Source organism: Toxotes jaculatrix, chromosome 5 (genome assembly GCF_017976425.1).
Source record: "Toxotes jaculatrix isolate fToxJac2 chromosome 5, fToxJac2.pri, whole genome shotgun sequence".
NCBI lineage: Eukaryota > Metazoa > Chordata > Actinopteri > Toxotidae > Toxotes > Toxotes jaculatrix.
The window spans coordinates 30,201,689-30,273,777 of NC_054398.1; the positions used below are offsets into that span (position 1 = coordinate 30,201,689).

Here is a 72,089-nt window from a genome sequence, read left to right on the forward strand (position 1 = left end):
ACCCACTGTTCACTATAAAACGTTCCCCTCTGTAAAGTAACTATCCCGGGCATGTGTCTGTGTCACTTACCAAATGTACATCCGTTTCCTAAAGCCTTCATGTTAGCAGGTCGAATTCCTGGAATCGGACGGTGCTTTTTTCGGAAAACGAACTTGGTATCAGCTCGTTCCGAATGGGTGTGTCCAACCTAGCCCCATATAAATAGGAGCGGTTTTCACCTGCAGTTATCACCCAGCGATCATGAAGGTAAGAACCCCCTATCAAGGATGTAGAAGTGCTCTTCCTGTAGACGTATCTGACATATTCTTTCATGTAGATGTATAAGGCCATTATCCTGGATGTAGACGTGCTCTTCCTGTAAATAGACATATCTGGAAATCAATGTTGCTCATCAACACAGGGAAAGCGCATGACAAAGCTCATGACCAAGGCCAAGAAAGCGGCAATTAAAGAAAAACTCTGGACCCTCTACCAAACACCACCACCACCGCCAGCTCCACCGACACAACCCCCGGGGACTCCGTCAACAATCCTTGCACCCCAATCTCCACCTCCAGTCTGCACTGCCTGCACAGACTGGAGCATTGTCCCCACCACCAGCAACGCTGACCTATGTGGTTAATGGGTTGCACTCAATTAAAGACAGGCTGAAAAAGCTCTTGGAGGAGGTTGAGCTTCTACAGACTTTAACAGAGCAAATGTGTGCTCTACATCCTGCGACAGCATCTGCCTCCACAGCCAGCAGTCCCTGCTCTACTCCTACCTCTCACTTGCAACAACCTGCGGCGAGTACGTCCTCTGCTCCTGAAACCTGCAGGGAGGGTGCCATGGCTGCTCCGTCCTCTGCTCCAGACACCCGCAGGGAGGGTGCCATGGCTGCTCCATCCTCTGCTTCTGACACCCGCAGGGAGGGTGCCGTGGCTGCTCCGTCCTCTAAAAGTGGGAGCCTCACGCCCAACTTAGGTGAGTATTACTGCTGTTTACAAGGAGAGTATAAACATCCCGCTCTTGTATTAAGTCAGTACCCTTTTCTTTTAGACCGCCTGTTGGACTTGTTTAAGGCAACCCTCTTAGGGTGCAAAGCATCACCAAATGCACTGAGGAACATTAAGCAGAGAAAAGCTTATGTCAGAAAGTTCCTCCTCTATATGTCAGGAGGGGACACTGACATAAATATGACCCTGTTGTTTTAAAAGGACATGGTCAAACTGAATGGGTACGTAGCTCTGCTTTGTCTTCTCCAAATCCAAGTCATAGCATTCACCACCATGTTTACAATGCTCATCAATTCCATTATTTGGTCATCAGGTACCTCAATCAACTCAGTTCAACACTGAAGCCCACGAGCCAGAAACATGTCCTTGTAGACATAGAGGCCTTCCTGAGGTTCGTGAAGCTGGCTAATGTACCCAAAGTACGGATGACTGTTAAAACCATCACGTACATTTTGGACAAGTTGGCTGCGTGGAAAAAGGGGTTAGGGGCACAAATCGTCCTGCAAAGATTGGAATATAAAAGAAAAAAGAAAGGTTTGTTTCAATGCAAAGAAGTTAAAATGGTTGATTCTCTCAAACTCTGATGTGACTATGTAATTTATCCTGGTTTTTCTACAGCTAAACTGATTGGAAGCAAGGACATCCTGTCGTTCATTAAGCTGGCAGAAAACAGACTTGAGCTTGCCATCCGTGACCTCACCACAGACCCGAGCAACATGCTCTACCTGGCCCAAGTTGTTGGACTGTTGGTGGGGGTTATGGCTGCGACAACAGGGCACAGAAAGTGAGTCTTCCTGGGCATGACAACAGATGATGTGTCGAAAGCCCAGGCATACAAGAAGAGCTTCACAATCAGGGTGAGTTGTTAATGATGTAAGTTTTATGACGTAGAATACCTGGAACATATAGTGCCTTTTCCGGAAATTGAACTTACCCACCTTTCACTCCTAACCCCTATCCCCTCAGTCAAGCAACTGTCCTGGGCATGTCTCTTTGGTACTTACCGCATGGAGGTCCATTTCCTGGAACTTGAACTCACCCACCCTTCACTCCTTACCTCTATCCCCTCAGTCAAGCAACTGTCCTGGGCATGTGTCTTTGGTACTTACCGCACGGTGGTCCATTTCCTGGAACCTGAACTCACCCACCCTTCACTCCTTACCTCTATCCCCTCAGTCAACCAACTCTCCTGGGCATGTGTCTGAGGTACTTGCCGCATGGAGGTCTTATAAAGTAGAATTCCAGGAATCTAAAGTCCCTTTTATGGAACATCAACTTACCATCCAGCCGTAAATTTTCCCCTCAGCCAAGCAACTCTCTGGGGCATAACACACTGTTGTAAAGTTGTCATCTAAATGTAAGTTGCTTTTTTATAAACTTTTCTTCTACTTCTTACTTTCACATGTACCTGATCACAAGACCGTGGAGACGTTCGGCCCGGAAATGGTGACAGTCAATAAGGTCATGATGGGACACCTTAAGGCTTTTGGCAATGTGGGGGAGTACTTCACCAAGACATGGACGAAGTTTGGTCTTCCAGGGGCCCCGACTCTTCAGGACCTTCGCACGGCGGTATCAACATGGGTATGTTACTTTTATCAATAGTGCCTATTCCATAACAATAACATAAGCATATGTGTGTCCCATCATATATATATGCCTTTGACAGTGGTGATGATGTTCACCTACTCTCCTACAGGCTGATAGCTCTCTCACCTCTGAGGAGACAGAGAAAGTCAACAAGAGCATGTGCCATGACCCCAAAACTGCTCAGAAATTTTACATGGTTGGTCTAGAAATGACACCACAGCAGGGACGGTCAGTCAGGCTCAGTATCCTGCGGTCGTTGATAGACGCTGTCCACCTGCCAGTGACAGGACAAGGTGAGTCTTACAGAGTGTGTAATGATAGCTCTATAGCTATTGCATATTCTTGCTAGCTAGTCCTAAACTAAATGTACCTAACCTAACTCACTTTCCTTCAAAATCATCAGAAGTGGAGGGCCAGGCGGAGGAGGAGGAGGAGAAGGAGGAGGAGGAAGGAGGAGACCCTAACCCTGAGGACTCCACTGCGGAGAGTCAGGAGGAGGAAGGGGAGGAGGAGCAGCAGCAGCAGAAAGACGACTTCCAACAGTGGGACTCTGAGGTGGAGGGCCAGGAGGAAGGGAGGTTCCAGGATGAGGACATGGCGGAGGATACTGCTGAGGTTGCTGTTGTGTTTTCATATAATATTTTGTTCTAATAAAAGCCTGTTTTAATATTAATGGTTCATTATTTAGAATAATCAAAAGACAAAAACTTACTAAAACACATTGCCGATGGTTTACGACCATATTTCCACAAAAGCAACATCCACTTCCAGGATGTCCATTTAATTCTCCAATATGCTTACCTTTTGGGGCACATGTCTGAGTTACTTACTGCATGGAGGTCCAAATCCAGGAACATAAAATTACCCACCGCTCACCCTTAACTTTTCCCCTCTCTCAGGTTACTGTTCTGGGCATGTGTCTGAGGTATTTATCGCATAGAGGTCCATTTCCTGGAACTTGAACTTACCCACCCTTCACTCCTAACCTATCTCCTCAGTCAAGAAACTCTCCTGGGCATGTGTCTTTGGTAGGTACCCTAACCCTAACCCCTTACCCGGGGATAGGTGCCTGATCCTGGGTGTAATATCCTGACAAAGTACCCTGGACTTCCAGGGGGACCATGCAGGAGCTTTACCCGGGGATAGGTACCTCATCCCGGGCGTAACATCCCGGGCGTAACATCCCGCCAAAAGCCCCTGGACCTCCAGGGGGACCATGCTGGAGACTTGACCCGGGGATAGGTTCCTGATCTTGGGCATAAGATCCCGCCGAAGGCCCCTGGTCCTTCAGGGGGACCGTGCAGGAACCTAACGCGGAAATGGATGCCTCATCCTGGGCGTAACATCCCGCCAAAGGCCCCTGGATCTCCAGGGGGACCATGCTGGGGACTTTACCCGGGGATAGGTGTCTGATCTTGTGCATAACATCCCACCGAAGGCCCCTGACTTCCAACACCCTCCAGAACCTGCCTTTCCACTGCTGCCAGGGTACCCACACTTAAGCACCCCTCCACGGGCTATACCCCTAACCCCAGGCCCCTGGAAGTTCGTGCCCCTGGTACACCTGTGGAACTTAGTGTCCCTGGTACTCCTATGGAAGTTCCTGCCCCTGGTACTCCTGTGGGACTTAGTGTCCCTGGTACTCCTGTGGGACTTAGTGTCCCTGGTGCTCCTGTGGGACTTTGTGCCCCTGGTACTCCTGTGGGACTTTGTGCCCCTGGTACTCCAGATGACTTCCAGAAGTACCATGCTGGAGGCAACTGTCCCGGGCATGTCTTTGGTACTTCCCGCATGGAGGTCCCATTCCAGGAACATGAAACTTACCCGCCATTCGCTCCGAAACTTTGCCCTCTCTCAGGCCACCGTCCCGGGCATGTGTCTGAGCTACTTACCGCATGGAGGTCCCATTCCAGGAACATGAAACTTGCCTGCCATTCGCTCTGAAACTTTGCCCTCTCTCAGGCAACCGTCCCGGGCATGTGTCTGAGCTACTTACCGCATGGAGGTCCCATTCCAGGAACATGAAACTTACCCGGCCTTCACTTCTAACCCTTAACCCTTAATTATGATCCGTTACCTCGGGGTTAGTAAAAAATCCGGTACAATTCTTGGCGCCGGGGCGTCGCTTATATGGAATTTTACTAACACCCTTATAACTTCTACATTAGACAGTTTAGACGGCTGAAAACGGCAAAAATAAATATTTCGCACTTCCTGCGTAATTGTCAAAGGGTTTGATGTCGTTATATTTGGCTTTTTCAACTAATAAACCCTGGACTTTTGCACTTCTTTTTTTTGTATACTAGATGACATATTCTTTACTTGACATATGACATATTCTTTTATGTAGATGTATAAAGTCATTATCCTGGATGTAGACGTGCTTTTCCTGGATGTAGACTTACCTGACATGTTCTTTCATGTAGATGTATAAGGTCATTATCCTGGATCTAGACGTGCTCTTCCCGGATGTCGACTTACCTGACATGTTCTTTCATGTAGATGTATAAGGTCATTATCCTGGATCTAGACGTGCTCTTCCCGGATGTCGACTTACCTGACATGTTCTTTCATGTAGATGTATAAGGTCATTATCCTGGATCTAGACGTGCTCTTCCCGGATGTCGACTTACCTGACATGTTCTTTCATGTAGATGTATAAGGTCATTATCCTGGATCTAGACGTGCTCTTCCCGGATGTCGACTTACCTGACATGTTCTTTCCTGTAGATGTATAAGGTCATTATCCTGGATGTAGACGTGCTCTTCCTGGATGTAGACTTACCTGACATGTTCTTTCATGTAGATGTATAAGGTCATTATCCTGGATGTAGACATGCTCTTCCTGGATGTAGACTTACCTGAAAATCAATGTTGCTCATCAACATTTGTGGACATTGATAAAAATTTCAAACATTTTACATTGCCATGCCTTCCTGTACCCTAGGCAAAAACCAAGTGCCCCAAGTGCGGCGGACATTATGCCTCCCTGTCCCGCCATTTGCGGGACAAGCACGATATGAAGTAAATAAAATCTCCGGTATGCTGGGAGACTGAGGTGCCCCATCAAAGACTGCGGGTCAAACAAGGACTATGCCATGCTGGACAAGCACGTCATCTCCGCCCATGGGAGAACCCCGGTATGATACACTTTACACGACAAATTCACGGAAAACATAAACCATATTCTTGTTTCCTTTTTCGTTCAATCATTTCATTCTCTTCTCACAGGGAAAGCGCATGACCAGTCTCATGCTGAAGGCCAAGAAAGCTGCCATTAAAGAAAGGCTCCGGGCCCTAACCCGACCACTACCACCGCAAACACCACCACCCCCAGCTCCACCCACACAACCCCCGGGGACTCCGGGGTCAACAACCCCTGCACCCCAATCTCCACCTCCACCACAACTGCCTGCACAGACTGGAGCAACCCTGACCTACGTGGTTAATGGGTTGCAGTCCATCAAAGACAGGCTGACAAAGCTGTTGGAGGAGGTGGACCATCTTCAGACTGTCACACATCAACTCTGTGCTGTACAGCCTGCCATACCTTCTGCCTCCACAGCCAGCAGTCCCTGCTCTACCCCTACCTCAACCTTGCCACAGCCTGTGGCAAGTACATCCACTGCTACATCCCCTGCTCCGTCCTCTGCTCCTCACACCCGCAGGGAGGGTGTCGTGGCTGTTCCGTCCACTAGACGTGGGAGCCTCATGCCCAACTTAGGTGAGTATTACTGCTGTTTACAAGGAGACTATAAACATCCCACTCTTGTGTTAAGACAGTACCATTTTCTTTTAGACCACCTGTTGGACTTATTTGAAGCAACCCTCTTAGGGCCCAAAGCATCACCAAAAGCACTGAGGAACATTAAGCAGAGGAAAGCTTATGTCAGAAAATTCCTCCTCTATATGTCAGGAGGGGGCACTGGCATAAATATGACCCTGTTGTTTTTAAACGTCATGGTAAAACTGAATGGGTATATAGCTCTCCTTTGTCTTCTCCAAATCCAAGTCATAACACTCACCACCATGTTTACAATGCTCATCAATTCCATTATTTGGTCATCAGGTACCTCAATCAACTCAGTTCAACACTGAAGCCCACGAGCCAGAAACATGTCCTTGTAGACATAGAGGCCTTCCTGAAGTTTATGAAGCTGGCTAATGTACCCAAAGTATGGATGACTGTTAAAACCATCACGTACATTTTGGACAAGTTGGCTGCGTGGAAAAAGGGGTTAGGGGCACAAATCGTCCTGCAAAGATTGGAATATAAAAGAAAAAAGAAAGGTTTGTTTCAATGCAAAGAAGTTAAAATGGTTGATTTTCTATAACTCTGATGTGACTGTAACTTATCCTGGTTTTTCTACAGCTAAACTGATGGCAAGCAAAGACATTCTGTCATTCACTAAGCTGGCAGAAAACGGACTTGAGCTTGCCATCCGTGACCTCAGCACAGACCCGAGCAACATGTGCTACCTGGCCCAAGCTGTTGGTCTGTTGGTGGGGGTTATGGCTGCCACAACGGGCCACAGAAAGTGCGTCTTCCTGGGCATGACAACAGAGGATGTGTCGAAAGCCCAGGCATACAAAAAGAGCTTCGGGGTTCCAGGCGGAGGACACTGCTGAGGTTACACCTGGGGGGGGGCAGCCTGCAGATCCAGGGAAGGAAACATGCCACCTGACATTGTCTTCGGGTGATGAGGGAAATATGGACGTGGCCCCGGGCCCCTCAAGGAAGACAGAGACATCAGCGAGTAGCGAGACATCAGAGGGTGAGGACACCAGCAGCGAGGCCTCAGAGAGCGAGGACACTAACAGTGAGGCATCGTGTAGCGCGGTGGAGTCATGGTCTGACGATGGCTCTTTTGACTATGATGAATATGATTCTGGGCACGTGTCTGAGGTATTTACCGCATGGAGGTCCAATTCCAGGAAAGTGAAACTTACCCGCCGTTCGCTCCTAAACTTTGCCCTCTGTCAGGCAACTGTCCTGGGCATGTGTCTGAGGTACTTACCGCATGGAGGTCCAATTCCAGGAACATGACCTTACCCTATGTTCAGTCCTAAACTTTGCCCTCTGTCAGGCAACTTAAGTCAACTTAAGTAACACTATAATATACTGTAAAGTCATTTTGAACTTTTAGGAACTAAACATGGTTCTGATAAAGATTCTGTGAGTTTAAAATAAATGTAGCAAGAATCCAAATAATTGCATCTGTAGACTGAATGTTTGTTGTATGTGAACCTACAGACGATCCTGTATGTCACTGTCTTCTCTGTCAGCTTTTGATTCTGAAATCTTGCCTGTTTTGTCATGTTTGAAAACCTGTCACTGTTGGAATCCACTGCCTCAGGAAAGCATCCTGCATTTTAAAAGACTCTCATCCCCTGCCCACACTTTGTTTCAGCTTCTCCCCTCAGGAAAATGGTACAGATCTATCAAAACACCAACCACAAGACTGCTGAACAGCTTTTATCCCAAAGCCATAACCACACTCAACTCATCTCTTAAATAAAAACACATGTAACCAATCCACATGCAATATTTGATTGTTTGCAATAATTTTATGATTGTTCATTTATTCTTTTCTTCCCCACTGTCACTTTATTTTAAACATGAAATCATTTTATGACCAGCATACTGCAGCACTTTAGCTGACATACGTGATAGGATTGGAATGATTGAGATTCTTGATTGACTCAACTTCAACAATCTTTTTTTTTTTTTTCTTATTTACTGAGCATCATATTTTGGATGCGCACCTGAATTTTGTTGTATATACGACAATAAAGTATCTTATCTTAAAATCCTTTCAGATGATATTGTGTCCACAAGGTGTCATATATTTAAACACAGTGTAAAAATATGAAATGAGAGGTCAGCAGGGACCTGTTACAGTCACAGCTGTGGCCAAGAACACTAAGGTTGCCCCTCGCCCTTACTAAAGAAACCCCAAGACGTATGCACGAGTCAGTTAAAGTCCTCTTTATTAAACTCAAAATCACTGGATCAAAGTCCAAGGCCAGGAAACAAAACTTAAACAACTAAATTGTCCAAGAAGGTGAAAAACTTCAGAAGCTCAAGTCCAAAATTTCAAACACTGAAGTTCTTACTTGGGGTGAACAAATGAAAAGTGAATCCAAAGGGAACAGAGGACAAATCCCGAAGGTGACAAAGACAGAGAAACAGGTAACACTAAGAGCAGGACAGCAGGTGAACTGCAAATGATTTGGTTCACAAAAGATTAAAAAAACCCTTTAGATTTAGAAGTGTGAGAGATAATTTTTTATTTGAAGTGTTCAACATTACACTATAATCTTAAATCAAGCACAACCTGATCTTTTTTGTCTCTAAGCAGGAAATCTGAAAAAAAGGGGGAAATAAGTGTTAAAATAAGATCCATTACATCTCTCACCCAAAGTCTCATCAAAATAAATCTTATTTTAAGATTCAGCAACAAACTTAAGTTGCTTGATCCAAGAGTCAAACAACAAACTATTGCTCTGACTTCAAGCATGTTCAAACTGTGAAAGAAAAGAAATGATACAACCTTAACCACAGCTCATCATACAGTCCATGGCATTTTTTGATGAGCAGTGTTTGTTAACAGGGCTGAAACACGCAAACTTGATCACCCAATACATCAATGCATCCCTTATTAGCCATATTAATGTCTACTTCTGTGGGCAATAATATCACAAAGACTATATTTTGTTGGCACAAACATATGTTCTTTGAAACTAACTGAAAAATAGGAAATACAGTCAATAAGTTCATGTACATTCTGTAGCCTGAGCAACAGTGGGACCTGCCACCTCATATGCAGCAATTCTGGACTCAAATTCAGTGTCTCATGATGCTGGTACTCAAAAGCAACAATAGAGGAATCATATATCATAAAGATATCTTTTATCAGTCCAAACACTGGGAAAGCTCCATCTACATCTACAGTAATCATAGATTTCCCACTGATGTACTTATTGCCATTGAGGATGTACCATTTCACTGAGACAACAGATTGATGACCTCTATGTCTGAAAAAAATCTTCATCTTTGACTTTTCTCTTAACATGATCAATATTTCTGACAGCTGAGACAGGCCCCGATTCTCTTTCACTGGCAAAAAATTGGATGCTCAATACCTGTTTGATTTTAACAGCATTCAAGGAACTGATTATGGTTTGCAAGTGATTTACAGACATTTTTAAAATTGAACTTAGAAACCCACTGCTTAAAATAACTGTGCTTAGCTTCAAATGACATACACATACTTCTAATTAAAGGACCAAGAGATATGATCTGGCTAGGTAGAGCCAACATGTCATGCTGCTTGGGTTTTACATTGGCTTCAGGAAAAACTTGTTTGAACTGATGTTCAGATGTTGCTCAAACATGCATCTGAGCTGTAATACAGTTTCCAAAGAAATAACAGGAGCAAGGACAATTTGAACAATTTGATTCAATTAACTTGAGAATAAATTTGACATAGTCGTTGTCCATATCACTCAAAAGAAAAGGTAGTATTTTTAAAAGTATTAACATTTGTCCACATGACTGTTTTCATTTCTTGTCATTAGCAGCTAAAGTGCTGACACTAATAGGACATGGCTTATCCTGTATATCTACAGGTGAGTAGGGCTGAATGATTTAACGTTTTCCAATCGGAATTGTGATTTCAGACAACACGATCATGTGACCATCAAAGCTGTGGTTTTTTGCAGTGCTCCTGTCTGACCCAGGATCTGCTGTGTCAACTATTTTATACATACAAGCTGTCTCCCTACCTGCCAAGCTCACCAATCAGAAGCAGCATTCTGCTCCTTGACAGGTCACGCTAAACAATCAGTATAACCTGCTCCTTAATTTCTGAAATGGATCAGAAACAGAGTTACAGGATTTAATCCCAAAGAAAAACAGCACGTCGGCCATTTGGGAGAATTTCGGGAATTCCAGAAACTGATACTGTGCAAAACCTGTCGCGCTAAAGTTGCAACATCCAGCATAAACACAACCAATTTATACTGGCGCTTAAAAATCACCACAGGCATTTGCATGATGAAAAAGTCCCTCCACACCTGCTTCAGCCAGGTTGCCATCCCACAGCTGTATGCGGAGTGTAAAGAAAAAGTGCAAACAGAGCTGAAAAATGTGGAGAATTATGCCACAACTACTGACATGTGGTTAAGCAGAACGACCGAGCCATATCTTAGTTTGACCATGCATTTCGCAAATGACAACTCTGAGTTGAAAAGCTGCTGCCTGCAGACAGCAGACTTTCCCACTGACCACACCGGACAGAATATTGCCCCGGGACTGAGAGAGTGTCTGTCAAGCTGGGGTCAGAATTGACGTGCAACATTTGGGTGCTGCTGAGCCATAAATGAATGACTCACCTATTTTAATGTCTGACATTTTTCAGAAGGGAAGAACCAGGGTAATTTTATTTTAGTAAGAGTCTTATTTCATTACCACCACTTTTTAATTTCACTGACTGTAAAAAGATAGTCCAGGTTTCTTAATATAGGGTTGAATAAAGTACTTTAACTGCTGCTATAGATGTTGATAAGCTAGCTCCCTTGAGCCATAAAAGACTGACCTTGACCTATACCTACGTGAGTGTAAGGCTGTTGGGCAAGATCATTTGGTAATTGTTGAATTTTGTTTTTCTTTGTTTTTCTTAAAAATAATAAAAAAGAAACATTTTTTTTATTATTTTGTATTTTATTTAACTTAACACAAGGATTTTTTTGCACTACTTTAAGTTAAGACAGTCAAAGATGCTCTTTTAGTTCATTAGAGTGCATTCGAGTAATGGCATTTAATGTTTTAATTGTATGATGTTATTTTTTGTCATGTTTGTAAATGTTACTGTATATTGTGAATATTGCACTGAAGCCTGATTTGAAGAAAATTGTGAATCAAATCAAAATCATATCTGCCAGAAAAATCGCAATTAGAACTTTTCCCAAAATTGTTCAGCCCTACAGGTGAGTAAGGAAAATTTAGAGAAGCTGAGTTAATCTCATCTAATTCTACCTGTCCTATCTTGGGACGACCAACCCTGAAGCGTATCAATGAGGTGCTAACACGCTGGAACAGCACATATGAAAAGCTGTCAAGGCTACATGATGAGAGGGAACCAGTGTGGGTATCTCTGGCCTCTCTAAAAACAGGTTTGACTCCACTTACAGCTGATGAGTATACCATCATAGGAGAAACACTTCTTGTGCTTGCTCCTTTCCATCAAGCTACAGTGGAGTTGTCTGAAGAAAGACAAGTGTCAGGGTCAAAGGTCATCCCAATGATGAAAATGCTCTTGCACTAGAGCGTAATTCTTCAACCTTGCACACACAGGCAGCCATACACCTACATGAACACCTGAAGCGTCGAGTCACAGACACTGCTTCCAATCTGGAGTCATTAAGTGTGTTGACCCTAGCAACACTTCAAGACCCCAGATTTAAATCACTTGGGTTCCGCAGTTCCTCCAAGTGAAATGAGGCCATCAGTAGACTGCGGTCAGAATGTGTATCTGTGATCAGACGCACAAATGAGCCCCAGCCGGGACCGTCTTCACAACAGCTGTCTGCAACCACTTCAGGCATGTTATTCAGGATTATTTGTTTGTTGTTGTTTGGAAATCATGTACTAAAATGCCAATTTGTTGTTTTTTAGATAACCTTTGGCAACATCTCGACATCGAAGTGGGCAAGCAGACCAAAAGTGTCACAGCTGATGCCATCCAAGATGTGCAGATACCTGGCAGAGGGCAATATTGCCAGGTCCCAGGATCCTATGAGATACTGGGACAACTAAAAGACAATCTATCCAAACCTCTTCCGGCTTTCCTTATAATTTCTCTGCACTCCAGCCTCATCTGTACCATGTGAGCAGGTGTTTTCTACAGCTGGAGAAGTTGTATCAAAAAAGCGTAACAGACTCAATTTCAAAACATTGGAAAAACTTATTTTTTTGAATAAAAATTTGTAAAAAAAAATAAAATAAAATAAATCCCAGTCCACAAGCATCCTCATTCACAACACGTTCACTTAGATTTTCACGTTATGATACATGTTCACATTATTTATTGACTGTATCTAAAAAAAGATATTTTAAATTTAAATGAAGATATGAAATAATACAATATAAGATACAATGACTTAAATTATATTATTGTATATATTAGATCATCAAATCAGTGTCAGTTGAGTCTGTCAACTGGGTTGCCTGTAGGGATTTTTAAGGTCCAGCAGGTGTCAGTATTCAATGACACAGTATTGACACAGTATCAATACAGTGTTGCAATGTGTCGAAACGCTTCATGGCGCCTCATCTACCCATCACTATTTTTTTCCGAAATTTGAAAACAGTCCTACCAGCTGCGTTGTTTGATAAGGTTGTTGATTTTACCACGAGAGCCCAACTAGCCCAACATACCAAAGGTAAAGAAAGGCAAAGCAAGAAATTTTGCAATCTCCAACACAAGACAATTAACTCTAACAAAGCAGGAACATCAAAAGGGGAACAGGAGGCAAACCAACACACAAAAACAGACAGATGGGTGAAGAACCTATCTGACAGGGAACTTAGGGAGATGCACGGTAATTCTGAATACAAGCGACTACCATGCTAAAGTGGCCACTCTACTAAATGACACAAACACATGAAATATTGAAACAAGATCCTTCCAGTGGGTACAAAAGGAAGGTCATTGAATGCCTCCAAAAACTACAACAAGATGGAGCCCTTGACCGACCTCAGTACCTCCGTCTCTATCCTCAGGACACCATTCCATGTCTGTATGTACTCCCCAAAGTCCATAAGGAAGGGACACCACTCAGACCCATTGTAAGCAGCATCAACTCAGTAACTTACAATATCACTAAGCATGTAGCCAACATCTTAGCCCCCCTGGTTGGGAACACACCACATCATGTTCAAAACTCATTAGACTTTGTGAACAAAATCAAAGGCTTGAAAATGGCACAAGGGGAAACCACGGTGTCATATGATGTGACCTCCTTATTCACCTGTATTCCAACCATGGAGGCAGTGGATACCGTGAGGAAACACTTGGAACAAGACAACACATTACATAACAGAACCAATCTCACACCAAACCAGATTTGCCAGTTACTAGATTTATGCCTCAACACCACATATTTCCAGTTTAACAGCAAATTCTACAGACAAAAGCACGGCTGTGCTATGGGCTCACCTGTGTCCCCTATTGTGGCCAATCTTTACATGGAAATGGTAGAACAAAAGGCCCTCAACTCATTCAAAGGTACACCTCCAAGCCACTGGTTTAGGTATGTGGATGGCACATGGGTGAAGATCAAAACCCAAGATTTACAAGCCTTCACTGAACACATCAACTCTGTGGACAAAAACATCAAGTTCACAAGAGAAGATGTCAAAGACAACTACCTACCATTCCTGGACTGTGATGTTCACGTGGCTGAGGACAGGAGCCTCCACATTGGGGTATACAGGAAGCCCACACACACAGATCAATACCTACTCTTTGACTCACATCATCCACTGGAGCACAAACTGGGAGTTATCAGAACCTTGCAACACAGGGCTGACAACATACCAACCTCCACTCGGGCCCAAGCAGACGAACATAAACATATAAAGGGAGCTCTGAAAACTTGTGGCTATCCGAGTTGGACTTTTGGCAAAACAATAACACGCTCCAGAAAGAATACCAACACGGAGGATGCTGAGAAAATGAAAGATAAACGCAAAAACATTGTCATTCCATACGTGTCTGGGGTCTCAGAGAAACTCAGGAGGATTTTTAACAAACATCAAATCCCTGTATGTTTCAAACCCAGCAACACTCTCAGACAGAAACTGGTACACCCCAAAGACAAGATACCACACAATCAAAAAAGCAACCTAATATATGCGGTCAAATGCAGTGAAGAATGCAAAGACCTATATATTGGAGAAACAAAACAACCTTTGAACAAACGCATGTCCCAACACAGACGGGCAAACTCCTCAGGTCCAGTCTCAGCTGTCTACTCCCATCTAAAGGAAAAGGCACACTCCTTTGAAGACAGCAATGTTAAAATCTTGGACAGGGAGGACAGATGGTTTGAAAGAGGAGTCAAAGAAGCCATCTATGTTAAAGTGGAGAAGCCTTCACTAAACAGAGGAGGGGGTCTGTGACACCACCTATCCCCCATTTACAATGTAGCCCTTTCATATGTACCCAGGAGAGTAAACAACCTCAGACGACTCTCAACGAGCGTCATCCACCAGGGACTCACCTGACCCTAACGACTGTCATTCACACAAGATAGAAACAGGGGCACAGGGGCCTGACGACTGTTGTTCACTGGGGACCACAACAATGGTCAGGTGAAACCAGTACTTTCACAGGTACTTTGGTGGACCCACCCACAAGAGGTTAAATACCTGGGTCTTACTCCACTTTCTTGGTCAGACTAGTGCGGACTAGAAAGACCATGGCATACGAACTGATGAAGCCCCTTGGATAAGAGGCGAAACGTCTTCCCAGACAAATATAAGTCCAGTTGCCTTCGAATCAATTTGAGAAAGAGATTGTCAGGTTTTGTGTTCTTTTGTACTTTGTTTATTTGATCTTCACCTTGCTGCCCTGTCTTTGAGTTTGTTGTTTTTCCTCGTAAGAGTGATTTTGTGTTTCCTCGGTTGAGTGATTTTATGTTCTTCTTTTGGTATTTTGTTTCCTTGCGTTTTCCCCGTTTGGGTGATTATTATTTGCTACTTTGTTTAATTAAAACTTTCTTTTTGATTCTGCTCCCTGGAGTCTTGCTTTTGGGTTCTTTGCTCAGTCGTGACATACTGTACTCGTGACACTCAATATAATATAAACACAAGGGGCAGGATACTCAGCTGCAGGTCAAGAAATCTCTCAGCCTCAAACAAATGTGTTCAGGGAGAAAATATCCTCTTACTCTGGAAAACAAAGGGCTGATTCAGCATTTATTTAAATAATCACACATAAGGTACAAAAATATCAGTTGTAAGGCGACATTCAACAAAACCAAGACCACATCGACCGATCACTATCATTAGATGAACAAAACATGAGGTGTCTGCCTTTGCTGGCTGTGGGTCATGAATGTATATTAAACAAGTTTTTATTGACAATATAAATCTCATAAGAAATCAATAATATATGGTTCAAACATTTATAGTTGTGTGAAGTATATTGTAAATCTTTTCAGGAATGATGATCTTTTTGAATCTAAAGAGCTTTATTGGAATCAGCTTTACTATACTTTCATATGTTTTGGATGGTCAGGGTCTTATTTTAAGAAAAAATAAAGTAAGAAAGTTAGAACAGAAAGGAGATAATGACAGTGGTCAGCATCCTGAGGACAAAGGGCTGAAGGCTTGGTTAAATCCACTTGACAAAGATTTATCTCTGTACTTCAGAAGGTCAGATTCAGAATTGATTTTCTTGACTCCATGTTTCCAAAGGAACAACTCTAGAAACACTAAATGATTTCCCGAAGTACATGACACCATAGATGATCTGATACACAGAGAAAACTATGAGATCCTCTGGTTAATGCACCTGTTCACATTTTTATCTCCCTTATCAATAAAACCTCTGCCTGAGATCATCTCTCTTCCATATGTCAGACCTGCTGCTGTTAGTCAGGACAAACCTCATTCAACCTCTGATGCTTTAACCTCCAAATGATATTGAAATGCTTTATTCTGGAATTCAACCCTTTTAGTTTATCAGGCTCAGCACTGAACCACATTACCCTCATTTTTTTCTGGTTTCTATGAAGTGAAAGGTCATCAGATGTGACAAATTTAATGTGACTCTTGCTGCAGGAGGTTGTTAAAAGGACGAGACAGAGAGAGAAAAACCAAAGCTAATATCAGAGTGTGAAAGTACAAACATGGTGTGAAACTGTTTGGAGCTGCTCATGTTTTCTTCTCTGACATGTCAGTTTTTTTTAGAACATTCACCATGTCAAACTCCTTCCATTTTATAGTGATTGGTTTAACTGTTCTTCAAGGGAAGTTCAGTGACTTGGAAATTCTCTTGTATCCAGCCACTGATTTCTGCTTTTCAATCCCATTTTCTCAGAGACACTCAGTGTTGTTCTGTCTTCATGGTGGAGAGTTTCTCTGCTCACTGACCAAAAGCTGGATCCTCCAGATGCAGGTGTATTTATACTACAATCACCTGAAAGCCCTTGGCTGCACACAGGTGATTTCCATTTATCTAATTATGTGACTTTTCAAACCAACTGGCTTCACCATTGATGATTTAGATGTGTCCTGAGTGTTTGTGTTTTAAATTCATAATGATTTCAGATCACATTATTGAGATCTGTTTAACTTCGTAATTAAAAGGACTTTTTTTCTGTGAGTGTTAAAAGAAATTAAATTAAATCAAATTCCCTTTGATTCAATGTTATGTTGTTGTACAACACTGAATCAAAGGGAATTTAATTTAATTTCTAAGCAGGTGAAACACCTGCACTTTAAATCAACAGGACAATGACTTAAACATTTAACAGAAAAAAGAAGAAGAAAAGTTTTAATCCATTTAGATAAGAAATGATAGATTTTAGTGACACTTTCCAAAGTAAGCGAGTTGTTCTCTCTCACACACTCCTCTCTTTGTTCTGGCCTCTTAAATAAGCTTGATAAGCAGTTGCAGTTATTTCTGACCATGAACAGGGCTCAGTAAACTAGACTTTATGTCTGGTTCAGTGTAGCTGCCTGACAAACTCTCCACTTGTTAAATGAAGTGATTCAGTTACACCGACATTAAACAGCTGTGAGCTTCAGCCAGTGGGATGTGAAGAGGAAGCAGCAGATGAAACACTGCTCTTAAGGTGAGTGACATACAGTGGCTACAGGAAGTATTCAGACCCCTTCAGTTTTTGCAGACTTCGCTGTTGTAGATTTAATTTTAAATAGATAAAATCAGCATTTTGTTAATCAGTCAGTATAGATTGAAAATGGGCCTGATTCACATTTGGTTAATTATCTATTTGAAATTTATTTGCTTTTGTAATTTAACAATAGGATGAAAAAATACAGCACAGAAACTTCTCTCTTCACCATCTTTTAGTGGAGAGCGTGGTACAAAGTCATGTTAGGAGCCGACAGTCTCTCCCTCCTTCCTCGTGTTTCTGGGAGAACCTCCCTAGTGTTTCTGGTTTGTCCCCTGTTTGTCTGTGTTCTTGTCTGTGTGTGTGTAGGCCTGGGTGTGGCTGACTTACTTTGTGTCATACCTTGTGAAATTATGTTAAGTTATGCCTTTGTCTCGTGTTTATGTTGTCTCGTGGTTTCCTGTTTTATTTTGAAATCATTGTCCTTATGTGCCTTATCCCACTTTACTTCCTGCCTTTGTCTGGTTTCCCGCCTTTGTGATTGTCTTCCCCGCCCTAATTGTTTCCACCTGTTTCCCCTTACCTGTTGTGTATATATAGTCTGCGTCTCCCCCTGTTCCGTGCCAGTTCGTCTTGTCTTCAAGTCAAATGAACCAGCGTCTGCATCTAGCTCTTGTATCCCACGTCAAGTTTGGTAATTCTTTTGTACTTTGTTTGTTCTTGTTCTGATCAGTGCTATTGCCTTTAGTTTTCATTATTCCTCTGAAAGAGTGATTTTTTGTTTCCTCGTCCGAGTGATTTTTTGTTTGTTTAGATCCTTTGCCTTTTTGAGCCTTTTTCCCCAGTTGGGTGATTCTTGTTTTGTGACTTTGTTTATTAAAGACTTTTGCTACTCAGCATTACGTTTTGGAGTTGTGCATTTGGGTTCTGTCTAAGTTCAGTCGTGACAGAACGAACTGGCCAGCATGAACCCAGCCAACTCTGATCAGTTAGCGGCGGCCATTCGCTCCCAGGGAGCTCGTCTTAATCAGCAGGAGGACCACATGTCTTCTCTAGAGCAGGGCATGAAAACCATCACGGCCGGTCAGGAGGAGTTTAAGGCAGCCCTGACCTCTCAGATGAACCAGCTCTCCGACCAGGTTCAACATGCCTTCTCCATGCTACTCCGCGGAGCTTCCTCCACGAACGCGGAAGTGGATCCCTTGCCCGCCGCCGCTCCAGTACCACCGGCTTCGGAGATACCGGCTCTGGCTCCACGACTTGCCCCGCCAGAAAAGTTTTCCGGTGAGTCTGGAGATTGTCGATCATTTATTGTGGATTGCGAACTGCATTTCGAACTCTTGCCCTCAGCATATCCAACTGAACGAGCCAAGGTGGGGTTCATGATCTCTCACCTCACCGGGAGGGCTAAGGCGTGGGCTACTGTTGAGTGGTCTCGCAACTCGCCGGTCTGCCAGTCCCGGGGAGCCTTTGTGGAGGCCCTCAGGAGGACATTTAATCCCAGCTCGTTGGACAGAGATAAGGCAAGAGAGCTGTGTCACATTAAGCAAGGTATGGACTCTGTCAGTGACTATGCCATTCGGTTCCGTACTCTTGCCTCAGACAGTGGCTGGAATGCCTCAGCATTGTTTGACACTTTCCTCAAGGGGCTATCTGGCCACATCCAAGATCTTTTAATTCCCCTTGACCTGCCTGACGATCTTGACTCCCTAATCTCCCTAGCTGTTAGAACCGATCATCGGCTGCAGGAGCGCAAAAAAAGCTCCAAAATGGCACCTACCCTCCGCCATTCACACCAGACTGTTACTCCCAGATTCGGCTGGCGGAGACCCAACCAATCTACGCCTGCAGGTCAGTGTGAGCAGCCCTCCTCCGAGAAGGAGGAGGAACCCATGCAGCTGGGCAGGGCCAAGCTGTCACCAGAGGAGCGTCGACGGCGGCTACAGGAAGGAAGGTGCTTCTACTGTGGGAAATTGGGCCATCTTCTTTCTGGGTGTCCGTTAAAAGGGAAGGCTCACCAGTAAAGGAGAGGGTCCTGGTGAGCCGGCTCTCTTCGTCCAAATCCCCTCTCCGTGCTCTCACAGAGGTTGAACTCAAGCACCAGGACATCTCGCTATCTCTTGGGGGGCTTATTGACTCTGGGGCCGACGAAAGCCTCATGGACTGGGGCTTAGTCATGAGACTTCAGCTGAAAACCAATCGACTGCCTCAGCCCTTGGAGGCTAGTGCTCTCGATGGGAGCTCTATTTTCAGGGTGACACATAAGACTGAGCCGCTGAAGGTTTCGATTGGGGAACACACTGAAATTATGGACTTTCATGTATTCAGTTCCAGCCAGCATCCCCTCATTTTAGGGTTCCCTTGGTTACTGAAGCACAACCCAAGTATTGAGTGGAGTACGGGGAGGGTTTTGAACTGGTCCCGAGTGTGTCAAACTGCTTGTAATCTTGTCAATAAAAATGTGGTGAACCTAGATGAAGGTTCTGATAATCCTGATCTCTCTACTGTACCTGAGTGTTACCATGACTTAGGAGAGGTTTTTAGCAAAAGCAAAGCTACCTCCCTTCCGCCTCATCGCCCTTATGATTGCCCCATTGATCTTATTCCTGGTGCTCCCATTCCTAAGGGGAGAGTGTACTCCATCTCAGGTCCTGAGAGGGAGGCCATGAATGAATACATTGAAGCATCCCTTAAGGCGGGTCTGATCCGTCCTTCCTCCTCTCCCGCTGGGGCAGGGTTCTTCTTTGTGGGAAAAAAAGATGGATCCCTCAGACCTTGTATTGACTATGGCCCCCTCAATGACATAACAATCAAGAATCGTTATCCCCTACCCCTCATGTCATCTGCATTCGACCAGTTGCAGCAGGCCAAAATTTTTACTAAACTTGACCTGCGTAATGCCTATCATCTGGTACGAATTAGGGAGGGGGATGAATGGAAGACAGGGTTTAATACCCCTCATGGACATTATGAGTATTTAGTGATGCCGTTTGGACTGACGAATGCTCCCGCTGTCTTTCAAAGCATGGTCAATGATGTGTTAAGAGACTTTCTGGGTCATTTTGTTTTCGTGTACATTGATGACATTTTGATCTTCTCTCCTGATGGTGAAACCCATGTCTGTCATGTCCGCCAGGTCCTCCAGCGCCTGCTGGAGAACAAACTTTATGTCAAGGCCGAAAAGAGTGAATTTCATGCCGACACTGTGTCTTTCCTGGGCTTCATTGTAGCCCCTGGGAAGATACAAATGGATCCGGCTAAAGTTAGCGCTGTAGATCAGTGGCCCACACCTGATAGCCGTAAGAAGGTGCAGCAATTCTTGGGATTTGCTGACTTCTACAGACGGTTTATCAGAAACTTCAGCGCCATAGCTGCTCCCCTCCATGCTCTCACGTCCCCGCAGGTTCCCTTCCAGTGGTCCTCCCAGGCTGAGGAAGCATTCCAGCGGCTCAAGACCCTCTTCACATCTGCTCCCATCCTCACGGTTCCTGACCCCACCCGACAGTTCGTAGTGGAAGTGGACGCCTCCAATGAAGGAGTGGGCGCGGTCCTCTCACAGCGGTCCACCAAAGACAACAAGTTGCATCCCTGCGCCTTCTTATCACGAAGGTTATCACCCGCAGAGAGGAACTATGATGTTGGGAACCGTGAGTTGTTGGCAGTCAAAATCGCTCTTGAAGAGTGGAGGCACTGGCTAGAGGGGGCTCAGCACCCGTTTGTTGTCTGGACTGATCACAAGAACTTAGAGTATATTCGCTCTGCTAAGAGACTTAACTCACGCCAAGCCAGATGGGCCCTGTTTTTTAACCGTTTCAACTTTGCATTGTCTTACAGGCCGGGGTCCAGGAACGCCAAACCGGATGCCTTGTCCCGTCTATTTGACCCCGAGCCCACTGCCAAAGACCCTGAACCAATCCTTCCACTGAACCGTGTGGTAGGAGGAGTGTCATGGCAAATAGAAACTGAGGTGAAGCGTGCCATAGGTGAGGGCCCGACACCTAGTGGATGCCCAGAGAATCGTTTGTTTGTTCCGGTTGCAATGCGTCCACAGGTGATCCACTGGGCTCACACCTCTTTGCTCACCTGCCACCCGGGAGTCAAAAGGACTATGCATGTTATCTCACAGAGGTTCTGGTGGCCTTCCATGGAGCGGGAGGTTCGAGAATACGTGGAGGCTTGCACCATCTGTGCCCGCAACAAGACGTCCTCCAGGGCGCGGATGGGGTTACTGCAGCCACTTCCTGTTCCCTCTCGTCCTTGGTCGGATATCTCCTTGGACTTTGTCACGGGGCTCCCGGTCTCGGAAGGTAATACCACCATTCTCACAGTGGTGGACCGCTTCTCTAAAATGTGTCATTTCATTGCCTTGCCTAAACTGCCGTCTGCTAAGGAAACGGCAGAGGTTATGATGAAACATGTTTTCCGTATCCATGGCTTTCCAAAAGACATTGTTTCAGACCGGGGGCCCCAGTTCGTGTCCCGCTTCTGGAAGGAGTTCTGCAAACTTATTGGCGCCACGGTCAGCCTAACGTCTGGCTACCATCCTGAGGCCAACGGGCAGTCTGAACGTCTGAACCAGGAGCTGGAGACGTGTCTTCGCTGCCTGGTGTCCCAGAACCCTGCTTCCTGGAGCCAACATCTAGTGTGGGTGGAATACGCCCACAACGCACTCCCCACTTCAGCCACTGGTATTTCCCCGTTCCAGTGCGTCTTTGGGTATCAGCCTCCTGTGTTTACTGAGACTGAGAAGGAGGTCGTGGTGCCGTCAGCTCATGCCATGGTCCGGCGTTGCCGGCGCATATGGTCAGCTGCCCGTAAGGTCCTCGTCAGGAGTGTGGACCGTATGAAGAGGGCGGCCGATCGACGGCGCCGACCAGCTCCAGAGTATCAGCCGGGCCAGAAGGTCTGGCTCTCCACCCGCGACTTACCGCTACACGTGGAGTCCAGAAAGCTGGCTCCTCGGTTTGTGGGTCCTTTCCCTGTCTCCAAGGTCATTGGACCGTCCTCTGTCCGGTTAAGACTGCCCCGGTCTCTCAGGGTCCATCCCACGTTCCACGTCAGCCGGGTCAAGCCGGTCAGGGAGAGCCCTATGGTTCCCGCAGCCAAGCCCCCCCCACCCCCCCAGCTGATCGACGGAGGACCTGTTTACTCCGTCAAGTCCCTCCTGGCGGTTCGCAACAGGGGCCGGGGTAGACAGTTTTTGGTGGACTGGGAGGGTTATGGTCCTGAGGAACGGTCATGGATTCCGGCCAGCTTCGTCATGGACCCAACTCTTATTACAGACTTTTATAAACGTCACCCTGAGCTGCCTGGTCCGTCAGGAGCCGTCCCTTGAGGGGGGGGTATTGTCATACCTTGTGAAATTATGTTAAGTTATGCCTTTGTCTCGTGTTTATGTTGTCTCGTGGTTTCCTGTTTTATTTTGAAATCATTGTCCTTATGTGCCTTATCCCACTTTACTTCCTGCCTTTGTCTGGTTTCCCGCCTTTGTGATTGTCTTCCCCGCCCTAATTGTTTCCACCTGTTTCCCCTTACCTGTTGTGTATATATAGTCTGCGTCTCCCCCTGTTCCGTGCCAGTTCGTCTTGTCTTCAAGTCAAATGAACCAGCGTCTGCATCTAGCTCTTGTATCCCACGTCAAGTTTGGTAATTCTTTTGTACTTTGTTTGTTCTTGTTCTGATCAGTGCTATTGCCTTTAGTTTTCATTATTCCTCTGAAAGAGTGATTTTTTGTTTCCTCGTCCGAGTGATTTTTTGTTTGTTTAGATCCTTTGCCTTTTTGAGCCTTTTTCCCCAGTTGGGTGATTCTTGTTTTGTGACTTTGTTTATTAAAGACTTTTGCTACTCAGCATTACGTTTTGGAGTTGTGCATTTGGGTTCTGTCTAAGTTCAGTCGTGACAACTTTGGGTTTCCCTCCAGAGCTCCTGCTCACCTGTCTGCAATCACCTCATCAGCCACACCCTCAGCCTGCAGTGTATTAACACCACTTCTTCTCTCCACACCATGTTGTCAGTTCACAGTAGTGTTAATACTCCTGTTAATGATAATGTTTGATGTGAGCAGGTGGATAAAGCTCAGTGTTGATGAAATGGAGAGGCTGAATTCTCCCTCCACCTGTGTCTGTGACACAGAGTCTGACACTTCACATAAATTCTACTACTGAAGACAATAGACAGTGTGGGTCCCACTGCTGATCACTGTAAACCTCCATTTCTGTCAGGAGGACATATGAACTGGATTCTCTCATCCTGTCGTCCTTTGCTTTTTCCTTTACCTTCAGTAGCAACTTTCAAATACACTTTAACATTTGTTTCACAGTTTAATTTGATGTAATGTTATAAACAAATGATGTAAACAAATATTTGCTTCAGAGTCAGAAGTTGTCTGACATCTATTCATTTCTAAAAAATCCACTCTGCTTGTTAACCACTGCAGTCCAGTGGGTTGTGTTGAAGCTGTAGATCAGTGCATAAATGAGAGAGATTGTTAAAAAGTGCAGTTGTTGAGTAAAGTTTGCTGTTTGTGAAAATGTGAGGCTGATCAATCACACTTCAGTTGCACCTGGTGTTGGAATGTGGTCTTCATCTGCATGTTCTCCTGCATTATGATAAATCCAGTCATGCTCCTTCATTTATAGCCACAATTTACACACTTTCCTGTCCACACATCAACCAGATCAGATTTTTTGTGATAAAAACTGATAAGAAAACAGGTTTAATGAATTTTAATTAATGAGTAAATGAAAAGCTTTAGATGGATATTAAGTGATACACACAGTACATGTCTCATGTTAAAATCCTGCACACACTGCTCCCTGTATTTTCTGTCACTCTCTTGTTGTGAAGAATGGTCGATACAAATGATCTGTGACCCTATGTGTGTAAAAGCAAACACACACAAATCCAATTTAAATCTGGTTTGTTGACGTGTGAGTCCGATAACAACAACAACAGCCTCCTACACAGTTCAGTTCATTGTGTGAGGTGTTTAGAGAACTGACAAAATCATCTTGACATCTTGATGGAAAAGAAGAATCAAGGAAAAGTTCACACTGCAGCAGCTGTAGAATTTTATTATTATGACCCCAATTACACCACAAGAGCCAGTTTGACTCTGTCAAAGTTTTAAGTTTTAAAGATTTTCATGATTCGAAGAAAAACACATTTTCTTGTTGGTCGGAGAAAATGACAAACTGTTCCATCATTTATCCAGAAGTTTCTATAGTAATGTGATCATTATTCTGTGACTGTGACAGGAGGAGTTCAGTGAATTGATGTGACTCGTCTGTGCTCTTTCACTGCTCATTTTAACGAAGTATATATTCCCTCTCTGTATTATGATATTGGATTGTAACTCAGCTTTACCACAACACTGTCATTGTACACCTGTATGTTTTGTTCACCGTGTTGATCCATCTGTCTTCCTGTATTCATTCTCTCACTCCCTCGCTCACTACAACCACATACACTAAATACACTAAACTATGTTCAGAGGCAACATATTTTTTGAATGAATGAGGTAATGAAGTTTATTAACAGCAGTGGAGGTGGGAGACTGGGGTTTGTATCCAGAGTCCACTCTGTGGTTAGGTTTGGTATTTACAGCTATATAACAGTACACACAAGCTAACTTGCATACGGCCTAATACAAATGTCCCACACATACACATTTCATCAGAGAGACCAGCTCTTTTGATAAAGACACCTTTGGAACTAATAAGCTTTCATTTTGTCCAGCGTGCATGTACCTTGTGCTAGCCTGAGAACGCGACAGACTCTCAGAATGCTGGGATTAAGCGGAGTTGTATCCGCCATTTGCATCTTGTTGAAAATGAAACTGAGGATGGAAACCAAGACTGCAAGGTCCAACAAATTCCATCTAAACACACATACACATACACACACACACACAAAACAAACATCATGGTAACACTTTGGGCTTTTGGAACACTTAAATTTTGTCTTAAATCTAGCGTGTTACCTGACTTTTATGAACCTCAGTACACCTAACGCCACAAGCTTCACCAAGACTTTGATGATCAGGATGGCAGTGAACACATGCCAGGAGTATTCTGTAAGCTTCCCTATATACTGAACAAACAGACTCATGCAGGTTTAAATATATCCCCTCACAAAGTTGTAAGATTTCAAATTCATTTTTTGTGGCAGTTTTAATCTTGCAAATCCTTTACACAGTGACTATAGTTATGCGTGAGTGTTTAAGTGTGTGTTTGCATTACCGGAGGCTGATTATTGTCAGGCTCAGGAGGAGAGGGGAAGAGGACACAGGTGCAGAGACAGCGTATATCAAAAACGGTTTAATCAGTCCAGGTTCGATACACAGGTAGTCAGTCCAAGAAGGCAGAGGTACAGTCAGGGAAAAGGCTAGCTCGAGATCCAGAAATCCAGGCAGGGGTCATACACAACACTAGGAATACACACGAAACTAGAATAGGTACGGAACGCTGGAAAGCTTGGTCGGAATACACAAGACAATCTGGTAATGAGTGCAGGGGAGATGGAGACTAAATACACCAGGGGGAGGTGCGACAATTACAAACAGGTGAAACACATTAAGGGAGGAAAGGTAATCAGGAAGTGGGAGGAGCACACGGGGAGAGGGAAGTCGAGACACCTGAAACGAGAGGGAAAACAGTGAATAACCGGAACTAAGGCATAGTCAAAATAAAACAGGAAACACTAAATAAGCAAAACAAAATAAAACCGTCCTGGCGTCCAGGGCGAACCCTGACAATTATAATGTTTGGAAGCCATCATTAAGACGCTCATGACAATTATGACAGTCATGAAGAGGTCCAGTTAGTTGCTGGTACATAGATCATTGATAGACTTTGGAATGGGGGAGTAGTGTGTATAATATTCACTGTAAAACCTAACATTACTAATGAATTTTACCAACTCAAAAGTGAAGAGCTGAAGTAATTACTCAGAGTCCAATTAAATTTTTGAGCCTTTTAAGTATTGGAGATATAGTTCCATTATGTGCAATAATGCATATTATTTAAGTTTATTTTATATTATTACAAAAATGTAAGACTCAATGCCAGTGTATTTATTTTTTATTTTAGTTAAAAAGTCATCATATTGCACCCATGTAAACCAAAAAAAAAAAAAAGTATTAAAATAATTCTTGAATTTTCTCAAAATATGTTTTGATAGCTGCATAAAATCACCTAAATCGGGGGGGGGCACACTTTTTCGGCTTGCGAGCTACTTTTAATATGACCCTGCCAAATGATCTGCCTACATTCAATATGCTAAATATATATTTATTTCTATATATACCGAGTATACTTTATATATACAATATTTGTTAACATACCTTGGATAACTGCATGAACCCTTATGGCACAATACAATTCCATAAATTTTTGGTCATTACCTTACTCTGATGACTTGCACTGAATGGAATCAGCCAGGGTTGAATAGTCCGGACAGTAGCTGCTGGTAGCCATCCTCAAACAGACTTCCAAATGATCATCAGTCATGGTGGAACGGTGTTTGGACTTTATAATCTTCATGTGGGAAAAGGCTGACTCACATAAATAAATAGAGCCGAATAAGGCAGTCAAGAAAGTAGCACATTTCCTCATGTTTGGGTACTTTTCCTCTGAGAGTAAGTTCCAAAACCGTCCATGAGCCCTGGACTTAAGCTGAATGTCAGCCTGTAGTGTCAAAACCTCATCCTCCACTCCAGACAAGCTCAGGTGAAAGAGCGCTGCAATTTTTGACGCCAGTGAATCAACCTCAATATCTTCCCTAAATGGGTAGCACATAAATGTAGCGACTGGCTCAAGTAAAGCAAAGTCTTGAAAGCGTTTTTCAAACTCTGACAGAAAGCTGTCGATCTGCTCTGAGTAGCGCGCACTGTCAAGTTGCGCACGTGCCTTCCGTTGCGTCTCCAGCTCTGACGCCAGGTTTTGGAAATTCCCCAAATCATGGTGCTGCAGCTTTGAGGACAGATGTTGCATTTGTCGTTTGAAAGCATTAACAGAGCTGATCATATTGACCACAGTTTTGTCTTTTCCTTGCAGCTCTAAATTAAGGTCATTCAACATGTTCGTCAGATCGGTCAAAAATGCCAAGTCTAGCAGCCACTGATCATAACTTAGTTTGCTGTATTTTTAGTTTTTACGAACAGTGCCGCTCCACATTTCCCTTCTTCGGAATAGCGATGGTAGATTGGCAGATCAGACAGACACACTTCGAATATGACATTGTGAAAAAAATAATCTTGTGAAAAAACTTGTTGCTGTCACTTAAGTAATTCGTTACATTACAATATTACTGTATTTGAAATGTAAGGCATTTCACTACTATTGCATTACTAAGTTACTCTCACCAAAATAACTGGAAATATGAAATCGCCATTCTAAATGTAGTTCATTATGCTCCATTAGCTTATTACACATCCAGTGGAAGGTGATTATCTAATAATAATAATGTATATGTAATATGTAATATCTGATTGGCTTAAGGCTAAAAACAGTAGAATATAATAGCCACAGTGATGGCTCATGGCGCAATACAAGGAACAATCATTTAAAGAACAGACAAAAGGTCAAAGTCTGGTAAATTGTGGTAGAGATACTGTAACTTTTGGCCAATTCATATTTATTTTTTTTGTTTTATTCCCACTCTCATCATCCACTTGCTTCCTTTTTGCTAACTTCACGTTACCATGGCACTGCTCTAATTAGTAAAATTACTGGTGCTATTTCGGGAAGTGGGCACAAAGTGCATTTAACTATGTTATTCTTCATGTTCTTTCTGACGAACTGAAAGTAATAGGCGAACGTACTGTTCAAGGTTGGATATGCTGCTGCTGCATTCATCCTTTCTGTTCTTCTGTAGTAAACTAAAAGCTAGCTAACAACAGGAATTGAAACATTTTGCACAGACTTTTCTCCTCTGCTGATCTTGCGGTGATTTTGGCGAATTTGTATTTATGCGGTAATGTATGCCTTACATTACCGCGTTACAGCAAAAAGCAATGCATTACACTAGTTAATTACTTTTGTAACGTGTTAGTCCCAACACTGATTATTACTGTGCATAAGTAATTGTTTTCCATGACATTTTACCCTATAAACGCGGAGACATACGAACTTGTACCGACCCGTGCAAATGTTAGCCACGCTTGCTAGCCAGTAGTGGTAAAAAACGACTCAGTTAAATAATAGACACTGTGAAGTAATTATTTTCCATGACATTTTACCCTATAAATGCGGAGACATACGAACTTGTATCGACCCATGCAAACGTTAGCCATGCTCGCTAGCTAGAAGTGGTAAAAAATGACTGGTACAGTTAAATAATAGGCGCTGTGAAGTTGGCTGCTGAGCGTAGTGTTGTATTAGTTTGTTACGCGAGGTAAACGCCCCACACGTGTTAAGCTAACATGTTTAGTTAGCTACTTTTGGGTAAATTAACAGATCCTCCACATTTGAATGCGCATGTGAGCGACCCGCCTAAACGCCATTTTAAGAAAAGTTAGCGCGATTTGGCGCTTTCAATAATGTTAGCCATGCTGTGGCATTAGTTTAAAGGGCACTTCTTCATTTGTGAAAGGGATAAGTAGCATTGAAAAGCCATTGATCATTTTTACTCGTTTATTGGCTATAGTTTGACAAGCTTCCATTTGTATTTGCTGTTCGATATAATTTTACCATGTGGAAATGTAAATTGTGGGTTTTCTAGTGCCCTAAAAATACAGTTGTTGACATTACAAACTTTACCATGGCCAGTATTCCACAGTTTCACCCTTACCTTGTCTGTACAACAACTGCATGTGTACATTTAGTACTTATAATTCACTAAAGGTATGTACAGACTGAGCTATCTGTTCAACACTGAGAGAGTTTCTCTAAGGAGGAGACTCTCTCTGCTACACTCTACACAGAGACACTGAGGAACCAAACCACCAGAGTTCAAACCCAAACCCAGGATACAGAAGTTCAGTGAATGTAGTGTTGAAGGTGTAGAGGTGGATCAGTGAGTCAGAGGAGACTCTGTAGAAGGACAGAGAGCCAGCAGGACAGTCCACATACACTGCTACTCTGTGAGAGACAGAGGAAGATGATGAAGAGGAGGAGGAGACAGATGTCTTTCTGTTATTGTGCCAAACAGAGTAACCAAGATCAGAGCAGCTGAGACTCCAGGACTGATACTCTCCAAACAAACAGTTTTCTCTGTTTCCTTTCCTTCTGATTCCTCTGTAACTCACTGATATATCAATCATTCCTCTCCACTCGACCTCCCAGTAACAGCGGCCAGTCAGACCATTACTACACAGCAGCTGAGGACACTGGTCAAATCTGTCTGGATGATCAGGATATGACTGATCCTCCTTCACACGTGTTACCTTCCTGTTGTTGTCAGACAGTTTGATCTTTCTGTTTACTGTATTTGTGTCGATGGTGAGTTCACAGAAATCTGATGGAGAGAAGAAAACAACACAGCTGTGATCTATCACCTGATCATTGATTGACACTTTGAAGATGGTTGACTGTGAGCTGCTTTGTTTTCAGGAATCAAATGAAAACCACACTTACACTTCCTCAGACCTGATCTCAACCATCGAATTCCACCAGGCTCCACCCTGAAAGGAGGAGGGGGGTCAGACCAGCACATTCTCTTTCAGCATGCAAACATAGACATTACATGGCTCTCATACACAAATGGTTTGATTATTCTGTTCATTCAGCAAAGAGACAAAGGACCTGGAGTTCTTATCTTGGAATTATACGGAGCAGGGAGGTGACATGGAGGAAAGATTTCATCATTTGTCTTCTCCATTTGATATCACTTTTGGTGTCAGACACAACAAAAGATCTCAGAATAACAAGAACAGGATCTCAGAGAGGTTCAGCTGATTATTGATCATGGATATTTTAGAAGACAGAGACATGATCAGAGACCTGATTTCATTTCCTCCTTGGTCTGAGACACTGGCAGATGAATGTCTCTGAGCAGTGTAGATGCTCTTATTATTGTTAGGATGTTATTATTAGTGTGTCAACACTGAACAGGTATCTAAAGTCTTTGGGGTTGTTGTGGTGAAAGCACTCTGAGTGCTCAAAGTGGCTCTGTTGGTTCAGGAGCAGTTCAACCAGCTGCAGCTCAAATGTTTTCACGCTGGCTTTGTGCTGATGCAGCATGAAATCCAGTCTGAGAAAGTCCTGCTCAGGTCGCAGAAAACAGCTGACGACTGTCACATATTTTCTCTTAAATATGACACAGTGAGTCATGATGAGATACTGAAGTCAGAATTAGAGAAAACCCCGCTTTGTGTTGTTGTTGAATTCAAAGCACTTCTGTAGAGATCTGTCATCAGCTGTGACATACTAAATGTTTCCAGCTCTTCCTCCTCTATCACACACTGTCTGTGGCTGCAGCAGGTCTCTCCATACCTGAGGGTGTCCAGACTCCAGTGTGGATCCTTCAGTCCAGCAGACAGCAGCTTCGCTCCTGAGTCTCCTGGATGATTGTAGCTCAGGTCCAGCTCTCTCAGATGGGAGGGGTTGGAGCTCAGAGCTGAGGCCAGAGAAGCACAGCCTACCTCTGTTATCAGACATCCTGACAGCCTGCAGACACACACAACATAACACAGGAAACACTCTGTCAACACCTGCTGGTCTGTTTTGTTTTTCTTTTTTGTTCATATTTTTCTTTTTGGTTCTGGTCCATTTTGGTCCAGGTTCAATGTATTTAAGGAAAATTCCTTTTTAATCCTGCATGATTAAAAAAAAAAAAAAATCAACAACTTTAACAAAAACAAGAGAAAATGATGAATAACTTTCTGAGTCTAGAAAGTTCTGCGGAACTTTAGTAAAATATACTGTGAAGAATCCTACACAAGTTTGCTGTTTATCCACTCATGTAAATCAGATATGAGCAAATCATCAGCTAAACAGGTTGATGGATCCTGACCTGAGAGTCTCCAGGGTACAGTGTGGACTCTCCAGTCCAGCAGACAGAAGCTTCACCCCTGAATCCTGCAAGTCGTTGTTACTCAGGTCCAGGTCTCTTAGACTAGAGGACTGGGCGCTGAGAACTGAGGACAGAGCTTCACAGCTTCTCTCTGAGAGGTTACAGTTGCTCAGTCTGAAGAGGAAACAATGAAGTCAAATAACATTTGTGTTGAAAGGACAGTCAAAGGAACAAAACTCTCAGTTTCCACATTGATGATCATCTTTCATTGGCTCTGACTCAAATCCTTTCTGTTCTATTCTCAACAAGTTGGAGACATGACAGTTAAATATGATACAATCAGTAATAAACAGACATGTACAGTCAAAGCCGTAAGTATTTGGACAGTTAGACATGTTTTGTTCTTCAGGCTCTCAGCACATTGACTTTAAAATATAATAATGGATACTACAGTCAATGACTGCAAAGTACGTTAAACTAAATATTAAATCTGATGAGTTTGTTTCACTTCATGTGTATTTATCTAGTTACTTTTGAACCACTAAAAAGGCTGAATCTCCCACACAGTTCTTTCTTTACTGATGTCAACCTGCGCAAATTAAAGCTGAGATGTGGCTCTTTAATGGAGGATCCATTATTTTAATTCAGATTCAATGTGCTGAAGCTCAGAGCCTGATAAACAATAACTGTCCAAATACTTCAGTTCTTGACTGTAACTGTGTTAATGTTGGTACCTGATTTGATTTAGTTTGAATCCCTTAATAAAATTGTTTATTATTTGTAAGTACAGGGCAGCTGTGTCTCAGCAGGTAGAGAGGTTTGCCCATTAATCACAGCTCTCCTCCTGTCATCAAGTGTCCTTAGGCTAAAAACCTCAACCTCAAACCAGCCCTGATGGCCAGACCAGGACCTTGTATGGTAGCTGGATTTCATTAGTGTGTGTTAATAGGTGAATGAGAGGCAGCATGTAAAGCGCTGTAGGCCTTTTTTAACTGACTGAAAAACTGAAAGATTGAATAAACTGTGAAAATCATTAGATATGGGCCTCTCTAAAGTCAACATTGATGGACTCAAGAAATATCTGCAGTCATTTCAAACAAACTGGAACTTGATCTGACCTTAGAGTCTCCAGTGTACAGTGTGGACTCTTCAGTCCAGCAGACAGAAGCTTCACTCCTGAATCCTGCGGGTCATTGTTACTCATGTCCAGGTGTCTCAGACTAGAGGACTGGGAGCTGAGAACTGAGGACAGAGCTTCACAGCTTCTCTCTGAGAGGTTACAGCTGCTCAGTCTGAAGAGGAAACAATGAAGAAAAAGTCAAATAACATTTGTGTTGAAAGGACAATCAAAGGAACAAAACTCTCAGTTTGCTCTGCAGCTCACACCATCTACTAATTAAGCTGCTATAGGCTTCGACTGCCAGGGGACTTCCCATCATGTAGTTCTGTTCTTTCTCTCCTCTCTTCTGCTGTCGCTCTCTGCAGGTTCATTCTGTAGAGTCTTGATCTGCTGCTGTCTTAGCAATTTCAAGAGTGCTGCATCCCTCTCAAAGACGTTTTACAATTTTTGACTTTTCAGAGTAAGTTAAAGCTCTTTTTTTGGCCCATTTTGCCTGAGGAAGCCTAATAATTATGCACACCTTGATATAGGGCCACCCGGATAGCTCAGTTGGTAGAGCATGAGACTCAACGTCTCAGTGTTGTAACGTCTCAGTGTCGTGGGTTTGAATCCCACTCTGGATGGCACCACCTCCCATGGGCTCACCACCCGTGGAGGTGCTATAGGACTTCGGTGCATTGTGAATTGGGCAGGACCTGGGCCTGGACCCAGATAAGCAGCAGATGATGACATGACCTTGATATAGGGTGTTGATCAGCTTAGGCCACACCCTCCCTCATTACACAAATACACATAACCTGATGTGCTTAAATCCAATAGGAATTCAAGTTTATATAGCTTGGAGTTGAGCATAAAAATGCTGAGCGTAAAATGATGATATGGTCAAAAAACGTACTTGCCTAATAATTGTGCACACAATGTAGTTCTTCTATTGTTGTTGCTTGTATTACTATTAGTGCTATTACTAATCATACTGTTATTCCCTTATAACTTTTAATCTTACTGTCTTCATGAAACCTGCATTGTCTTATGTTCTCTTTTCTCCCCTCCCATCCTTCTTTCTCTCTCTCTCTCGACCCAACCTGTTCCTTTAATCCCAATGACACGTTCAAATCTTTGTAATAGAATGTTGAGTGTCAAATTTAGCACTGAGATCAAGTAAATTTTACACTAAATATTAAATCTGAGGAGTTCATGTGTATTTCTCCACTTACTTTTGAGCTACTAAAAGGGCTGAATCTCCCACACAGTTCTTCCTATACTGATGTCAACCTGCTCAAATTAAAGCTGAGACTTGGCTCTTTAATGTAGGATCCATTATTTTAATTCAGATTCAATGTCCTGAAGCTCAGAGCTCAGAGATGATGATAAGGAATTAAAGAAGAGAGGAATTTATTTTCCCTCCTGCTGAATAAAAATAGGTCTTTATATAATGATGAATAAATCCAACTATCTATACACTTACAGAGCTTCTTTAGAGGCTTTGACAACTGGCAGCAGCTTCAGAAGAGCCTCCTCTGAAGCAGAGTATTTCTTCAGGTCAAACACGTCCAGATCTTTCTCTGATGACAGTAAGATGAAGACCAGAGCTGACCATTGAGCAGGAGACAGTTTATCTGTGGAGAGACGTCCTGAACTCAGGGACTGTTGGATCTGCTCCACTAGAGAACGATCATTCAGTTCATTCAGACAGTGGAACAGGTTGATGCTTTGCTCTGCAGAGGGAGTCTCTTCAATCTTCTTCTTGATGTACTGGACTGTTTGCTGATTGGTCTGTGAGCCACTTCCTGTCTGTGTCAGCAGACCTCGTAGGAGAGTCTGATTGGTCTGCAGGGAAAGACCCAGGAGGAAGCGGAGGAACAAGTCCAGGTGTCCATTTTGACTCTGTAAGGCCATGTCCACAGCCCTCTCGTAGAGCTGCGTTGGATCAGATTTGTCTCTGAACAGTTTAGACCTGTTGGAGGTTGATTGTTCTTCTGACAGCAAATTGACTCCAGAGTTGATGAAGGTCAGATGGACATGAAGAGCAGCCAGAAACTCCTGAAGACTCAGATGGACGAAGCAGAACACCTTGTCCTGGTACAGTCCTCTCTCCTCCTTAAAGACCTGTGTGAACACTCCTGAGTACACTGAGGCTGCTCTGATATCGATGCCACACTCTGTCAGGTCTGATTCATAGAAGATCAGGTTTCCTTTCTGCAGCTGCTCAAAAGCCAGTTTTCCCAGAGACTCAATCATCTTCCTGGTCTCTGGACTCCAGTGTGGATCTGTCTCAGCTCCTCCATCATACTTAACGTTCTTCAGTTTGGACTGAGCCACCAGGAAGTGGATGTACATCTCAGTCAGGGTCTTGGGCAGCCCTCCTCCCTCTCTGGTTTTCAACACATCCTCCAGAACTGTAGCAGTGATCCAGCAGAAGACCGGGATGTGGCACATGATGTGGAGGCTTCGTGAAGTCTTGATGTGGGAGATGATCCTTCTGACCTGCTCCTCCTCTCTGAACCTCTTCCTGAAGTACTCCTCCTTCTGTGGGTCAGTGAACCCTCGGACCTCTGTCACCATGTCAACACACTCAGGAGGGATCTGATTGGCTGCTGCAGGTCGTGTGGTTATCCAGAGGCGAGCAGAGGGAAGCAGTTTCCCCCTGATGAGGTTTGTCAGCAGCACATCCACTGAGGTGGACTCTGTAACATCAGTCAGGATCTCAGTGTTGTGGAAGTCCAGAGGAAGTCGACACTCATCCAGACCGTCAAAGATGAACAGAACCTGGACCTCTTCAAACCTGCAGAGTCCTGCTTCTTTGCTTTCAGTAAAAAACTGATGAACAAGTTCCACCAAGCTGAACTTTTTCTCTTTCAGCACATTCAGCTCTCTGAACGTGAATGGAAATGTGAAGTGTATGTCCTGGTTGGTTTTGTCTTCAGCCCAGTCCAGAGTCAACTTCTGTGTTAAGACTGTTTTCCCAATGCCAGCCACTCCCTTTGTCATCACTGTTCTGATTGGTCCATCTCTTCCAGGTGAGGCTTTAAATATGTCTTCTTGCCTGATGCTTGTTTCTGGTCTGGCTAGTTTCCTGGATGCAGTTTCAATCTGTCTGACCTCATGTTCATCATTGACCTCTCCAGTCCGTCCCTCTGTGATGTAGAGCTCTGTGTAGATCTGATTCAGAAGGGTTGGGTTTCCTGCTTTAGAGATCCCCTCAAACACACACTGGAACTTCTTCTTCAGAGTAGATTTAAGTTTACGTTGACAAACTGCAGCAACATGTCCTGAATGAACAAACAAGAAACATCAATGACTGATTCATAAAGAAAACATGACATGTTCATCCCCCTAAAGAATACACATGAACATATTCCCTCCATGTCTTGAGACGTTAGTAAATGTCCCATTTGTCCATCATGTTGAATCTTTAGAGAAATCCTCTTACTGCTGTGCAGACAGTCAGCCAGCTCCTCCTGCTTCATTCTCCTCAGGAAGTTCACTGTGATCTTCACAAAAGCCTCTCTGCTGCTCCTCTTCTGCTCTTCATCCTCACCATCCAACACCTCCTCATCCTCCCTCTGACTCTCTGAGCATTCTGGGTAATCTGGACTCACAACCTTCTGGACCTTCTTCAGCTCCTTCTTCACAAAAGTGACAATGTTCTCCTCCAGCAGCTGGAACAGAGAACTATATGAATGACACAATCAAAGTAAAACCATGGAGCCAAACATCAGATCCATGTTGGACACACTGACAATCCACTGCTCTAAAAAGTGCAGCATGGAGATTATTGTCAACACAACAGATGTCAAAGTAGTTGTTGTCCATGTACAGACCATAAATATGGAGTCCAGGTGTGTTTGATGCTGCTGGGCAGACTGACCACTGCGAACCTCTGAGCTCTCCTGGTCCACTCTGTGGAGGAATCATGAAGAATTAGCTCACATTATGTTTGCAGCATCTGTGAGCATTTTATGCTTTGTACACAAACAACAGCTGCTTTTATGTTCTGTGGTGACTGTCCTGATTAAAGCAAACACTACTGTGCTGTGACATTCTCAATGAGAGGAAACAAGCAATCGATTCTGTACCTCATGACCTAGAGTCATCACAACAAGTCCACCTTTTAAATGATGAGTTTTAAGGACTCACACTGGGTTTGACAGAAGTCTCACCTCTGCTACAGGACACTAAAACAAACACTGGAACTGGATAGGTGCTGAGTTACAGGGAGTTTTAGTTCTGATCTGAATGACATATATAAGAACATAAAAGTGCTTTTCTTGAAAAGAGAAACATCAACTTTGCCACTAAAGCCTGTGTTTCAGCCTGATCATGTTCATATACTGTGTCATTCATGAAGCCTGGAGACAAAACACAATCACTTCATCTTTCATAGAAGACCAGTTATACAGGACAGCTGTCTGATACATTTTAAACTCAGCTGCAGCTCACTTCTTTGCTGCAGAGGGAGGCTGTCCTTTGAAATCAATGAGGCGACCCTTTGAACTGTCACTCTTCATGGACACACAACTGGGCTCAGGTCCAGGGAAGTCTGGTCTCTGATGGATCCTGGTGGATACAGAGATTAATCAGGGACATGGGGACAGGGACAACATATTATTCATACAGTGTTCTCATAGTAAAGAAGAAAACATGTAGTCAGCTGCAGCTCACTTCTTTGCAGCAGACGGAGGCTGTCCTTTAAAATCAATGAGGCGATGCTTTGACCTGTCACTCTTCATGGACACACAGCTGGGCTCAGGTCCAGGTCCAGCAGAGTCTGGTGTGTGCTGCTGCTCTGGCCTTCAACACAACACACACACACACACAGAGCTTTGAGTGTGAATAATGATGGTGCAGTGATGTGAGTGCTGAGCTCTGACATGGAGAAGAGTCATGGACAGTTAGAGATCATCATCTCACCTCTGAGCTTTTGGTCTGGATCTCATGGTCCCCACACAGACCTTTTTAGGGGGAGGGGCTCCCTCCTCTCTGTCCTCACACTGATTCATGATGCTGAATTCACATCCACATCAGCTCACACACACTTTCTACCTTCATCTGGAGAGAAAACACAAATCATTCATCTGCACATCAATTGAAATCATCCTCTCCATCATTTGTCCTGTAGAAATATCAGCTACTCCTCCACTGATTGGCTCTTCTTTCCTCTTTCATATCAGTGTCAGTTGAATGCAGTCAGACAGCAGTGTGAGGCAGAGGAAGCTGCCATCAGCTGCTGTACTTCCACTGTCAGTCCACTAGATGGGGTCATGAAGCTGCAGTGAAGTGCAGAGCAGCACACACAGGATCCTGGGACCAGCATTTCCATTCACTGACACACAGACAGACTGAGATCCACTGGTTTTATCTGACACAATCTAAAAATCCTACTTTCTAATTTCACTTGAGTAAAAGTCCACGAGTGTAATCAGTAAAATATACTTGAACTGTCAAAAGTAAAAGTGTTCATCATGCAGACCAGACTCATTTGGTTTTTATTTCAAATCTTAATCTGAAAAGTAACTGTAGCTGTGAAATAAATGTAGTAAAACAATGAAATATTTCCCTCTGAAAAGTTGTGCAGGAAAAGTTTAAAGAAGCAGAAAATGGAAACACTGGAGTTTCAGTGCAGCACTGCAATAAAAGTTCTGAGTTACTTTTCACTACAAAAGTATTAGATTCCAAACAACTTGTACATGCTTTTCAAAATAAAAGACTGATAATTTCAATAAAGCCTTTACAATAATATTAAAACTTTTTTTTTAAACTTCCTGCTGGAGGAGGACCAGTTTGGCACAGCAACTTCAGGTTTAACAACATCTCCACGACAACCCCACAAAAACACAAACGTCAGAAAACTCAGGTAACAACAGGTTGTACTGACATATAAAACATTAAAACTGCTGACATTTACCTTCAGACAGAGAAAATGTCGTTACAGTTGCAGTTACTGTGGTGATTTAGTTGGTCAACTTGAAAAATGTTTTTATCTGCTTGGATCAAAAAGTATAACAAAGCTTTTATTCAGTGAACATTCTGTATCTTCAAGAGACTAAAACCTGAACTTCAAATGTTTTACATGAATCATCATCTCCATCATTTCTTCTGTAGAAATATCAGCTGCTCCTCCTGCTCTGAGAAGGAGGCCCATTAGTCCATGTCTGTTACAGACCATATCCTGTATTTTCACCATGGCTCAATATCATCTGTAAAGTTCATACATTTTCACTGATCTGCCTTTTAGACTTGTATTAGTTTCTTTTCCTGCTCACACACACACACGAATGTCATAAACAGACGGCCATCTTTACTCATCTAAAGTTTCCAAACTGATATTTCAGTTTGAGACGACGACTGTTTCAAACCTCCTCCTGATTTAAACAAACTCCATCCAACTGTAAAACACTGGTAATAAACCAGTTTCTCCAGCTAAAATAACCAGAAGAACAGGTGACGTCACTATCAACATTTTCCACAAACTAGAGAAAACCATGTCCCTTTAATGAAGACAAATCAAACCAATCAAGAGCTCCACTTACTCATTTTTTCCCATGAACTTCATCCCTCTGCAGCTCTCTCCTGTTAGTGTAGGAAAGGCTCTTCGTTCTTCAGTTCAAGCTTCTTTTTCCTCAGCTTCTTGTGTGTGTGTGTGTTTGCACTTTAACCGACAAACAAAACCCAGAAACAACGCCACAATAACTCAAAGGTCAGAAATCCCAGGTAACAACAGGGAGTGTTGATGAGTAAATCATTAAACTGCTGACATTTACCTTCAGATGGAGAAAATCATCTGCGCCACAAAGTTTGGTCAAAGTGAAAGTAAACTGCACGGCTTTGCCCAGAGGTGTGTATCTTTGTGTGTGTGTGTGTGTGTGTGTGTGTGTGTGTGTGTGTGTGTGTGTGTGTGTGTGTGTGTGTGTGTGTGTGTGTGTCGTGACTGAAGTTCACATGCTGAAGTGTTATTAAGACATGAAACCTCCTCATGACTCCCAGTGTGAACACACACACACACTCTGCTGCTGTTTGATGTTTTCATTATTATTGATTATTGATCAGTTGAATCAGCTGAGCTCCAATGGAACTAAATTGTCCATTTCAACAGTGATGTCTCCAACACAAATGTTCAGGCTTCACATTAATGTGGATGGAACTGGACTGTTCACAGAGAAACTACCATGATCACTGCCCTCCAGTGGTCACTGTCAGTAACTACAACTCTGAACACACCACACTGACACTCTTTTCCTTGTTCCTGTCAGTACTCACACTGCAACATTTAGAATCAGCTGGAGAGCCTTTAGATAATAATAGATAATAATAGAATTGCAATAGTCCAGCCTAGAAGTAACAAATGCATGGAGCAGTTTTTCTGCATTCTGAGACAGGATGTTTCTGATTGTTGTCATATTAAGGAGGTGAAAAAGGCTGCAGTCCTTGAAGTTTCTTTGATGAGTGAGTTAAAGGACAAGTCTTAATCAAAAATAACTCTGAGATTACAAATGACCTTTTAAGTACATCAGACAAAGAACTTGTCTCTGTACTTGTCATATCTTAATGTTTAATTTGAGTCCACTGACCATCACATCCTATTAACTTTGGAGTAGATTAGACTCTGCATATTTGAGTTACAACTACTTCTCTTTTCATGATCAGAATCTGAATCTGACTGGGATCACAGTCACATATCTGTAATGGCTCAGTTAGGTTGGACCCAAATCCTGACTTCAGGACAGTAAAGTGAAGATATTTTAATAACAGAACAGCAGGTTTGCAAGTAGATGAGCAAACCATGATGACTGGCAGGAACACCACTAGACAAAAAACACACCCAAGAAGCAGAAACACTAGGAACAACTCTCTGGAGCAGAACAAATGATGAATCCAAACAAACCACGAAACAAAGAATCCAAACAAAGAGTCACTCAAGGGACATGAGCCGCAGAGTTTTTGTGAAGCAGAGGTAGGGACCAGAATCTGAGTGTTGAGGGTAGGGGTGAGAGTAGGGAAGCTGAGCAGGTCAAGGTAGGGGATTTGGTTACACTGTAAAAACTAAAATTGAGAAAACTCAAATTAATAAGGCAACACAATGGAAGAGATGTTCGAATTTTTTCAACTTGAAACTATCATTGTTTACTTTGCTAAGGTTTACAAGTTTAGACCAGAGTTCTGCCAATTTGGATCTTCTTCTTCACCTAATTCTGATATTCACAAGGCTAACAATGAAATTCTTCCTTCAGTGCCATGTGTTTCTACCTTCAACAAACACAGATACTCTTATTGAATAAACACACAATTATTGCTTCAGTGAGAAAAGAATTTGCTTTTATAGAACAGGGATATTCATGTTGCTGTCAAACTATTTAAAGAGTGACCAATAAATAAATGTTTAAAGTTAACAGCACATTTATTGTTAACAGGGCTGTGAACACAAGGGTTAACAGGTAAAGTAGACACTGAAGTGTTGCCTAAAGTCCCACATTAACTGAACAGATGTGTGTTCTCACATTACAATATTGTTGAATGTAACAAAGCTTCCTGACAGTTATGACCAAATAGTGTTAAATCCTACACGGCCTCAACCACTTCACAACATTAAGTCAAATTAAAATCCAAAGCTGCTTCTGAACTAGATACTGATGATGCCAGATAGAAAATCCCAATGTGAATTACTCAGTTGACACTGGATATACAGCTCTTATATACACTTCCACAAATTACACAACACCACACGAACAGATGAAACACAGGCTGAAGCCATGTCTGGCTTTCCTACTGTCATTCAGAGCAAAAGCTTGGTTTTCAGAGACCTTATAGGCAGCGAGCATCGAGAGCCAAGCTCCAAAAAGATTGTCTGAATTGCTTCAAATGTCTCCTCATCTCACACATTTGGTGAAGTGGAGACATCATCGTCTTCAAGGACAGTGAGGACAGCAACAGACACACCTCTGAGCACCATTTCTTCAGGGTCAGTTTCCTGAGGAAAAATAAGAAACATGAAAGATCAAACTAAACTAAAAACTAAAAGACAAAATCCATTTCTACTGATTTGAACTTTAACTTTCATACCATGCTACTGGCTGTTTCCATTCAGCTCTCTGTGACTCAAGAGCAGCATCTCTTTCCAGAAACAATGAGTTGGTTGCTATCACCACCAACCTTGTTGTGATAAGGATCACAACCACAGTCATTGAGGAATAGTGGCCAATTCAAAACAGGCCGACAGCATCTCCAGTACATGGCACAGGAATGAAAAATGGGATTGTATTTCTTCTGCACCTCTCATAATGTTGGATTCAAACCTTTTACTTCTTGACTCTTATGTTCATCATGTTGGACTGAAGCCAGAAACACGTTCTGAAAAACTTTTATATCTTTTATGTCTTTACTGATAATGAAACACATAAACTGAGGCTATAGTGTGTTTATCCTCCATTTTTTTTTACAGTGCAGAGCAATCTGGTTAAAATACAGTGTCATGACAGTGCTTAATGACTTAATGAGAATTGTACATGTTTATATTATGGTACACTGGGTGCACCATGATCATATAGATACGTCTGTACATGCCTGGAAATAATTAAACAGGTTAAAAGGCCTTCTTCTCTACTGTTTATTCCTTTCTATTGAAGGCCTCTTTCTTTACTCTAGTGTAACACTGTGGGCCCAGGGAGCACTGTAATCTCAAATCCTTTGACTTTTGATTCCTCACCTGTTCAAGATACAAAAGAAGAAAATGTGACCTTTCTGTACCTGGAAATGAAAACAAATAACCAAAGGTAACTTGACCTTCCTCTCAGCTCCTTTAAAGACTGATTAACACCAAAAAGTCAATCAAAGATCAAGAGAAGCTCAGTGGAATGAGGTTCATCAGGGTTTCTGACCAGTTGCAGCATCAGGAAATGTGACCTTACTGTACCTGGAAACCAAAACAGTACATGACACTGCAGCCAGCTGACGTCTATCTATCTATAAATCTAAATATAATAATATGGACAGACGCAGCAGAGCACTGGTTCAGCTATCCCATGTTCTAACATGTAGTCTCTCTGCTCTTCCATCTGTTGACTCTTTCCTACCAGCAGCCAGTAGGAACGTGGTTAATATACTGAGCATCCCCCACATCCTTGTGATGCTGAATCAGGCTGGTGTGTGATGGTGTATCTTAGAAGAGAGACAAGAGAGAATTAAACAGCTTCACTGGATCTTTCCTCTGAGTGTGTGATAGATAATCTGACCGACTGTCTACGAGGTTTAGATGCTCAGAATAGTTGAGTCTCCCTGTTTAGGTGAAGATAAGACTCCAACGAGCTGAACAGGTTCAACTGTCTGTGAAAAATTCAGAGAAAAAGTGAGCACAGTGATGGATGAAAAACAGAAGTGAATATTGCCACTAGACTCTGCTGAAGCTCTTTATCTCTGTTATGAAGCCATTAGAAGTAATCCTGCTGCTGCTTCTGCTGCTGAAATACTGAAATATCACTACAATTAGACCAACTGTTACCACTTACACATGTTTATGTTTCTGTTGTCAAACAACTGAACATGATTGAATTTTGCAGCTTAATATTTGGACATGGACAACTCTAAATACACTATGTAAGACATCAGGATAGAAGGCAGAGTGGGTTAGCCCAGTAATAAAACCAAGCAAAGTACTGTCACAAAGCTTCTGTTACCACATGAGCTACACATGTGTATTTATGCTTATATGTTTTAATGAGTCTGTCTGTGTTGAACTGTGTAACGGAAGGAAAAAGCTTTAGGAGGCTCTGGCCCTCCCTAACCCTGTGACAGTGTTCCATCCAAACTTATTAAGTGAACAACACAGACTGGGAGGTGTTCAAAACTGCAGAATGCTGCAGCAGTTACTGGTTACATCAGCACATGCACGGACAATATCATTCCCACAAAGTGGATTAAAACCCCAATAACAAACTCTGGATAAACTGTGAAGTGTGGTCCATGCTACGTGCTCGCTCTGCTGCTTATGTCTCAGGCAATGCTGAGGAATACAAAAAGGCAAAATATGACCTTTGTAGATCCATCAGACATCAGACAAGAGACAGTAAAGACTGAAGCTAGAGGATTACGACAACACCTCAGACCCACGGCGCATGTGGCAAGGACTCAAGGATGTAGAGAACTTGACTGGGGCCACAAGAGACAAGGAGGCGTGGCTTCCAAAACCACAGTGCAAGCTTTCCAAACAAATATGCCGGCTTCCTTATACTAAACTGGGAAGGTAAGTGACCTGGAAATGTGACATCTAAAATCAATATACTCCTCGTTCTAACAAATAGTGTTTTCCATTGTGGAGGTGTACTCACATTAAGCCATGCTGTGAACAGCCACTATCACTAAAGCTGTGCTGGAACGCTGCAAGTGTTTCTTCCACTTTACTGCACAGCAAACTGATTTGTTCATCTGAACCACTAATAAAGTGATGCTAACTCACTGAGAAACACATTTCATTTTCTTACAACCTTTTCCTAGTTTAAAAGAAACAGCAAAAAGTTTGCTTTGCATTAGTAGTAACATAACAGCTGTGATGTGGCTGAAAATGATCAGTAAACAGTGAAATAAGGCTGATATCTGAAAGTCCAAACTGGAACAGAGGAGTGAAAGTAAACCCCAGATCACAGAGGTTCAGGTAGAAGCTACAAAAGTCTTGAGAGCTGAAAACAGAGAATTAAGAATAGAGCTTTCTCTCTAGTCTACAGCATAGACACACAGGAGTGTAGCGACTGCAGACACAGCTAAAGGGAGGAGAATGTCATAGGTTGGCAATGGTCAGCTCTGCTACCAAGCAGGACCAACACAGTGCAATTTGGCACAGCTACCCTGCTAACTCCTGTGAGGCTGTAATGGAAATGCATGCCATCACAGCTTATGTGCTAATGGAAAAAGCCCATAATATGCTACTTTTCAGGGCACCTCTGTAACAACCTTAAGCTTCTGAACATCTACCACAACATCCCTAATTCAGTTTCCACTGGAAACATTGATGCCTCTGCCTCCACCTGATTTCCTGTCATCTCTCTACTGTCCATAATAAAAGCATAAAAAGCCCAAATCACTTAAAGATATACTCACATTCCCATATTTATGCTCCATCATTTCCATTAGAATTTCTTTAGAAAGGATCTTGTTGTAGACAGTACAGACTTCCTAGAAATCCTTTCCTTTAACACAAACTACAGTGCATCACACCAAAACAAAGAAGTTGAGCAACCATGAGAATATCTCACAATCATGATCAGCATTAAAAAAAAATCTAACATGTACTGACATACTGAAAACTTTGGAGCTGATCTGGACTTTCCTGTAGTTTCCTCTTGTCCTTGTAACAGCAGTAGATCCTCCCTTCCTTGTCAATAATTGTGCAGAAATATCTGAGTGCTTCTTTCTTCCTAAATCATGAGCAAGTCCTGTCCAGTCCAACTGTTTCTGCTCCTGTTTGACTTCTGAACTTGTCTCTGGCTGTGTGTCCACTTACTGCAGCCTGTGACATCAGGCTGTAGAATGTTGATACATCAAAGGCATCAAAGGACAAACACACACACACACACACACACTCTCTCCAAAGTCAAACCTGCTCCAGTGTTTAAGTCTGAAGGTTTGTCAGTAAAATATGAGCATCCAGTACCTACTACCAGTCCTACCAGTCTGCTAACACAGAGCCTCATCTGTCAGCTACAACACAAGGTCAACATTGCTGGGTTCTGTTGTCAGGGAACTGTGAAAGTGATGAACCTAATTACTGAAAATCACATCAACATTTTATTTCTAGAACTTGCATCTCCCACAAGGATTTGCTGACACTGAGACCCAAGCAGAGCTGCTGGTTCTTCCTATTAGGATTTTCCTCCATGTTTGTGTGGAACAACAGAGGAAATGTATCTGTAAAGAAAGTCTGTGTCCTACCATTATCATCTGAGCAGCCGCCCTCTGGATACACTTCTCTCATCACTGTAGAAACAAAGAATAACAAACCCACTAAATGCTGCTGAAGATAGTCGAGGATCTTTGGCTGAATCTGTTTTCCTTGTTCTTCTTTCTTCTGGTCATTGGCAGCACTTACCTGAAAGAAAACTGTTTTACTATTTCAACAGCAAGACAACGTCTTCATCTCCTGCACTGAAACATTTGAATCAGTTATTTGCATCAGACTCTGCAAACTTTCTGCTCCAGTTTCAAATTTCCACATCAATCACACAACAGACATGATGGCCTTGACAGCATCTCACATCCATCTGTGATAGAAACAGTCTCCAGTGCAAATTAGTGTGGTATAAATGTTTAAGTCTTTAAAGGAAAACTGGTCCATACAATATCTAATCAGCTTGTAGTCTACAGCCATGCAGGTGTTTCTAACTCAGCCTGACCTTCCTATTACACTGAAACGTGCTGGAAAATGATGCTGATTTTCAACAGCACAAAAACCTGAGAGGGAGAATAAATTCTCATCAGATCCTGATCTTCATCTTTGAGTCTGGAAGACTTTAGTAATGGATGAGAACACAATTTATTTCCAATAATGTTTATAAAACGACAGCTAGAGTGAGAAAATTGTTGAATGTCAGTGATCTGAACTCAGGCTGGTAGTCGAGTTATTACAGGCAGTGTATTCATTTCACAGTTCAGACTCCACAGACATCAGACACAGACAGAGCCATTAGACTGATGGAGGCATTTCATCACAAAGTATTAGAGCCATACAGAAGCTTTGTGTACTGTGTCTGCAGGTTATTACAGCTGTGTATCAATCACCCACACCTGAAACACACTGAAGACTTTAAACTGAATTTCTTAAACCTTTCTGAGGCTGAACTCAATCATGCCAAAGAACTGACTCATCAACTGATCAATAGAGGCTCATTGCATTGCATTACATTTCAAAACAGTAACACAACAGTGTGTTTTCACTGGAGAGTGGATTCTCCTGAACTGAGTACTGAAGACTGAGTCACTGAGGGTCACAGGCAGAGAGAGAGAGTCAGTTTTATAACATGTGATCAGACATAGACTCAGACTCAACATGGATGAATCAGCTTCACCTCACACACACTTCAAGAAAATAATATATAATATACAGCAGCTTTAAAACAACAGCAATAAATTATGGCAACAAAGATTAAAATAATGAAACTTCTCTTTTGCCTTAATAAGACAACAATTCACAATGTTTTCTATAGCATAGAAATTGCATATCCGTGAATATCCATCTACAAACTGTGCCAGGCCTGCAGAACAAATGGCAGCCAAACCTTCAGGGAATCAGCATGAGCACCAAACTGAGAAATGAATTCAAATTCACAGTGTCCATGAAACCAAAACCCTGATCAAATACTTTCTTCAAACTCTTTCTCCACAGCAGTGTCTTCTGTCACTCCAGCTAAAAAAGCTACACAAACATTAGCATGATCTATTGATGGGTGAGAGGTGACTGTGACTGACATATGTCCCTGGCTTGTCCTGATGGAGGAGAAGTTCATTGTATAATGCACAGACACAGAGAAAATGATTTCATGTGATCTGTGTATGTTGATGTTAATTATGGAACTAATCCACTGAAAAAGAGAAAAGCACACAGACTTTTGTTTTACAGCAGGTTTCATATGATGCAGATTATATTAGACTATAAAATAAGAGAAAAGCATCCAGAGAAAAAGCAGCATGTTTCCTGAACATGTTCAGAGAATTTCTCATCACACTGAAAAGTTGGCAATTTTCCAAGGTGAGAGCCCAGTGGAGGATGAAACTAAAGCAGGAGACTCTTTGGTAACAAGGTCTTTAACGTGGCCTGAGTGCTGCAGTCTGTCTGTACATAACAAAAGCTGAAGCACACTTTCTACATCACTCTATGCCTTTAACATTACATTTCATTGTATCTCTAATTAGACGGCCTGACAGTGGCTCAGTGGCAAAAATGTACAACTGCCCTCATCAAGAACCCCTCAGCCATAACACCAGTCCAAACCAAAAGGTCTCCAGTGATATGAAGCAGAAAGATAAACAGGATTTAAAGTTTTTGTCCATTTCCTCACTTCATGGTTCAATAAGTTAAACTCATTTACAACACCACCCACTCTCACTGAGTTTCATTCAATCAACAGTGGAGGAGGAGGGTCAGTGGTTAGTACTGGTTACTTAAAAATGACTTCCTGCTGGGACAGAAAAACAGTTACACCTTTAGGATGAGAGACAATGGAGGAAGAGAAGTGAGAGAGTCAAACAAATCATGAATCTGATTCCAATTGCATGCAACTATAAGTATAATATCTATGTGCAATAACTCAATTATTAGTGTGCAATATTTATTGTGTACGAAAGTCAATCAACTCAACAACCTCCAGCCCATATTTATTTATTTATGTATGTATATTTTTATTTTTTACAGCAGCTATTTTCTTAGTTTAGTATCTTGTTCTGGCCATATTGGTCTTACTTATATCTTACTTTCACTTACTGTACTGTAACCTTGCTGTTTCTAAATGCAATTTCCCCACTGAGGGACTAATAAAGGATTTTCTTATCTTAACATGTGGAAACATTATCACAGGTAAAGGACTGCATTTCTTGACCATGAACAGACCCTGATCCTGACTAATCCCACTGTCACAATATTAAAGACATAATATATTTCAATATTAAAACCATCACACGTCTACAGGCAAAAACCTTTTGAGCCCCTTTGTCCATCTTCTTGTTTGAAAATGGTTTATATTCCTGAAGCAATGAGAGAACTTCACTGATAAATTACAAACAGCTTTTTCTCCATGATGAACTTGTCACGACTGTGCTAGGTTTGAACCCAAATGCACGACTCCACAAGTATTTCAAAATAACAGTCTATATTCACAAACTAAAATTCTCTCGTGGCGAGGCAAAAATCAACAAACAGAATTAAAGACTACAAAAAACAAAATCACTCTTAGCGAGGAAAAGCTACTAGAAAAATAAAAGACTAAGTCCAAACACAAAATCACTCTTAGCGAGGAAAAATACTTGATAAAGAAACAAACCAAACAAAGTACTGACAAAACTAGACAATGGCTAGAAAGAGTAAACTGTGGACAAGACCTGAGGAAAACGCTGGTTCTTCTATCGAGAGACAGGACGAACTGGCACAGAACAAAGGGAGACGCAGACAATATATAGACACTAGGTAATGGGGAAAAGGTGGAAACAATCAGGGCGGGGAAGACAATCAGACTGGCAGGAACACAAGAGGAAGGGCAAGCTACCTGGAACACAAAGGGAGAACAGATTACAAAATAAAAGCGGAATGCACAAGACAACATAGCACAGGACAAAACATAACAAGACCTTATTTCCTCACTGTGACAGTACTATTGTGTTTGTGCAGCCTGCACAGGAAGGAGTGACAGTAAAATCCATCCAAGTGTTGGATCACAGCACAGACAGACTGAGCAACATCACAACATCTACATTCACACTATTTGTATCTTAAACATCTCTGATTGATGTTCCTGAGAGAGAGAGAGAGAGGCTGTGGGTTATGAGACCTGAATTTAACATTAGAATCAAATGGACTGTGGTTATTTGATAACTGGTTTGTTTATGTTCAGTCTGAATGGACTGAATAATTCTATTAATCATATTAGGATGAAAACACAGTGCAGAGCTTCAGTCAGTGCTGTCACTATGTTAATGAGTGGAGAGGATGTGTCGCTGCTTTCCTCCTACTCCCACTTTGTACCACCCAAACACTCACAGACTGCTGATTATCAGCTGTTTACACATTTTCTCTCTGTGTTTGGTCCCAAATAAAGATGCAGCATGAAATTAGTCAGAGTGGAGCCACTGAATCAGAGTGAAGCTCCTGAAAGCTTTGAAGAGGAAACGTCTGTATTTACTGAGAGGTCACTACAGCAGGTCACTGGGGCAACTACACAAACTGAGTCAGGAAGCCAGACCAGTACAGCAACATGGATGACAGAGATCACAGCACAGACGAGGGTTATCTGTAAGATCACTGCAAAGAGCTGAAGAAAACACATCACCTGCACATCTGTCCCTGCTTCTCCTTGGCCCTCTCTCTGTCTCTGTCTCTGCCTGGGTAAGTGTGTGTAGCTGTGCTGGTGTGTAACCTTGGCAGTGGGTTGTGTTGATCTCTCATGGCCTCCTGCCTGCTACAGGCAACAGGATTTGAACATGTGACATTTCAAACAATAAAAGCTCAGATCCCTACACAATGTGAATACAGCTTCAATAACTGATGTTTATGGATCCAAAGTTTCCTGTAAAGTGACTGATAGAAAATCAGAATCATTGATCCTTCACTGCTTGTTGCTGAAACAGTAACATATTAAAGCCCTCAGGCCTCTGGGAACTGGAACTGAATCATGAACAATAGTGTTTCATTGTCTGTCAGTGTGTGTTCATATTTGAGCTGTTTCATATCCTCCCATTTCTCATCCCTCTATAGTTAATATGGACGACCTCTGTGTCCTCCCACAATGCCTCTCTCCAACCTCAGTCACTCTAATAGGGAGCAGCTATGAAGCTGACAGCTTTATTGTGGCTCGTCTGCAGGAGCAGAGATAAAAGATGAGTGAGCACAGATGTTCATCTTTAAGATGAAGAGCATCTTAACACCTGAGACTGATTTCATCCAATTTACTGTATTGTCTTTCAGTGCTGCCTAAATTTTAACTGTCTCTGGATGTTGATCTTCAACATAAATGATAAAAAAAAACCCTGGAGGACGCCTGTTTCTGCTGAAGCCTCATGTTAGCATAGCTTAAATAAACTGAACATGTACTGAAACCTTTGGGCTGAAGTTCTTGTGTGATTAGACATCATGCCAATTTAACAAACACATCCCACTGAACTGAAACACTGACATCAACTAAAAAAGGTTTTGACTTACTGAAAACCTTGGAGGTGATGTGGACTTTCCTGTAGTCTCCTCTTGTCCTTGTAACAGCAGTAGCTCCTCCCTTCCTTGTCAATAATTGTGCAGAAATATCTGAGTGCTTCTTTCTTCCTAAATCATGAGCAAGTCCTGTCCAGTCCAACTGTTTCTGCTCCTGTTTGACTTCTGAACTTGTCTCTGGCTGTGTGTCCACTTACTGCAGCCTGTGACATCAGGCTGTAGAATGTTGATACATCAAAGGCATCAAAGGACAAACACACACACACACACACACACACTCATATACACGTACTGGTACTTAGATCTTTGTGAGGACACTTGCTGACATAATGCATTTCCTAACCCTAACCCTACCACTTTCAACAGGTCTTGGAGAAGATGCCTGAACATCCCATGGTCAAGCTGGTGGTGCTGTCCGTGGGGATAAACAATAGAGATCAGGATCCCCACAAAACCTCCATCAAACAATTTCAGTTTCTATACTGGAGGGCTCAGTCTGTATTTCCTAATGCTGAAATTTTCTTTCCCTTAATCAATTACTCACCTCTCCTTCCGCAGGAACAACAAGACAATCTGACCATCATTAATAAATTAATTTCCAGCCATCTTCCTTTCTTGGAGCTGCTGCTGACTAGCCAGTTTTTTTTTACTGAGTCTGACAGCAGACAACATACACTGGACACAGGAAATGGCCACGGACTGGGACCTCCAGTCCAGGCCAAATGGTCCAGGACTCCAGATCTATCCCTGTCCCCTTCTCTCATCCCAACCTCCTCCTTTACCCCACCTTCCTTCCCTCTTCCTTCCCTCCTCTCCCTTTGACAGGGCTGAACTGCGCAGGGATCTATATAGTTATCATAGAAGAATTAAATGACCATTTTCAAAATGACAATCCAGATGCATTACCTTTCACTCTGGGACACACCTTGGGACACACTGGAACCCCCTTGGGACACACTGGACAACAGAGTGAAAGCTCTTATCCAATCTGACATTCAGCAATTCTCACACTCCTCCACTGGAAAAAGTAGATCCTTATATGGCAGAAGACAGAAAAGCAATAAAAGCCCTACAAGGCAATCCAAATATCATCATTAAACCTGGCAGATAAAAGTTCTAAAATAGTCATTATGGACAAACAACAATATGCCTTTGAGGCTCACAGACAGCTAAAAAATATAAAATACTATAAAGCTATTGATAAAAGCTGTCATGACTACCCCCTAAGGGGGCTGTTCTCTGAACCCTTTTGGTTGTGTTTTGAACCCTCTTTTGGACTTTTGTTGCCGGCAGAAGTCTATTTCATTCTTCACCAGCAGCAGCAGGAAAAACTTCCACAACAATTTGGTGTCAGAAGTGGGATCCCTCAAGCAATCGTCTGGACGGAACGCGGACAGTGACAGGCCATCCTGGAAGAAAAAAAATTTCCAGCCTCCAACTGTCATAGTCAGGAAATAATGTATTGTTTTGTTTTGTTTTGTCCTGTGTTCATGTTGTCTCATGGGTTTTGCTTTTATTTTGAAATGTGTTCTCCTTTTGTTTCAGGTGACTTACCCTTCCTCTTGTTTCCCGCCTGTGTGATTGTTTTCCCCGCCCTGATTGTTTCCACCTGTTTCCCCTTACCTGGTGTCTATATATAGTCTGCGTCTCCATTTGTCCTGTGCCAGTTCGTCTTGTCTTTTGTTAGCGAGCCAGCGTTCTTTGTCCTTATACCATTCTCTTGTCAAGCCAGGTTTTGTATTTTATTGTTACCTTTACTTGTTAGAACAATTGTTTTCACTGCTAGAATTTCCTTTGTTACTTTGTTTAGCCATTGTGCCTTTTGTCCTAAAAAGAGTGATTTTTTTGTTCTCACATTATCTTGTTGCCTCTTTGAGTGATTTTCAGTTGTACTTTGAAATTCCCACCTTATCTTGTTGCCTCTCTGAGTGATTTTCAGTTGTACTTTGTAATAAATTATTGTTTATTTGATACTTTGTCTTAGAGTCGTGCGTTTGGGTTCAGGTCCAGGTACAGCCTTAACACCAACCTCAAATCCTCTTCTGAGAAGGGAGGACTGACCGCAGACGCTTCAGATCGTTGCCGCTGGGATTCCACGAACGAAATTCAGCAAAATTCATCTGGTGAGCACTGAAATAATGACTGTTAACTTTTTCTTTAAAAATTGGGTTCTTTATTTTGGCATAACATTTCCATTTCTCATGATATCCACAATTGGTCAGCTTTTCTCACTTTTAGCGACAAGAAAGTGATTTGTCTTTTTCTCACTTGTAAGCAAAAACAAAGTGATGTCTTTTTCTCACTTAAAAGCCTAAAAAAAGTGAATTGTCTTTTTCTCACTTGTAAGCGTAAACGAAGTGACGTGCTTTTCATCACTTGTAGCCCTATACGAAGTGGTCCTTACAGAGACGTCTGTATTGTAAATAGTCGTGCACGGCCTCCACATCTGGGATGGGGAGCGGAAAGTCCGTTGAGGCTGGACCTCCGGGGGAAGCGATTGTGGATGTTATGACAAGGAAATACGGGGATAAAAGTCTAAAATATTTAAATGTCTGGGCAGCTGAGTTTGGATTCCCAATAGGGGGATCCCTCAGTTTAAAAAACATATTAGAAGAAAAACTGGAAAAAAAAGAACAAGAAATGAGAAAGAAAAAAAGTCTCTGTTAAAAAATTAGAAGCTTTAGATGTTCTGGAGGCAGGTCACTCAGTAAAAATACTTGCTGATTTAATAGAGAGCACTGATCGATCTTCTGGGACATCTGCTACATTTGCCGGAGTGTGCGGACGAGACAGCGGGGACGAGGATTTTGTGCCGACCGTCCGTCCGTCTAAAAAACATCAGAGACTCCGTCGTGTTAAGCGTCAACATCAGCCCGATCTCGGAACGGAACGGGCCTCAAAAAATAAACGCTCTGAAGTTCCGGAAAAACAGGACGCTCCTGCGGTAACGGGTAAGTCTTTGGTTTTATTTTTTAAAAACTAAAAGAGACGCTGCTTACGGCTCGCCTCCTTGTTTCTACCGTGCTCAAACTTTGAAATGAATGCCGGCAAGGAAGTGAGGTCGGGCGAGGGGGGCGTGCCGGTTAGAATCTTCCGCTAATGTTTAGAGAGCAGCGCCGCCCTAGAGGCCGGCGGAGTACTTTGTAACTAAATGAGAATACATTTTAAAGAGTAATTCCTGCGTATATATTTTTAAAAGTAAATGAATTCAAATAATGATTAAATTATTTGTGTGTGCATGCATGTCCACAGAATTTCAACCTTCCCTCTTAAGGATTTACCTCTTTAAAACATCCGTTCTGTGAGTTTAAAATAATATTATTATCTGTGCGTATGTTTACAGATCATCGACCTGCCAGTCCAGTCAATCAGCAACCTGAAGTTGATACATCAGACAAACGGGTGAAGATCTGGGAACCTGTGCAATTTAGAAGAGGATTTTGGTCTCACGGCTCCGCTTTTGATTCTGGCCCAGGTTCTGGTTCCCGCTCCGGTCATTCTCAACATCGGAGGGATCATAGAACACCTCCCACCGTGGTGAATATCTTTATCAATAACGCGACATTCCACTTTCATTCTTGGTTTTAAAAAAAGACAAATGGATAAAGAATTTATAGTTATTCCCAGTGAGTTAGGACATTGTAGAAGAGCTGAATAACCTTCCACCTGTTTCTGAAATAAATGTTCAAAATGCCGGTGCAGAAAATTCTGGTGCAGAGAATTACTTTCAACCATTAGAAAATGCTCTCCAGCATCTTTTGCTTCTATTGGCGCCAGCAAACCCTGAACATTATTTCCAGCCCATAGAAAATGCTCTTCGAAGCCTCACCTCCCCTAGCTCACCCGTCAGCGATGTCCGTGCTGCTTCCCCGGTACCCTCATCATCAGAGACAGACTCTGTTCCAGAGCATCGAGGGGGAAATTTTAGAATCGCCGTCGATTCCTCCTCTCCATCCACTTCCAGAACAACAACCCGCGACCGCCTAAACAATGTTGAAATAAGACATACCTTCGCCATCCCTCCCCCTGAAAATGTACCTGATCTTGCACAATTTTACATAGATGTTATGAGCATCCTCCGAGATCTGTCTGAGGAGGCAAGATCAAATGCTAGGCGAAATGATGTGATCCAGCTAGAGTTGAGAGGAGAAAACGTACATCAGCACGTCTCCGTGACCGTCGATGAAAGCAGGGATTCCATCCTTCCTGCGTTTGAGGGTCTGCTAGAAAGGTTAGTGCAATCCAACGCAGATATCGCCTCAGACGGTGGCCTGGAATTAATCGTCCAGGTGGTGAGAAATCCCAACGGAGGCGTGAAACTTCACAAAACTCTAGACTGCGAAATCATCCGAAAGAAGAAACTGTCTGTATGTAGCATACAATACTGATGATCGTCTCTGTTTCACCATCTGCCTAGCTCACCTCACAAATCCTGGGGGCACTGTCAATGAGGCTGTCGAACGAGGGAGAGAGTTGCAACGTCTCGCAGGTTGCTTCTGTGACCTTTAGCGATGTTGGAAAATTTGAAAATATTCTCAGACGTAAAATTGTGGTCTTTCACAGGACTACAGATGAGCGTCCTCTCTCTCATTTTGAGACTGACTTTTCCGATCGTTCAAATCCTCTGTTTTTGCTTTTATTTCAAAATCATTACTACGATATACTTAATCTGAAAGGTTTTCTGGGTGCTAGACATGTGTGTCAGTATTGTTACAAGACCTTTGAAAACTCTTACACGCACAGCTGCCCCGTCTACTGTGACCTCTGTCCGGTTGGAGAGGGTCACAGGCGTGTATACTGCCAGGACTGCGGCAGGACGTGTTGTACATGTTTGTGCTTTTCCAAACACAAAGAGCCTCAGCAGAGGGGTGAAAAGCAAATCAGTACCTGCAATGTGGTTAAAAGATGCAGGGATTGCAGAAATCTGTACACTGTTCCTGCCAGTAAAAGAGCAGAGTCTCACACCTGTCCTCTAAAGAAGTGTCACATCTGTGGGGAAAAAGTAGCCCTCGACGGTCTGAGCGCGGAGCAGCACCAATGCTACATCCAGCCTCTCCCGCCTGTGACAGAGCACAGTGAGAAATTGATTTTTTACAGGGAAGGGGTGCACGTTCCTTACTTGGTCTGCACCAAAACGTGGCAGGGTAAAGAGTGGGCCTCTTACGGTTTAGACTGTGTAAGAGACTTTCTCCTGCATTTCAGGAGACCTCTTTACCAGGGAGCCACGTTTATAGCTCACAATGCTCGAGGTTTTGATAGCTACCTGATCCTCAACTGCATGATAGAACTGGGTTACAAACCTTCTCATGTCATCATGCACGGCAGTAAAGTTCTGAGTTTCACAGACCTAGATTTACATTTAAAATTCATTGACTCCTTATGTTTTCTCACCATGTCTCTAAACGCTATGCCTAAAGCCTTAGGTTTTAGCGACCAGAGCAAGGGAAACTTCCCTCACAGGTTCAGCTCAAAGGAGCGCCTGAGATACGTCGGCCCCTACCCTCCTCCTGCCGATTATGGTGTAGATCGCATGACAGCGCACCAGTGAACAGAGTTTAACAGTTGGTATGAAACAGCTTCTCAGGGCATCTTTGACTTTGAAAAGGAAGCCCTGCACTACTGTAAAAACGATGTCGCTATCCTGTTAGAGGGATGTGCCCGATTCAGGAACCAGTTTCTCAAAGATACTGGGGTGGACCCTTTCAGCAGCGTGACTATCGCCTCTGCCTGCATGAAAGTGTTTCTCACCAATTTCCTGCCCCCTAAATCCTTAGCTGTACCTTCACCCGATAACTACAGGCGTCAGTGTAAAAACTATTCCAACGCCTCCATCCAGTGGTTAGAGTGGGTAGCACACACTGAAAACAGATTCATCCAACATGCGCTAAACAGAGGTGAAAAACAAATTGGCCCTTACTTTGTAGATGGTTATGCCGAAATTGATGGTGTAAAGTATGCGTGGGAGTTTCTAGGATGCTTTTATCATGGTTGTTCTACCTGCTTTCAACCTCATGAGACATGCCCTCTGACAGGAGCCCCCTATGAAGCGCTGCATGAAGCTACATGCGCGAAAGTACAAAGACTAAAAACTGTGTACGGTGTCCGTACGATCGTCATGAGACAGCATGATTGGTCAGAGATGAAGCGTTCTCATCCTGGGGTGAAAGCATTTCTTGAACGCTTTCGAGCCCCTGAACCTCTCTCCCCACGTCAAGCTCTGTACGGGGGCAGGACCTGCGCCGTGAAGTTGAGACACACGGCTTCCTCTGACGAAACCATGCGGTACGTGGACGTGACGTCTCTGTACCCCTACGTTAACTGTAGCTTTCCATACCCACTAGGCCATCCTACCATCATTTCCAAAGACTTTGATGACCCACGAAACTACTTTGGGCTCATCAGCGCTGTCATCTACCCTCCTCGCGGTCTCTTTTTCCCCGTACTGCCTTACAAAACATCTCAAGGTAAATTGGTGTTCACCCTCTGCCGCACGTGTGCTGAAGCAAACAATCCGACATCTGCTTGCAGACACGACGATGAGGCTAGAGTGTTGACGGGGGTGTGGGTCAGTGTTGAATTCATCAAAGCTCTGGATCGGGGTTACAGAGTTGCTGAGATTAACGAGGTATGGCACTTTGACAGACGTAGCGATTCCATATTTGTCGACTACATACATACTTTCCTGAAAGGAAAGCAGGAGGCTTCGGGGTACCCCCCAGAGGCGTGTGATGAGGAAAGCCGAGAAAAGTACATCAGAGACTACCGGCTCCATCAAGGCATTCAATTAGATGCTGGCAAAATAGAATCGAACCCTGCCAGGAGAAAGGTGTCTAAGCTCTGCCTCAACAGCTTCTTGGGTAAGTTTGCCCAAAGAACAAACATGACAAGAACTGAGATTGTCAGTGACCTGGAGCAGTTTTTCTGCCTCATGTTTTCAGGACAGTATCGTGTCAAGTACTTTGCCTTCCTCAGCGACAAAACAGCTATGGTTCAGTGGAAATACCACGAACGATGCGTTGTACCCCCCGGCAGATCTAATAATGTTTTCATCGCTGCCTTCACCACCGCCTACGCCCGTCTCAAGCTGTACGGGTATCTGGAGCAGTTAGGAGACAGGGTCCTCTACACCGACAGCGTGATTTATTCAGTGAAAGAGGGAGAGTCCCCCTTGGAACTGGGTCACTATCTGGGGGGTTTGACGGATGAGCTGGGAGGTGACAGTATTCAAGAATACGCCGCCGCTGGTCCCAAAAGTTACGCCTACCAAACTAGAAATAGTAAAAAGGTAGTGATGCGTGTCAAGGGTATCACTCAGACCCGAGAGTGCAGCGAGCGAGTAAACTTTGATACTGTGAAAGAGCTGGTGGAGGGTTATTTGGACGAGTCTAGGGAGAGAAAGGGGGTGATTCACATCCCTCAGCAAAACATCGCTAGTGATAAAAAGAGACTGCTGCTGAAAAATTCAGCATTCCACAAAAAGTTCAGAGTGGTGTATGACAAAAGACGTCTGTTTAGCGACGGAACAAGTCTGCCTTTCGGCTATTGATCATATCACCATGTCTGTGATGGAAGAAATCAACTTTGACTCCAGACTTACTGCACCTTTTTCATGTCTGGTGGTGGGACCCAGCGGGTGTGGAAAAACCCATTTTGTAAAAAGTGTTTTAGAAAATTTAAAAGATGTTGTAAATATTGTACCGGAAAATGTAGTGTGGATTTATACTTCCTTTCAATCAATGTATGCTGAGTTGCAAAAGACGAACAACAATATTAAATTTGTTGAAGGTCTGCCTGAATCTTTTGAAGACGACAACCTGTTTCCTCCTGAGCAGAGTCATTTGATTATTCTGGACGATGTTATTTTTCAGGCCTCTGACCATCCTGAAGTGGTTAGAATTTTCACACAGTACAAACATCATAGACGTATGAGCGTCATGATGCTCACTCAAAATGTATTTCCTCAAGGCAAATACAGCCGCACCATCAGTCTAAACAGTAATTATATGGCGCTCTTTAAAAATCCTCGGGATAAATTACAGGTGAATGTATTAGCTCATCAGATCTTTCCTTCCCAAAAAGCCTTTTTTTCTGGAAAGTTTTGAAGACGCCGTCAAAGACCCTCACGGGTATTTAATCGTCAACCTCACGCCGGCCTGCCCAGAACGGTACAGACTGAGGACCGGGATACTTCCTGGTCAGTGGCCGACGGTTCCAAAACCCAGATAAATTCCTCCTCCTCATCATGTCGGTGCTTATAAAAAGGAACGGTCCCTTACTCAAAGCTCTGTACCTGGCTACGCCTCAGAAACGTCGAGATATTCTTGCTCACTCCTCGCCGGACTTTCTCAACGCCTTGTGTGAGATCGCAGTCAATCTTTTGAAAGGCAACATTCCCCTCTCATCTCAGCAACACACAAAACTAAAGAGACAGAAAAAAAATTATCAGACTGCTGGCAAACAGAAAAGTGGGTTTGAAATGCAAAAAGCAAGTGTTGAAGAAGCAGACGGGCGGATTTCTTTTACCCCTACTTTCAGCCGCTATACCTATCATGGGAAACCTCATAGGAGGACTTATCTCTGGAGATGACCCAGAAAATGTTTCTCCTCTTAGCCCAGCAGTTGAACCGCCTGACCCGCCCCGAATCTTCTTACATCAGACAGATGGCTGAAGATGATTTGGATGTTCAAATGAGGGAGATTTTAAGCCAACACAGATTGAGTCCCTCTGAAAAAATTAAAAAATACAACACGCTCCTGCAAAGATACCTCACTCTGATCAAGCAGGGTCCAAAAGAGGAACATCTAGTGACTTTGTCTCTGCACCACGACCCATCAAGAGAGGCGGTCGAAGGAGTTCCTGCAGCAGAGGACATGACGGCTGTGCCACAGAAGGATTTGAGGGAGGGAGCGGGATTTTGGTGAAACGGCTAGTGAGATAGTAAAAAGTCTTCATCCTCGCGATCCAGAAACGCTGAGTACGTGATGAAGAAATTGTCAAAAGTGGATGCAGATTAACTGGATAACATTGCTCGTATAGTAGACAATGATGCTGTGTTAGAAGTTGCCTGGTGTGAACTTTGCCCTGAACAGAAAGTTGAGTGTCTAGAAAGTCTACAGGAACAGCACTGTACAAACACTGGAGGGAGAAGCTGAAACCATTCCTGATTTAGCCATAAGCACACACCACTTGTCACATGTAGAAAAAATAGTAAAGAAGAATAAAATGTAGTAAAATAATTATGTAACTGTCCCTTTGTTGTGAGTGTAAGTCACTGACTGAGTGGACAGACTGAGTTGGTTGGTCACAAGCTTACTATTACAGACTTGCTAACTGGCAGCAATTAGCAGGCAATTTGAAACCGTACATATCTACATTTGTCTGATATCACATACAAGATAAGCTGCCTGCTGATGTTTTTGTTTACTTGGGCATTTATCGCCATATCTTCATTGTTTTTTCATCAAGCATTGTAACAGATGGTCTGTTGCAGCAAGGCGCTATGTTGTACTGAGATCAATTTTCCACTTATCACGACTCAAACTTACCTTGACAGTATTTATTCTTTATTGCAAATTTAACACCACACTGATTCAACTGTCATATTTTCAGCGTTTTCAGTGTTTTCATGTTATTATTCTGCACTTGTATGAATATTGCATTGTTAAAGTCTGGGAACTACACAAGTCACACAGTTTCATGGAGGTTTTACTGATGTCAAGAAATCTCTCAGCCTCAAACAAATGTGTTCAGGGAGAAAATGTCCTCTGGAAAACACAAAGGGCTGATTCAGCATTCCTTTCAAAATTAACACATAAGGTACAAAAATATATCAGTTGTAAGGCGACATTCAACAAAACCAAAACCACACTGACCAATCATAGCACATTGTTAGATGAATAAAACACATGACATGTGTTTACCTGTGCTGACTGTGAGGTGACAGTTCTCCGTGCTTCACATCACGTTGGGTGATGAACATATATTAGTCTTTTTAAAGTTGACAGTATAAATCTCATAAGAAATTGCTAATATATGGTTCAAACATTTATGGTTGTGCGAGGTATATTGTAAATCTTTTCATCCTCCATGTTGGATGTTTATGTCTGTATCAGGAATGATGATCCTTTTGAATCTCAAGAGCTTTGTTAGAATCAGCTTTCCTTATGCTAAAAGTATATGAGGCCGATCTATATTGATTTTTTTCCTTTCATATTTTTTGATGGTGAGGATTTTATTTTAAGAAAGAAAAAAGTAAGAAAGTTAGAACAGAAAGGAGATAATGACAGTGGTCAGTATCCTGAGGACAAAGGGTTGAAGGCTTGGTTAAATCCACTTGACAGAGATTTATCAGATTCAGAATTGATTTTCTTGACTCCAAAGAAACAACTCTCTGAAACACTAAATCATTTCCTGAAGTACATGACACCATAGATGATCTGATACACAGAGAAGACTGTGAGATCTTCTGGTTAATGCACCTGTGCACATTTTCATCTCCCTTATCAATAAAATCTCTGCCTGAGATCATCTCTCCTCCATATGTCAGACCTGCTGCTGTCAGTCAGGAGAGATTCAGATATTTTTTGTGCTTATTTTTTTTGTTCAACCTCTGATGTTTTCTCTTTTTCTTTGGAGACAACATCTCAAATAAAATGTATTCTTTTAAAAATTATCACATTTTGAAACACATCATGTGCTTTAACATCCAAATGATATTGAACTGCTTTATTCTGGAATTCAACTCTTTTAGTTTATCAGGCTCAGCACTGAACCACATTACCTTCATTATTTTTTTTCTGGTTTCTATGAACAAGTGAAGAGTCATCAGATGTGATAAATTCAATGTGACTCCTGCTGCAGGAGGTTGTTAAAAGGACGAGACAGAGAGAGAAAAACCAAAGCTAATATCAGAGTGTGAAAGTACAAACATGGTGTGAAACCGTTTGGAGCTGCTCGTGTTTTCTTCTCTGACACGTCAGCTTTTTTAGAACAGCCTGCTCCAGACAGACACACATCATTCACCATGTCACACTCCTTCCATTTCATAGTGATTGGTTTAACTGTTCTTCAAGGGAAGTTCAGTGACTTGGAAATTCTCTTGTATCCAGCCACTGATTTCTGCTTTCCAATCCCATTTTCTCAGAGACACTCAGTGTTGTTCTGTCTTCATGGTGGAGAGTTTCTCTGCTCACTCACCAAAAGTTGGATCCTCCAGATGCAGGTGTATTTATACTACAATCACCTGAAAGCCCTTGGCTGCACACAGGTGATCTCCATTTATCTAATTATGGGACTTTTCAAACCAGCTGATGATTTAGATGTGTCCTGAGAGTTTGTGTTTAACATTAATAATTCAGATCACATTATTGAGATCTGTTTAACTTTGTCATTAAAGGGACTTTTTTCTGTTTGTGAGTGTCAAAAGAAAATAAATTAAATTAAATTCCCTTTGATTCAATGTTATGTTGTTGTACAACATTGAATCAAAAGGAATTTAATTTAATTTCCAAGCAGGTGAAACATCTGCACTTTAAATCAACAGCTACACAATGACATAAACATTTAACAGAAAAAAAGAAGAAGAAAAGTATTAATCCATTTAGATAAGAAATTATAGATTTTAGTGACACTTTCCAAAGTAAGCGAGTTGTTCTCTCTCACACACTCCTTCTCTCTCTGTTCTGGCCTCTTAAATAAAGCTTGATAAGCAGTGGCAGTTATTTCTATGGTAATTCACCAAAGAAACACATCACACATACTTGATGTCATGAAACTGGAAATCAGATTTCTGGCCATGAACAGGGCTCAGTAAACTAGACTTTATGTCTGGTTCAGTGTAGCTGCCTGACAAACTCTCCACTTGTTAAATGAAGTGATTCAGTTACACTGACATTAAACAGCTGTGAGCTTCAGCCAGTGGGATGTGAAGAGGAAGCAGGAGATGAAACACTGCTCTTAAGGTGAGTGACATACAGTGGCTACAGGAAGTATTCAGACCCCTTCAGTTTTTGCAGACTTCACTGTTGTAGATTTAATTTTAAATAGATAAAATCAGCATTTTGTTAATCAGTCAGTATAGATTGAAAATGGGCCTGATTCACATTTGGTTAATTATCTATTTGAAATTTATTTGCTTTTGTCACTTAACAATAGGATGAAAAAATACAGCACAGAAACTTCTCTCTTCACCATCTTTTAGTGGAGAGCATGGTACAAAGTCATGTTAGGAGCCGACAGTCTCTCCCTCCTTCCTCGTGTTTCTGGGAGAACCTCCCTAGTGTTTCTCGTCTGTCCCCTGCTTGTCTGTGTTCTTGTCTGTGTGTGTGTGTAGGCCTGGGTGTGGTTGACTTACTTTGGGTTTCCCACCAGAGCTCCTGCTCACCTGTCTGCAATCACCTCATCAGCCACACCCTCAGCCTGCAGTGTATTAACAGCACTTCTTCTCTCCACACCATGTTGTCAGTTCACAGTAGTGTTAATACGCCTGTTAATGATAATGTTTGATGTGAGCAGGTGGATAAAGCTCAGTGTTGATTAAATGGAGAAGATTGTGTCCTCTCAGAGATAATGATGCCATCCATTAGTTTCCCTGATACAAATCTATTTAACCTGTTATAAATCAAAGGGCAGGTGCATTTCTGCTGTTTAGAAATAATGAATTAACTTGACTCCACTGAATGAGAAGCTCACTGTCGTTCAGTCCTTGTGTGGTCTGAGGTTTCCTCCTGATCCATGTTCTATCACAGAGCTGAACCATGCACTTCAACACAAGACTTGTGATACACAGTGGCATGCTGGGAGAGCTTCTAAAACAATATGAAGACAAACTAAAGACAGAAACAACAACACATGTGTGCTTAGTTCAGAACCAGACCAGAGACTATAGGAGCATGATTGAGGAGTGCAATGATAGCACAGTAATTGTGCATGTGGACTTTTCTGAGGGGTGAAGATGCAAGTATAGTTCTGAGGTGCAGTCATGCCACTTTGGTCAGAACCTCCCACAGCTCAACCTGCACACTGGCATGTACAATACAAAAGAACAGAAGACAGGCTTTTGCACAGAATCAGAATCCAAGCGACAAGATGCATCTGCCATTTGGACTCACATGGAACCAGTCCTGAAAGATATTTGTTGAAAGTTTCCAAAAGTTGATACAATTCACTTTTGGTCAGATGGTCCCAGCAAGCAATACAATAACAAGAATAACTTTTCTCTCCTCTGCAGTGTTCCTCCAACTCTAGGCTTCAAGAGAACAACCTGGAACTTCTTCCCCACCTCACATGGGAAGGGAGCACCAGATGGCATAGGAGGTACTGTGAAAAGGACTGCAGACAGCCTTATACTGCTGGGGAATGACATTGTGAATGGGAATATTTTCCATGAGATGGTTGGCAGAAGCCTCTCCAGCACTAAGCTCTATATCATTACTGAAGCTGACATGCAGCCATATGATGCACTCCTTTCTCTACCACTAAAATCTGTACCTGCAACAAGGAAACTCCATCAGGTCATACCGACACACCAAAACGACTCTGAGATCCATTGCAGGTCACTGTCCTGTTTCTGCAGTGAGCCACAGACGTGTGAGTGTTTCAGCCCAACCATATTCCAGTTGACTGCCAACTAGGGGTGTGTCCGATTCATCGATTCATAGATTAATCGTGACGCGACACTTGACAATTCAGAATCGTAAATGTTCAAAAATCGATTCTTTTAATAACGAAAGGAAAGTGCAGCGGTCGGAACGAAAAAAGTAGTGCGTGCCCCCCGGACATATTATGAAGCCCTATGATTTCCGATCACTGAATCACGGAATTGGCCGACTAAAAAGAAGTCATTGACCTGAGTGGTATAAATTTTGGAATTGTATGTTGTAATGAGGCCACTGTCACCACCGTCAGATTAGTGTCACCACCGTCAGAGGCAGTTTTAATTTGTTTTAAATGAATATACTTACAATTTTTCTTCATTGCTGTTGAGTTATTAAAGTACTCGTCTCTTTTAATAGAAAAATATGTTTGTTAAATAAAAAAAACAATACTTTTCCTAATTTGCTTAAAGTAGATGATGTATGATGTTAGATCTTTTAGAAGAGTATATGTACAACAGTTTAAAAATTTGTATAAAGTGAATATTCAAGTAACTTTTTAATTTTCAGAATTAAAACCAGTTTTATCCAAATTCCCAAGAATCAGAGGTATATATCACCATGAACGCAAAACTTTTATTCTGGTTTCAAAAGGGAATATATTGTTTGGGATGTAGTGAACTTGACTGGGGCCACAAGACACAAGGAGGCGTGGCTTCCAAAACCACAGCACAAGCTTTCCAAACAAATATGGCAGCTTCCTTATACTAAACTGGGAAGGTGAGTGGCCTGGAAATGTGACATCTAAAATCAATACACTCCTCGTTCTAACAAATAGTGTTTTCCATTGTGGAGGTGTACTCACATTAAGCCATGCTGTGAACAGCCACTATCACTAAAGCTGTGCTGGAACGCTGCAAGTGTTTCTTCCACTTTACTGCACAGCAAACTGATCTGTTCATCTGAACCACTAATAAAGTGATGCTAACTCACTGAGAAACACATTTCATTTTCTTACAACCTTTTCCTAGTTAAAGTAAAAAACTGCAAAAAGTTTGTTGATATCTGAAAGTCCAAACTGGAACAGAGGAGTGAAAGTAAACCCCAGATCACAGAGGTTCAGGTAGAAGCTGCAAAAGTCTTGAGAGCTGAAAACAGAGAGAATTAAGAATAGAGCTTTCTCTCTAGTCTACAGCATAGACACACAGGAGTGTAGCAACTGCAGACACAGCTAAAGGGAGGAGAAACATTGATGCCTCTGCCTCCACCTGATTTCCTGTCATCTCTCTACTGTCCATAATAAAGGCATAAAAAACCCAAATCACTTAAAGATATACTCACATTCCCATTTCCACATTCAAAGCACTGGTGTTTGATCTAATTCTTCCTGCTGTCCATACTGGCTGCCAGGAGATCCCTTCTTTAAACTATTTCTGTGGAAATGATAGGCCACAAAATCCACAGTCCTATTTCTGTGCAAACAGTAATTCCAAAATTCATCAGCATTGTTAAACAGAATCAAGTGTGTATCTTCAAATGTTTGTCTTTTAGTGCAGAATTTCCTCTCTGTGTTTCCATCTCTCCACCACAGCTTTACAAGGAAACATTAGGTGTAGAAACACAAAGAGGGGAATTTTGGACTAAAAATACCTGGAAGATAGAAACTTGATCTACTCAGACTGTTGAAGCCTCATGTTTGCTTCTTTTCAACTCTGGAAGTCAACTTTTCCACAGGACAGGGACTGTGGATTTTATGCTCCATCATTTCCATTAGAATTTCTTTAGAAAGGATCTTGTTGCAGACAGTACAGACTTCCTAGAAATCCTTTCCTTTAACACAAACTACAGTGCATCACACCAAAACAAAGTTAAGAAGCTGAGCAACCATGAGAATATCTCACAATCATGATCAGCATTAAAAAAAAATCTAACATGTACTGACTTACTGAAAACCGAGGAGGTGATCTGGACTTTCCTGTAGTTTCCTCTTGTCCTTGTAACAGCAGTAGCTCCTCCCTTCCTTGTCAATAATTGTGCAGAAATATCTGAGTGCTTCTTTCTTCCTAAATCATGAGCAAGTCCTGTCCAGTCCAACTGTTTCTGCTCCTGTTTGACTTCTGAACTTGTCTCTGGCTGTGTGTCCACTTACTGCAGCCTGTGACATCAGACTGTAGAATGTTGATACATCAAAGGCATCAAAGGACACACACACACACACACACACACACACACACACACACACACACACACACACACACACACACTCTCACTCTCTCTCTCTCTCTCTCTCTCTCTCTCTCTCTCTCCAAAGTCAAACCTGTAAAACTCTTGTATTCAGAGCCCAGACAGAGCTGAGAGCATCATATTTATGTTGGATTAAATAAAATACACTGAAGAAAGGAGCAACGAATAACTGAGGAAAAAACTAAATATGAGCAGTGAAAATGAGTTTTCACTATCTTTACAGAAGCCCTTTTTTCTGGCAGCACAGAAGAAGCTGCTTGTGCTTGTATTGTTTTGTCTTGACTCTCTCCTGTAAGAGAGGATGTCAGTGCTGCTCACTGTTCATCTACTTACATGTTGGGTCATAGTGCTCTGCACTGAATGAGGCTTTAATTGAACTCATACAGAGCAGGAAACACACACACTCACACACACACCTACATAATGTGCTGGGTGCTGTGACATAGATGTGGACAGGGTCTGCTGTTGTGATGATAAGAGTCACACTGGCTGTGCTGTGGGTTTGTCCTCAGAGTCAGGACGCGATGAGAAAAAAGTCAACAGTTTCATCCCAGGTGTGTAATGGGAGGCATGAAGATCACATTTCGTCACATACACATGAATACAACATGCATAGAGGTCAGTGGCCGACAGTAAACCTTTGACCTGTCACAGCAGAAGAAGCACAGGTGTCATTAATGAAATGAAACGAGCAGCTTCAGTCTCAGGGTCCTGCTATTAGAAGAAGTGGGTCAGTTGCAATAGAACAGCACAGTAATTAGTGTTATTAGTAACACCTGTGATTTATCCTCCTCCACTTCTCTCTGTCCTTATTGTATCTGTGTGTGTGTGTGATGTTCCCACTGTCAGTCTCCTCCAGTGTGTCTATGGTCTTCTTGCCTGTGTCTCCACTGAGCTTCATCGTTTGCTGTGAGGTCCAGTGATGCAGGTATTAAAGTTTATTAGATTTAATTCCAGGCTCTTCTTTCTGTGTGTTCTCATAACAGAGCAGCTGTGAACCAATTTAGAGCCAATTTTATCAAGTTCATCCAACATCAGGGTTTTTTTAAGTGGTGTTCATGTTTATGTCTGTATGCAATGGACATGTCATGGAAAGGAAACAGATTTTTATGTGCTGCATGTTTATCAAGTATAAATTGAGCAGAGAAACAGGCAGACAGCCCAACAAACTGTCTCTCAGGCCAAACTCAGCTGCCTGTTTAACATCATCTAATTTCCACTTAATGCATGTGGCTCAGCCCTTTTTCATGCTTGGTGTTTGTCCAGTTCTCTGTTTTCTGATATAATCATTTTGGAGACTGTTGTTACAGCATTTTCTTTAGTAAACAATAGCCTGAACTGTACAATAACCCGGCAGCTTGTTTACTGTGTTTTTACAACAATGTCCTGATGCAGGAAAAGCCCGACATTACCATTTAATTCAAGCTGTAAAACTCAGAGTCCAGTGATAAAACCAAATCTCTTCCAACTGTGAGTTTCTGAAACACAACATCCAGAGACAGTTAAAATTTAGGCAGCACTGAAAGACATTACAGTAAAATGGATGAAATCAGTCTCGGGTGTTAAGATGCTCTTCAACTTAAAGATGGACGTCTGTGCTCACTCATCTTTTATCTCTGCTCCTGCAGACAAGCCACAATAAAGCTGTCAGCTTCATAGCTGCTCCCTAATAGAGTGACTGAGGTTGGAGAGAGGCATTGTGGGACACAGAGGTCGTCCATATTAACTATAGAGGGATGAGAAATGGATGAAACACTATTGTTCATGATTCAGTTCCAGTTCCCAGAGGCCTGAGGGCTTTAATATGTTACTGTTTCAGCAACAAGCAGTGAAGGATCAATGATTCTGACTTTCTATCAGTCACTTTACAGGAAACTGGGGATCAATAAACATCAGTTATTGAAGCTGTATTCACATTGTGTGTGTGTGTGTGTGTGTGTGTGTCCTCTTAAACATTTATACTACACTAATTTGCACTGGAGACTGTTTCTATCACAGATGGATGTGAGCTGCTGTCATCATGTCATCATGTCTGTTGTGTGATTGATGTAGAAATTTGAAACTGGAGCAGAAAGTTTACAGAGTCTGATGCAAATAACTGATTCAAATGTTTCAGTGCAGGAGATGAAGACGTCGTCTTGCTGTTGAAATAGTAAAAACAAAATAGTGATAAATTTTACAATGATCAAAGGTGAATTGTGTGAAAGCTGATAACAAATGTTTTGATGATGCAGTAAAGCACAAGTCAATGAAACATTTGATTTCTTTTGTCTTTTCTTTCAGGTAAGTGCTGCCAATGACCTTCAGAAGAAAAAAGAACAAGGGAAACAGATTCAGCCAAAGATCCTCGACTATCTTCAGCAGCATTTAGTGGGTTTGTTATTCTTTGTTTCTACAGTGATGAGAGAAGTGTATTAGTAGTATTTAGGTTCATTGCTTTCTGGCTTTTTTGATGACCTTAGTGTACAGTGGAGTAGGAAGCATCATGGCTGAGTGATAAAAATCAGCCGCTGGACTTTTCTCCACCCCTGATGATCCTGTTCAGGTTCTGGTTTAAACTCTTGGTTTGTTCCCTTCATTTGTCATAACGTCCTCCTCCATCTCTTTTCAGTAAAACACTGTATTTACACACTTTTAGAGTGTTTTTATTTTTCTGGAGGTTTTAACTGGGTTGCAAACTAGAGCCTTTTGAAGAGATCAGTCACAGAATTGAGCGGAAAAATATATTTGCACACAAATGATCTCTAACAGATAACTGCAGAATAACTGAAGGCTGTGGGCTGTTTGAAGGTTTCCATATGGGCTGGTTCTCTTTTACACTGATGATGGGGCTCTGACTTTACTCTGCTGACTCTGACCTGGTCTGATCAGACATTCAAGATCCTGTGACAGTCATGGACTCATCCTCTTTTCTCAGCCACTACATCAGTATAGACATAGTGTGAGAAACTCTGCTTTACTGTCTTCTGACAGTTTACCTCACTTCAGTTGTATCTGAGGAAACAGAAATCCATTATCTCATATTAATAGTTTTCTTAGAGAGATGCAGGGGGTGTTAGTGTAAAATGAGCAAATACAGTTGATATTGAGACATCACTTGATGTTTGACTATGAAATTAGCAGGCTGTTAAATCCTATGACCACTTCAAGTGTGAAAGTACATTTCAGCTCTCCACAGACGGGCCTCAGACAGACCTGTGTTCATTCCATTTCCAGCATGAAGCATTTGCATATTGAATTTCAGAGAACTTGTAAAGATGCTGTTACTGTAAAACGGATCTTTTCATCATGTATTTCTCATCGACTGTCGGCTTGAAGGGCAGCTGCTGAAATCTGGTAGTTTTGATCTGCAGAGAGAGCAGAGGCTGTGGTCGCCTTTAATTCACTGTGGTTAAAAAGAAATGGATTCCAACAGTGACAGGTTTTCAAACAGGACAAAACAGGCAAGATTTCAGAATTCAAAGCTGACAGAGAAGATAGAGACATACAGGATCATCTGTAGGTTCACATACAACAAACATTCAACCTACAGATGCAATTATTTTTATCTTGCTGCATTTATTTTAAACTCACAGAATCTTTATCAGAACCATGTTTAGTTCCTAAAAGTTCAAAATTACTTTACAGTATATTGTAGTGATTACTTATAATTTAATAAATGAAGTGATTCAGACCACATTTATAAATGTAAAAGACTATATTAGTTATAAGGTTATTGTGTTTGTCCTCATCCCAGTTCAATCTCATGACTGGATTTAAAATTTCATTTGGAAATTTACTGTTTTGATGTAAAATAACTTCAGTGTCTCTATGAGAGACTCCCACTCACTCATTCACTCACTGTCACCACTGAGACAGGAGATAGATGCACTGTGTGTGTGTGTGTGTGTGTGTGTGTGTTTGTCCTTTGATGCCTTTGATGTATCAACATTCTACAGTCTGATGTCACAGGCTGCAGTAAGTGGACACACAGCCAGAGACAAGTTCAGAAGTCAAACAGGAGCAGAAACAGTTGGACTGGACAGGACTTGCTCATGATTTAGGAAGAAAGAAGCACTCAGATATTTCTGCACAATTATTGACAAGGAAGGGAGGAGCTACTGCTGTTACAAGGACAAGAGGAAACTACAGGAAAGTCCAGATCAGCTCCAAGGTTTTCAGTAAGTCAGTACATGTTAGATTTTTTTTAATGCTGATCATGACTGTGAGATATTGTCATGGTTGCTCAGCTTCTTAACTTTGTTTTGGTGTGATACACTGTAGTTTGTGTTAAAGGAAAGGATTTCTAGGAAGTCTGTACTGTCTGCAACAAGATCCTTTCTAAAGAAATTCTAATGGAAATGATGGAGCATAAAATCCACAGTCCCTGTTCTGTGGAAAAGCTGACTTCCAGAGTTGAAAAGAAGCAAACATGAGGCTTCAACAGTCTGAGTAGATCAAGTTTCTATCTTCCAGGTATTTTTAGTCCAAAATTCTCCTCTTTGTGTTTCTACACCTAATGTTTCCTTGCAAAGCTGTGGTGGAGAGATGGAAACACAGAGAGGAAATTCTGCACTAAAAGACAAACATTTGAAGATACTCACTTGATTTTCTTGGTGGTGAGATCTGGAATTACTGTTTGCATAGAAATAGGACAGTGGATTTTGTGGATCTCCTGGCAGCCAGTATGGACAGCAGGAAGAATTAGATCAAACACCAGTGCTTTGAATGTGGAAATGGGAATGTGAGTATATCTTTAAGTGATTTGGGTTTTTTATGCCTTTATCATGAACAGTAGAGAGATGACAGGAAATCAGGTGGAGGCAGACTCATCAATGTTTCCAGTGGAAACTGAATTAGGGATGTTGTGGTAGATGTTCAGAAGCTTAAGGTTGTTACAGAGGTGCCCTGAAAAGTAGCATATTATGGGCTTTTTCCATTAGCACATAAGCTGTGATGGCATGCATTTCCATTACAGCCTCACAGGAGTTAGCAGGGTAGCTGTGCCAAATTGCACTGTGTTGGTCCTGCTTGGTAGCAGAGCTGACCATTGCCAACCTATGACATTCTCCTCCCTTTAGCCGTGTCACGCAGTCGCTACCCTCCTGTGTGTCTATGCTGTAGACTAGAGAGAAAGCTCTATTCTTAATTCTCTCTGTTTTCAGCTCTCAAGACTTTTGCAGCTTCTACCTGAACCTCTGTGATCTGAGGTTTACTTTCACTCCTCTGTTCCAGTTTGGACTTTCAGATATCAGCCTTATTTCACTGTTTACTGATCATTTTCAGCCACATCACAGCTGTTATGTTACTACTAATGCAAAGCAAACTTTTTGCTGTTTCTTTTAAACTAGGAAAAGGTTGTAAGAAAATGAAATGTGTTTCTCAGTGAGTTAGCATCACTTTATTAGTGGTTCAGATGAACAAATCAGTTTGCTGTGCAGTAAAGTGGAAGAAACACTTGCAGCGTTCCAGCACAGCTTTAGTGATAGTGGCTGTTCACAGCATGGCTTAATGTGAGTACACCTCCATAATGGAAAACACTATTTGTTAGAACGAGGAGTATATTGATTTTAGATGTCACATTTCCAGGCCACTCACCTTCTCAGTTTAGTATAAGGAAGCTGGCATATTTGTTTGGAAAGCTTGCTCTGTGGTTTTGGAAGCCACGCCTCCTTGTCTCTTGTGGTCCCAGTCAAGTTCTCTACATCCCAAACAATATGTTCCCTTTTGAAACCAAAATGAAAGGTTTGTGTTCATGGTGATATATACATTGACAATTGGAAGTTGTTACCAATCATCGTAACTTATTTGGATACTTCTCTGTACATACATAGGGACATCGGTAAATCTTTG

The 72,089-nt window shown here is 42.4% G+C and overlaps 1 protein-coding gene and 1 pseudogene across 1 annotated transcript; one reads left to right on the forward strand and one right to left on the reverse strand.

The window, feature by feature from the left end:
- Positions 1 to 7,297: 7,297 nt before the first annotated feature.
- On the forward strand, positions 7,298 to 14,878 carry LOC121182599 (annotated as a pseudogene).
- Positions 14,879 to 28,458: 13,580 nt separating this feature from the next.
- LOC121181520 (NACHT, LRR and PYD domains-containing protein 3-like) lies at positions 28,459 to 37,472 on the reverse strand. Its single transcript, XM_041037441.1, has 11 exons — positions 37,439 to 37,472; positions 37,190 to 37,318; positions 36,968 to 37,084; positions 36,349 to 36,427; positions 35,958 to 36,186; positions 33,993 to 35,796; positions 32,526 to 32,699; positions 31,408 to 31,581; positions 30,888 to 31,061; positions 30,030 to 30,076; positions 28,459 to 29,910 (listed from the first exon to the last, which is right to left on the reverse strand). Exons 1-11 carry the CDS (start codon positions 37,462 to 37,464, stop codon positions 29,363 to 29,365), a joined length of 3,501 nt encoding a protein of 1,166 aa, XP_040893375.1. The 5' UTR covers positions 37,465 to 37,472; the 3' UTR covers positions 28,459 to 29,362.
- Between the last annotated feature and the right edge of the window lie 34,617 nt (positions 37,473 to 72,089).

Excerpts from the sequence above, each read along its gene's own strand:
- LOC121181520 (XM_041037441.1), bottom strand. The coding sequence starts at position 37,464 with ATGAGATCCAGACCAAAAGCTCAGAG. Across the intron at positions 36,187-36,348 it reads ACCTGGACTCCATATTTATG|CTGCTGGAGGAGAACATTGT; the intron begins GTCTGTACATGG and ends TCTCTGTTCCAG. Across the intron at positions 30,077-30,887 it reads TGGAGTCTGGACACCCTCAG|GGTGGAGCCTGGTGGAATTC; the intron begins GTATGGAGAGAC and ends TCCTCCTTTCAG.